Raw genomic sequence first — 72,089 nt, forward strand, 5'->3', positions numbered from 1 at the left:
TCCCTTGTCTTATTTGGATCCCCAAATAGATATAGTCATGTTCAAAGCAAGTAGTCTGTCAATAATATCTCTCACTAGATAGATGCAAATGCTTATTAACGACAACAAAGCCCTTTAGGCAGTATTCTTGGCCAGCAATTATACAAATAAGGATTCATGGAAAGGTATGTGGAAGATGAGCATAAATCATTAGAGTTGTTTAATGAAATAATTCATTTACATAGTAGATATTTGTAGAACATTTTCTGAGTGTTATATACTGCTTGAGAAACTCTAGCTATCTGTCTACAAGATCTATAATGGTATTTTTCTTGTAAAGCTTACATTAAGAGAAGATGTAGAGAATAAGCAGACCAAGGAAAGGAACACCAGAAATGTGTTTCCTGGAAAACATTCATTCTCAATGCCATTCAACATTCCAATATTCCAAGTGTATGGGGTACTACATTTTCTTCGAAGCATGGACAAATTCTATTATCCTTCATTATGCTTTAAATTTCTGCAGCGATGTCTTTAGTAAATAGTTCAGCCTTCTTACAACTGGCACACTAGAGGATTTTGAGATCTGGGATAAAGCAATCATGAACACTGATCTGCATTCAGCCATACATCATCTCTGCTGTCTCATATCCGTGAGTCTGTTTCACTGTTTCATCGCGTGTAAAAAATACTTCATGCTATGCATCTTATTGCATGCACAACAGATGTTGCTTTCTTCTATCTATGTCATTATTAGGGTTGGGACTATATTAACAAATATAGTTTTTGTCTCTAAGCTAAGCTTAAATAACTCTTTGTATAGGGTCTTTATCCAGAATATAGTTGTGTAGAGTGAATAGTCAGTAAGAGTGACTGGGAAGAAGAGAAATCTCTTGACAGATTTTCTTTTTATTTGGAACGTAATTGAGCATTTACTCAACCCTTCCACTGTGTTATGGGTCATAGCACCTAGACATCTTATGGGTATTAAGCCCTTTTCCTTTGTCTTTTACATTTGTTTGATAAAAAGTATTGTTGCCTGGATTATTATGTTGGCACATTAAGCATTTAACAAAGACATGAACTGTGATTTTCATAATAAACAAGGAAAAGGAATTCAAGGAAAGGAATGCCTATGTTCATGACACCATTTTATTGCCTGTCTTTGTCATTGTGGAGGAGTCTGATGTAATTAATCTTCTGTTATCCAGCAGGAATACATCAACAAAGCAGGAAATCATGCTGAGAAGCTCGAGTTAGTCACTGTATCCAAAACACTGGAGAAGGGTGAGAAACAAGTCTTAATGCAGGCGATTTTATAGCATCATATACTTGTATAGTCTAGGCCATGCCAGTATGATCACACACCTTGCTCTGAGTCTACTGGACAAGTACTCAGTTGCTGAAAAGGAGGCTAGTTGACATTCAGAGCATATATACCACTTTATTAAGGATAAATTCCAGTGTAGAATTTTCACTGAGTACTTGTTCATTAATATTCTATGAATCCCGGGCTGGCATGTAACCTATTTCTTCCAAGTCCACGATCAATATTATAAAGAGCCCAATAATTAGCATGACTCCTTAACTTGGGTAATCTATCTTTTCAGCCAATGTGCTTGATGACCTACATAGCTAACATTCTGCCCTCTGAAACAGTTTTCTTTGTAGTCCTCCAAGATGGGACAAATATAGCCCACCTTTCAAGTTGTTTGAACTTCATCCCATTTATCTGTCTATTCGGTGTGATATCACTTTGATTGTATTAAATTTTAATATCTAGTTTCATGTACATTGCTCAGCATGTCTTATTTTTAATAATGACTGTTAATCCTTGTATATTTCTTCTTTGGTGTCCACAGAAGTCATGAGAAGAGTTGTTAATTTCCTATTATCGTCATCAGTTACTTGGATTTGCTTTACCATATTTAATAAATGTGGGTATACATGCTTTGCCTGGTTTTGAAAGCTCTGTATAACTGAGCTTTATCCAAATTAGTTTTCCTTTTAATTATTGGTCTCTTTTCTTGGAGCCACCTACACAGATATTTAAAGCTGATAGCAACCAAGTACTGTGAATCTACTATATCCTAGTTGCCAAGTAATTATCAGAGTTGTTTTTTGTCTTTTAGAAATTTGAAATTTAGTAGAATCTGCTCCTTACAAAGGAAATAGGGCAAAATGGTCCAAAGGAACTATCAGAGAGGGTAATTCCCTGTTAGAGAGGGTAAACACAGCCTGACTGATCGTCTCATGCCCACCTTCAATGCCTAGTGAACAATTGAATAAAGTCCTCTATACTATAATAATTCATAATGGTATTTCTAAAATCATATCATGTAGCATTAACTACCACTGAATACATTTATACTTTGAACCAGGTAGTCAGTTATGGGATATTAACATGTCAAAATTTCCATAGGCAGTGCATTGTATTCACTAATTTTTTAAGATAAAGACTATACATGGACTGACCCTGGACTCTGACCTCATAGGTAGCAATGAATATCCTAGTAAGAGCACCAGTGGAATGGGAAGCCCTGGGTCCTGCTAAGACTGAACCCCAGTGAACTAGACTGTTGGGGAGGGGGCAATGGGGGGGGTGGGGAAGGAACACCCATAAGGAAGGGGAGGGGGAGGGGATGTTTGCCCGAAACCGGAAAGGAATAACACTCAAAATGTATATAAGAAATATTCAAGTTAATAAAAAAAAAGATCTCTGAATGATAAAAAAAAAAAAGAAATTGAGTCTCAAAAGACTTCCTTCCTTCACAGAGTAGTCTGCAGCCAATAGAATTATTTTGTCCCTAGAGCTGTTTTATTTAACATTCAATTTCCCAAGAATTCCTTTTTCTTTTTTGTTAATTTATTTATTCACTTTATGTCCTGATTGCAGCCCCGTCCTTCTACCATCCCCACCCTCACAATCCTCTCCCACATTATCCCTTCCCTTCTTGTCAGAGAATGGGAAGTCTCCCATGGATACCAACCCACCCTGGCACATCAAATTGTAGCAGAGCTAAGTGCATCCTCCTCCATTGAGACCAGGCAAGGCAGTCAGTCCAGACAGGAGAAAGAGATACAAAAGCAGGCAACAGGGTCAGGATCAGCCCAGTCCAGTTGTTAGAGGACTGATATGAGATCAAGCGTCACATCTAGTACAAATGTGTAGAGGTCCAACTTCTGCTTGCTCTTTGGTGGGTGATTCAGTCTTTATAATCCCCATGGGCCAAGGTTAGTTGGCTCTGCTGGTCTTCTTGTGGTGTCCCTGAATCCTCTGGCTTCATCAATCCTTCTCTCTACTCTTCCATGAGTCTCCTTGAGCTCAGTCTAATGTTTGGCTAAGGGTCTCTGCATCTGTTTTTGTCAGTTGTTGAATGAAGACTCCCAGAAAACAGTTATGCTAGGCTCCTATCTACAAGCACAGCAGAGTATCATTAATAGTGTCAGGGGTAGGTCTCTCCCATGGGATGGGTCTCAAGTTGGACCAGTTATAGGTTGGCTATTCTTTCAAACACTGCTTCATCTTTATCCCTGTACATCTTGTAGGCAGGACAAATTTTGGGTCAAAGATTTTGTGAGTGGTTTGGTGTCTCCCTCCTCTACTGGAAGTCCTGCCTGGCTGTAGGAAGTGGTCATATCAGTCTCCATATCCCTAGTTGCTAGGAGTCTTAGCTAGGGTTAACTTCATAGACTCCATGGAACCTCCTCCTTTTTGGGCCTCAGGCTTATCCCAGAGATGCTCCCTACCACAATTTCTGTCTCTTGTTCAGACCTCTCAGCCCCCCCCCGCCCTATTTTCTCTATCACTAACCCCCACCTCTATACCCCTCTAGACCCAATCTTCCATTCAGTTCCCTCTTTGCCTCCAATTCTAATGACAATTTTATTTCCTCTTCTGAGTGAGATTCATTCAGTATCCTCACTTGTCCCCTCCTTCCTCCTTGTTTCTTAGATTTCTTGGGTCTGTGAATTGTAACATGATTATTTTTCATGGCTAATATTCACTGCTAAGTGATATATACCATGCATATCTTCCTTGGTTTGGATTGCCCTTCTCAGGATGATATTTTCTAATTTCACCCATTTGCCTACAAGTTTCATCATGTCTTTGTTTTTAATAGCTAAGTAGTATTACATTGTGTAATGTACCATATTTTCTTTATCCATTCTTTAGTTGAAGGACATCTAGATTTTAGGCTCTACTACAGAGCACTAGTAATTAAAAAAACCCACTGTATTTGTATAAAAACAGACAGGTTCACCAATGGAATTGAATCTAAGACCCAGAAATAAAGACCCACACACATATGGACACTTGATTTTTGACAAAGAAACCAAAACCATAACTTAAAAAAATCTTCAACAAATAGTGTTGGCCTAACTAGATGTCTGCATGTAGAAGAATACAAATCAATTCATATTTATCACCCTGCACAAAGCTCAAGTCCAAGTGTATCAAAGACCTCAACATAAATCTGGTCACACTAAGTGAAATAAAAGAGAAAGTGGACAATATCTGTGAACACATTGGCACAGGAGACAAATGTCAGAACAGAACAATAATAGCTCAGGCACTAAGATCAACAATTGATAAATGAGACCTCGTGAATTTGAAAAACTTCCACAAAGCTAAGGACACCATTAATAGGACAAAACAGCAGCCCACAGAATGGGAAAATATCTTCACCAACCCTTCAATGATGAAGGACTAAAACTCAAAATATATAAAGAACTCAAGAAATTAGACTGCAGCAAACCAGATAACCCAATTAAAAATGGGATAATAGAGCTAAACAGAGAATTCCCAACCGAGGAATCTCAAACAACTGAGAAGCACTTAAGGAAATGCTCAATTTCCTTACTCATCAGTGAAATGTAAATCAAAATAACTGTGATATTCCATTTTATACCCATCAGAACGGCTAAACTTGAAAACTCAAGTGATAGCACATGCTGATGAGGATGTAGAGCAAGGGGAACACTCCTCCATTGCTGGTCGGTGAGTAAACTTGTACAACCACTTTGGAAATCAATTTGGTGGTTTTTCAAAAAAATTCGGAATAGGTTTACCTCAAGCCTCAGCTGTTCCATTCTGAGGCACATGCCCAAATGATGTTCCTCCACAATGTGACATTTTCTAAATCAACAATACCATCACTACATTTCAATTTTCCCTCAAAGACAGTAACCTCTTACATCATTAAGATTAGCAAACAATGAAAAGAACACGGAATATGGCTGAAAGTTGTGCTTGCCCTCCATATTCTGAGTTAATATCTCCCTATCTCTTTTCAACTCATTCATGTTTCCTTTACCATATTGGCGAATTTTCTGTGTAACTAACTTTCATTCTTGGGAGATTAATATATAGCAAAGCAAAAGATTTCCACTCATCAGTGACTGTGCACCCAATTGTAATGAAATAGTTTTGATTTTGCTTTGTTTAATTTTAGTGTTGAATTTGTATATTTCACTTGGGGATGGCTACAGAATATACAACAAAAATAAACTATTAATGTAACAATCTGAATAAGACCCAAGGCTTGAAAGGAATAAAATGATAAAAGTAGAAAATGGGATTGCAGAGGTGATTGACCCCTCAGTGGGAGGAGGTGGAGGAGGAAGGAAATTTTGGGGGACTTTTTGTAATGATAGGGCTTTTAGAATGCTGATGTTATGATTTCTTTAATAAAATAACCAATGGTTATGGTTCCAGGCTTCAACTCTCTTCTCGGGGTTTCCCGATGCCACTATACACCAGCTTGGAGAAGACTGGGCAACGTCTGGAATGGATGGGGTCTGCAGTCTGCCTCTTCCCTTCCAGGAGTCAGACACTGCTGCCTTCCAGGCCAGGAAGGAGTTATCCCTGGACAAGCAGGATCCCAGTTGGTTCTCTGACAGTCTTAGTGTTAGGTCTTTTGTAGGTGAAGGCCTTCTCTGGTATTTTTAATGAAGCTCCTCTCTGACTTGACCCTTCGCTTGTTCGTATTTCTTTACTGTGGGTGACTTTTAATGCATACTCTTTATTTGCGGTAAACCCAGGGTTATATAGTTTGGTGGGAGGTTGTGAAAATATCCAGGGAAGGAAAAGGTCATTGGCTGAAGGTTATGACTATTGAGATGCCTCATTTGCATGGGGAAGAATTGTAGGTGCTGTGCTACAAGACTGACTACCTGGTTGAGTGTCTCTGAGTTGTGTTCTGAGGCAGGCTCTGAAACAAGGAGGACCCTACTCCTGCGGGTCACAAGATGAGGTTCTAATCTCCAAATTTGACATTTAGCTGATTTGGACTTGCTCTACCTTGCCAGTTTCTCTCCTGGCACAGTCTACATGCTCCAGTGCTCAGAGGATCAGGCTTGTGATTGTGTAAATAAAGATGGCGCCAGCTATTCCGGGGACCCCTTGCTTGAGTGTCAACAGGTGGTCACTGTCTTCACTTTCTCCGATACCAGAAATCTGTGCTCAGGTTCTAGAACTCCACAGGAGGTGGACTCCAGGAATGCAGTCCAAGATGGTATCAAAACTATAGCATTTCTTCTGCCTAAAATTCCAAAGTACAAGTTTATAAGCATACCACCCAGGTTTAGATTATTTAATGCTTCGCAGGTTATTTTGCATGTGTATTTGTGTTTTATAACCCTGGCTCTCCTGAAACTACCAACATAGACCAAGCTGGGCTCAAACTCACAGAGATCCTCTGGCCTCTGTCTCCTGAGAACTTGAACCAATGTATATTTGCTAACTGACTACTATGCTATTTCTCTACTAGGGTAGAGATAACATACAAAAGAGCAAGAGGAGGACAGGACATGGTGAAGTGGCATTACATAAGGAGAGAAGCAGTCCAGTTCTCAATATTCCTAGAATGTGACACCTTGGCTGAGGTCCAATAGATAAGGAATCAGCGAGACAAAATATGAAAAGAACCATTTAAAAGCTGCAAATTCTATGTCTAGAGAAAAGCAGAGAAGGCAAACACCAGTCTGTGTGGGACCTGGGGGAGGATATGCTAGGAAAATGGAGTGAGTAGAAAGAACAGTTATGCATCTTTAGCAGATAATTCCTGGATTCTGTCTAAAAGTCTATGTGCAGGAGCTGGGGAGTGCTAGTGAAAGTGGGAAGCCTTGATTCACTTTAGAAATGCGTTGGAGGATGTACTGGTTGAGACTAGAGATAAAATTAGAAGCTCAGAGCTCAGTGTTGTGGTTGGAGACAAATACAGGAGGAAGAACTGGGAAAACCTTGCGATTAAAAGGATGGAGAGGATCAGGAGCTCAGCAGATAGCAACTGAGGACCAGCCACATGTGATCCAAAGCTATAATTTTTGGAAGAAAAATATTGAAGCCTAATAAATGCAAAGATGATTATAATTATAGGTGTTACTTCCTCATAAGTTATATGGTGGAAATGAGATGTTTTATAAACAATATTCAAGAATACTAGCTAGAAAACTCATCAAACATTGAGGTAGCCACCAGATATAATCAACATAAAAATGGGTTGTGAAGTTTTTGACATGCTACAATTTTCTCTTCGCCTGGTTTTACTCACAAGCAATATTTACTCCACTGAACCTTCTGAGACAAATATCAGTCCTTCGTTCCTTGCACACAGGTAGGGAAAGGTAATGAACTACTTCTATACAGATTTACTCAGCAGATACATGGTGATTACAATTGTAACACAATGGATTTCAGTAACATTTTGCATTGTTCCCTATTCTGTAATAAACTCCCCACAATCCCATTTTCTAATTAATCATTTATTCCTTTATTCCTTCCAAGCCTTGGGTCTTATTCAAGTTATTACATTAATGTTTTATTTTTATTTTATATTCTGTAGCCATCCCCAAGTGAAATATACAAAATCAACACTGAAATTAAAAAGGGAAATCTCCTAACATTCTTGTATGACCCCTTGTATGTATGTGATATTGGATATTTGTCTTCTCTCTCTTTTTATTTATTTTAGCCCCCCTTTTGCCCATATTTGTCAATTTTGCTCACTATTTCTAAAAACAACCCATTTCCTTTACCTTTTCTGCTATTTTCTACTGTTTTTAATTTTATTTATGTGTTTACTGCCTTCTTTTTGCCACTGTTGAGTTGGGTTTTTCTGGTTCCTTCAGACACACGTGAAGGTGCTTCTTTAGACCTTTTCTTTTTCTATCAGTTAAACCTGATAGACGTTAAAAAATGTGATACGTTATGTTTATTTTATTCAACTCCAGATATAAAAATTTGAATTTAGGTTCATTTACTATTGTTTATAAGTATATCTAGGGGAAATTCAATGGTATACATTTAATTACTCCTTTCATTTTATGAAATTTACAAAACAAATTGAAACAAAACTTAAGAAATTAACATTTCAAAATCCATACTATAGACAAACATATTTAACTGATAGGACCTTTTAAGGTTTTACAAATTATAGCCACTTCTCTGCTGACATTGGGTACTATTTGGTGGTAGGAGAATGAGGTTGATATGATAGTCACCATCACTGTCATCCAAGATAAACTAGCTGAAGGTCAAGTGAAAGAGCAAATTCCCACGCCTCCTCTGTGTTTGAATTCAGCTGCCTTCCATACAGTCTTCTCTGCCCATATGCTTTACAGAGCCTGCCACTGAACCCCTTGTCTTTTTGAAATTTCTGCAATATAATGCCCTGGGAAAAATTAAATTAAAATTCTTTTAGAGGCTTCTTTACTTAGTGAAGATTTTGAATATTAGAATATATTTATAATTGGGTTTAAAATATTTCAGTTAAGATTTTCACATGCTTACAATGTGTTTGGCTCAAATTCACTCTCTATTCCTATAGGTTGATGTCTTTATGCAAGAAGGCAGGTAGAATGAGGCCTGTCATTGGACGAGAAGGAAGGATGGACAGGAGAAAAGTTTTAGAAAGAGGAGAAAGAACCAGAGCAAGAAGAGGAGCTGGGAGAACACGGCGGCAGATGGTACGATTCTTCTCTATGCATAGATACAGGTTTTTATGACTCTTTTTAAGGGATGGGTGTGCACAGGGTTTTGTGCTGTCTAGATGGGCAAATCATATCTAATCAATTGGATCAGTGATTATTGTGTGGTGTGTTCTTTCATGTGGAGCCTTAATTGAGTTCAAGAGAATGTGTGGTGACAGGACTCACCAAGCCTGCCACGGAATTGGAATGTGTATGCCTGGCGTGGTAACAACCTGCCAAGGGAACTGAGGGTGAACAGCTTGTGGACCGCCCAGGTCAGAGGGAGCTCGGGAGAGAAAAGGCAAAGCAGTACATGTGGGAACTGGTCGTGATGCGCCTCTTTTTCTTTTTTACTATAACATATTCCCTTCTTTATAATTTTCTCCCCATCTCCACGTAGAAAACGTATTCTGCCTCCTTTAGTAGCCATTGTCAATAGCATCTGAGCCTTAGGACTTTATAGGCCCATACCCATCATGCTGGAATTTTGGCTGGCTTGATCTTATATAGGTCCTCTACATGTAGAGACAACCACCATGAGTCTATGTGTGCAACTACACCATCATATCTGACAACTATGTTTTGCTGCAGACTTCTAACTCTCCCCGACTTTTGATAATCTTTCTGTCCCCTCTTCCTCAATGATCCCCAAGAGAAGAAGTTTGCTGTAGGTGTCGTCTTTAGAGCCAAGCATGTTGCCAATCGCCACAGTTTTGCATTCTCCGCAGGTTAACTTGTTGTGGACCTTTCTGTTGATGATCATCTACCACTTATACACAACAGCTTTTCTCATGGCAGTTGAGAGATGATCAAAATAAAAATGACAGGGTGGTTTCTTACTACCTTCAGTTAGCATAGTGATAGTATGTTTTACCCCAGGACCTATGTCTCCTCCAGCCAGTGGGTTATTGGCCCATTATTGCTCCTTTAAGATTTGTTATAAACTATCTCCTGTTCTTATTTAGTTCAGTGGTGAAACATGAGATGACCAAGTGTTCTGGCAACAAGTGTGTTTTATACCCTAAATATTTCTTCTAAGTTTACTGTGGTTGACTAGGAAGATAAACTGATCATATTTCTCTGTTCATGAACGACACCATTAATCATATTCAAGGTGCATGTTTGCACTACCCAGTCATTTTGATCCATTTCATGTTTCCTCTGAAACTCTGTGTTTCCATTGGCCCTGTTTTCTCCTCCATTTACCTGCTTTCCACAGACTTTGGGATATGTTTAGGATCCTCTGTGGTGGCCACCTGATGATAAGTACCACTCTTGGCTGATTAGAATCATCTCCCTATTACAAACAACATTCTCCAGTTACTCTAAAAATCAAACTGTATTCTTGCAACATGATAAAAGCTTCCAGAATTAATCATGTGGTCATGACTGAAATGGGTTTCTTACACACAGTCACGCCAGATTTTGCAATTTTTACTTGTTATATCTATCAATCCAGCTTATAACTCCTGTCTTTTTCTAACATATAAACCTTTATAGTACTTTTATGTTTGATTAATTTACCCCCAAGCTTTTTATGGTGTTTTAAAGATACATTTTACTTAATAATGTATGGCAATAATAACCATAATGCTCAATAAATTTTAATCATGGGAGCAAATGATTAAAGATCTTATCTGATGGCCAGTGAATTTCACTTTCCTTCCCAGAAGTTCAAGCGGTATAAATATGTTTGTGTGTGCATGCACACGCACACAGACACACAAATACACACTGGTAGTTAAGCACTTTGATTTGGATACAGATATTTGAGTACTATACTCATTTGAAGCATATCTACACACAGACAATTCAGCCAATGAGAATTTGGCAGGCTACAATATTGTTTGCTGTCTCCATAATGATAGAATTATACACTCATGCACCTTGTCATGATCCTTTGGCATGTTCTTTTACCATTGAGAAATTAATATATTTTGACCCTGGATTCTTCATTCAAAACTAAGCTGCCTTGTCTGGGTGATAATACATACAATGCAGACAGAGACGTAAGAGCATTTGTATGTGATTGCCCACTCCACTTCTCCATGCTGTTTTGAGATGAACATGCCGGTTTGAAACTGTGTTCTGATCCTGTAGGAAGAAAAGTAATGATCTGTGGAGTAGAGCCAACCTGACCAGGTTGTCTCCACAATAGCCATCTCTCTGTCAAGTGAGTGAACCCAATCTCTATTGGCTCTTTCGGCTCAACAGAAGCCGAGCTTTGTAACTTGGCCAAGTGTATACCAGATTTACAAATGCTAGCTTGCCATACCCTCCCAAGGTGATTACCACCTTATCGTTTTTGCAACTGAGATTTGGAAATTATTTACCAAGTGATGCTTATAAAAAATAAAATCAGAAGCTTAAATTGACAGTATTACATGACTCCCATACAAACTACCTGCATATTTCAATTCTCCTGTACTCCTGATGCTTTCTTGAAGCTATCTATCTCATGTTCATGTTTGACTTACAGGTTATTTTACTGTGGTGTGAGCATACAAAATATGAAAATCAAAAATTACATTGGAAGGCCAGACTGTTAAATAAAGATACCATGTTTTTAAGTTGAAGAGTCAGAAAAAAAAAAGCATTGAAGCAAAAAAAAAAAAATCAGGTTTTTTGTTTGTTTGTTTGTTTGTTTTTTTGTCTCACTAATTGAAAAGGGGACATTAAGCAACAGAAGTCAGAAAACCATCGTGCGTTATATGGAAGACAGTGGCTAAAAGCAGATATAGAATTTATATTCAGACACAATGACCAGGATGATGAGACAGACAGTTCCATGTCTCGTGAAAACTCAGAGATGACGAACTGTCTCTGACTCACCTCCCGAAAGAGACAGAGTTGAATATATGTCCTTACAACAGCTCCTTACAGGGTTCTCATTCTCTTCTCTTGCCGACATTCTGTCAAGATCCAGAAAGACTGTGATCAGGCCTTTACCTGTCAGAGAATGCACAGAGCATCCAGTGCATCTTACGGATGATTCCAGTCTGTGTTTCTGCTGCAGCAAATCCTCAGAGTTAATATAACCGGAAGACGTGCAATATATCTTCTGCAGTCTACACAAAACCAACAACTGCTTTGCTTTTTATCTCAAATGGCTGCCTAATATATCAGCATCTTTCTTACAAGAAATACTGAAGACTTTCCCCCTCCTGACATAGCTAGTTTTTCACCAATAGTCGGCAATATTCAGGCACTGATTCAGTAAATGTTTGGTGACATCTGTTTTGAGTAGCCAGAGCTATCTCTGAAATTTCACCATTTAGTGCCATGGGACTTAAGGAAAAACAAGTGACTTCTAACTTAGGGCAACTATGCAGACACTTTATCATTTGGTCACTTCATGCCCTACATATTACAGTGCATAAAATAACTCATAATTTGCAAAATAGGACTGAATTTCTTTTTGTTTCTTCTCAGGGAAGTTTATCAAATAGCATAGGCCAGTTTCACACTTGTCATCTAACTGAGGATGACCTTGAACTTTTGACCCTCATTTCTCTACCACCCAAGAATTGTGTTTATACTCATGATCCTTTATGATCATTTTTATGTAGTTCTGGAGATGGACTTGTAGACTCCATGCTAAATGATAAGTCTACTAACTAAATGGTATCCATATCTCCTGATTTCTACATGCTATAATTTTTGAAAGCATTTATGATTTATAAAATGTAATCTGTAGGGAAAAGGAATGGGCTGAGTATCCAAGGTCTCGCTCTCTGAATCCCATCTGGCTGTGGATCTTTGTTTTAATCTATTCTAGGAGGAAGCTTCTCTGATGGTGGCCGAGCAAAGTGACACTGATCAATGAGTATAACACAATGTCATTAGATGACATTTTGTTGCTACATTATTCTTCTAGAACTATAGTATTTGGTTTTACCTTAGGTCCCATTGATATCTAGTTTCATATTCTTGGTCACCCAAGCAGTGTCATGCTCGGTTTCCATCTATCTAGTGGAGTGGGCATTAAGTTAAACCAGATATTAATGGTTAGTCCCACATTGGTTACCATTGCCTTTGCATATCGTGCAGGAAGGATGTCGTTGAGGATGAGTTTTGTGGCTGTCTTGGAATTTATGTTTCTTTTTTTTTTCTCCATCTTTATTAAATTGGGTATTTCTTATTTACATTTCAATTGTTATTACCTTTCCTAGTTTCCAGGCAAACATCCCCCTTCCCCTTCCCCTTCTTTATGGGTGTTCCCCTCCCCATCCTCCTCCCATTGCCGCCCTCCCCCCAACAATCCCGTTCACTGGGGGTTCAGTCTTGGCAGGACCCAGGGCTTCCCCTTCCACTGGTGCTCTTACTAGGATATTCATTGCTACCTATGAGGTTAGGGTCCAGGGTCAGTCCATGTATAGTCTTTGGGTAGTGGCTTAGTCCCTGGAAGCTCTTGTTGGTTGGCATTGTTGTTCATATGGGGTCTCAAGCCCCTTCAAGCTCTTTCAGTTCTTTCTAAGATTCCTTCAACAGGGGTCCTGTTCTCAGTTCAGTGGTTTAATGATGGCATTCGCCTATGTATTTGCTGTATTCTGGCTGTGTCTCTCAGGAGAGATCTACATCTTGTAACTGTCGGCCTGCACTTCTTTGCTTCATCCATCTTGTCTAATTGGGTGGCTGTATATGTATGGGCCATATGTGGGGCAGGCTCTGAATGTTTCTCTTTTGGTAGTATGCAGAGTACATTTCTGTACCAATGACACTAGAATGCAGGGGTAAAGGCTCGAGGCATGCAACTAGCTCAACTTCTCCTATGCAGTGACTTGTGTGGATGCCGTCTTTTGCAATGAGATCAAGCCATTAGATTGTAGAGAAATCTACAGCTTATAGTCTCAGCAATAGCCTATGATTCCCATAGGATCACATAGGACTTCTGGTACAAATGGCTTCAATCTGTGACAAAGAGTGGTCAGTTGGGATACTGTCTCTTATGTTATTTCACGATTGTATTTAGATCATCTATATATTTATATATTTTAGAGAGCTTCTACTGTATTCAGTTTTCTTGCCATGCCTCAAATAGACCTTAATTTAGCTGTCTCTCTCCTTCCTTGTTCTTGTTTTCCCCTTCTCACCATCCAATCCTCTTATTCCACCCCACCCCCATCCTTCCATATCTTTCTATTCCATTTCCTTTTACCAATGAGATCTATCTCTACTGAAAAGCATGTTAATGATATCAACTTTGGGTTGATATTTAAGAAATTTTATTTGAATGATATTTAAGAAAAATTATTTGACACCAACTTTCTTAGATTAGAAAGGTTGGGCAGTAACAGACAAGTAAATTCATTTTATTGTTGAAGATACAGAGTCTTGGCTAAATGCATCTATTTGATTGCATTGAAGAAGAACTGAGGGATTTGCCAGTTCAAAAGCTGAGACTCAGAGGGTGAGTTCCACTGCCAGCTCTAAGGATAATCAGTGAATCTAGACCTAAGTATTCTGGATGGCTTGGAACTAGGAGAAAACTTCTAGTGAAAACTGACTAGCATTCAAAGATTAAAGTCTAATTTTAAATCAGTTAGACTTTGTCTTGATTTAGGTCAGATATCAGAGACTGATGCAAACACCTGAGTGCAAGCAGATTTTATGGGAATAATGTTCTAGAACAAGAGAGAGGGGGAGGGGAAGGGAGAGGAAGAGAGAGAGAGAGAGAGAGAGAGAGAGAGAGAGAGAGAGAGAGAGAGAGAGAGAGAGTTGGGTAAAAAAAAATACCATGGGAAGGAGGAAAATAATAAATCAGAATGTTTTACTGATACTTCTTTTTCTTTGGGTCTCAAGACAAGAGAGAACTCACTAAGAAAGTATGCATAAATACTTACATTTCAGAATGTGCAGTTTTAATTATTTAAACTCTATTATTAAATTATTAAAGCTGTTGTTAGGTGATTGCTATTCTCAAATTTATTAATTACAGAACTTATATCCTACCACTTAGATTTTTGCTCATCCATGTTTATTGCTGTTCTAGTCACAATAGCCAGGAAATATAAGTAGTCTAGATATTCATCAACTGTTAAAAGAATAATGAAAATGTGGTACATATGCTAAATAAAGTTTTATTCAACTGTAAATATAAATAAAAAAACCTTGGAAGTAATCATTTTTAGTGAAGTAACCCTGACGCAGATAGATAAATGCTGCACATTTTCTCTCATAGGTGCCTGCTATATTTAAAACTTTGGCTATTTGTGTTTAGATTGGAATAAATATAGAAGGCTGCAACTAGTAAGGGGATACTTAAGGTGAAGTGGATAGGACTCAGATGGTGTGAAGAGGGAAAGAAAAGGTTATATGGAGTGAGGACTGTAAGGATGAGAGGGAAATAGTATAGGAACAATAATTAACACTATAGATCTCTGAAAATGCCATATAAAAATGTGGGAGCGTTCCTAAAACATATTCATAAATAAAAGATGCTTAAATGGAGTCACCCAATAATGAAAAGGTAATCCTTCTTCCAAACACCGTAGACTATCAAATAAAAAACCCAGTGATAGGTATGTGCTACCTCTTCTGAGGTTGTGGTTGGTGGAAATCCACAGGCCCCTCAGACATGCCAGTCAATTGTCACTACTCTTTCTTATTCTCCAGGACTTTACAGTAAGACCATATTTCTAAAGAGGAGATCTATTTTATGTCTCAGGAAACAGGAATCAAGCAGGTATTGACTTTGGGGCCTCATTTCCTAGTGCTGGTAGGTTCTATTTTTATTACCAGTTAGGGAAGAATTTAATGCGGTTGGGGATTTAGCTCAGTGGTAGAGCTCTTGCCTAGCAAGCGCAAGACCCTGGGTTCAGTCCTCAGCTCTGGAAAAAAAAAGGAAAGAATTTAATAATTATGCCCAGGTAGAAATAGTGAAATCTACAATGACAATTGGCTAGGCAAGATAGACTTATTATTGTAGTTGTGACACTAATATTATGAGACTAACCAATCACTACATGGTAATGTGGAACTCGTGCCTTCTACTGTTAACTGGGTCCCAAATCCAATGCCTAATAAGTCATGGAGCCTAGAGTGAACCTAATTCTATTACTTTGCTAAGAGGACACCATAATACATGGGTTCCCCAACTTCTTTGCACCCATAGATTTGTCAGTCATCCTTTTTCCTGAAGTAAATAGTGATTCATGCAGAGTTTCACAACTGGTCAATGTACAGAGAATAAGAAATGAAGAATAATAACCTCTGAATCGGACATCTGTATCACAGTCGTTCCTCCTAGACTCAGGGATCATCATGGAAGAGAGCAAAAAAGATTTTATAGTCAAAAGTAGTGGATATCCTCAGAGAAATAATATTTGATTAACATGGCCAGGCCATTGCACACATTAAACTCACAATGGCTATAATGGTATGCATAAAACCTTCCCAAAATCAAGGTAGCTAAACACCCTCATGAAAATTGAGGAGGGGGTCATAGAATTCTACTCTTACCTCAGAAGCTATTGTGAAACTGAGGGCTACTGAGAGAGGGCTGCATAAGTTTAAATAAATAATCAGGCTTTTGAAAGTTATTTATGCATCAGGAGAATGTCCCACACCCATGATCACACATCCATGCACTAAGTACAATCAGTGGTGTGTTGGGGTGAAGTAGAATGTATGAAGTTAGGAGGGGAAAGCAGTGAAGGTCAATGGGGAAAGGATGGGAGGGAGGGGCTCATAGACGTGATGAAAATGTATGCACACCATAAAGTTCTTAAAAAACAAAAAAAAGGACAGGAAAGAAGCCACTGTAGTTTTACAGTTTTCCATATAATTATTCAATTCTCCCCCGAGATATGAAACAAATTTGTAAGCAGTCTGTTTCATACAGAAATGCATTACTCTTTATTTACATTCACTTTATAGCAGTGTGCATTTTGAAGAACTCTGTGGCGCTTGTTTTTGCACATTGTAATGAATAATTCATTATTTTACGGCTGACAAATAAAAATATGTATCGGTTAAATCTTGATTTCAAATTGTTAGTATCTGTTCTGAAACTCTAAAAAAAAATGCTTTCTCACAGTTTATGACAATCTCTAGATTGTTTCGGAACAGGTTTTTTTCTGGAATTGGAAAAGACTTCGGGTACAGGTACATGAACATGACAGCGTTGCGTTACATAGCATGTGTGTTATGCTGGTAGCATGTGCGTTATGCTGATAGCATGTGCACCTTTTTATATTTCAGCTTTGTTTGTCCATGGAAACATGTCTGAAGGCACCTTAGTTCAATAAAACCATAGGCAAAGCCTTGCTGAAAGATTGTAACATTACTAGGAATTTCAATCTAGTCCCACATTTTTTTCCAGATACAATATCAATATTTGTCAAATGTAACGTACAAAAGGCATAGTTTGAATGAAAATAAACTTATTTTAAAACATTTTAAGACATATATCTAACTAGACACCAAAGTTACCTAACATGTAGTTTAAAATATGTGAACATTCGTTACATAAATGAAGATTAAATATCTAAAATCTATAGAAATAAATATATAAAGGATTGACTATGAAACTAAAGTATATGTTCTAAAATAACTTTAGAAAAGTGGAAAAATGAGTTAATGAAGAAAAATAGTCTAGGCTACACATAAAATATGAAGCATAAAAAGGGCAATAAGGTAAACTAAGGAAGAAATCATAAATCCTTGAAATTGTATTGCCAATGAAAACAGAGAATGAGAGCTGATAATAACACTTAATAGGAAAGTTCCTTAAAAACATTCCTAAACTGCTGGAAAGTAACAAAACAAGGGATTTGAAGTATACTGAGTAAATACAAGCCTAGGTAAACATAAAATGATAAAAGAATTTAAAAGCAATCATAAAAAGATGATTTTAAAATGCAGAACAGAAATTCAGATCATTTCTCCAAAGTACTATTGGAGATGAAAGGATAGTCCTAGCAAAGCTCTAAATGGCTTAAAGCATATACCTACCATTCTGGAAGATGAAGAATGGCTATAGCTAGTCATAACAGTCTTCGAGGTACGGTAAAGATGCTTCAGATACAGAAAGTTAAAATTAAAGCATGTTTCAAACCTCATCCAAAACATTGCAAACACATAGAAAAAAACTATATGAGAAAAAGTGGGATTAACTAAAGATAAAAGAGTCAACAATTCTGATATTTATGAAGCTACGAGTATAACTGGTGGGAATGCATGTGAGGTGCAGAAATGGTGGTCTGTATGTGCTGGTTAATGGGGAAGAAGGAAAGGCCATGTCATCACAATTGTTTTTATTTGAGGGATATATGGCTTCTAAATCCTCCATTAAACTGAAAAGAACCAGTGGCAGTTTTTTCCTCTGAGTTTTGGTAAAAAGACTTCATTTAAAAGCTAACTTATATTAAAAAAAGATAAGAAAAATTTTAGTTTCTATTGATAGTAAGTATTCTGTTATTTCTGTGATGGCAAAAGATGCTATTCCAATAAAAACAAGTTTGCAAACTACATTGCAAATGGTATTGTTAGATAAAAAGTTTTTAATGACCAAACTTTTCACGTAAGATATTACAGTGGGGCCAAATTTGTTCAACCTATTAAAACTCGTTTATTTTGAAGAAAATTTAATTTCCCTCTAAGTTCGGGAAATGTTGATTAGATTATTAAAGTTATATAATAACAAGGCAAAATCATTTCCCTTTCATAATTATAACTCTTAACTCATTTTATTGTTTTCATGAACATGAATATCTCAAATATTCTAAGAAAGTCAAAATAACTCTGCATTCAGATTCTATGAAATGTCTAGGTTAATGATTGAATGATCCAATTTATATTTTTAAAAATGCTTTCTATAGGACAGATGACTTGAACTATTCCCCAGTGTTACTGCTAACTCTAGTGACTTAAAATAACTATGTTTGGAGAGCTTTTACATCACAAGATTAAAATTCGATAATGATTGATGGAAAGATGTTAAGAATAAGAAATATACTTGTATGTCCTTTAATATACACAGTCCACAGTGTGAAGACTTTCTAAAATAGAATGCTTTTTAAACGTTCCTAGAAATTGCAATAGAAAAAAAAATCTCTCAGCTCTCTGTTGTTTCTCCTCTGAATAAAAGTGTATTCTTGTGGTTCCTCGAATGAAAAATTTCCACTATAAACTTGTGGTGTATCACTTGTACTTGCTGCAAACATACTTTGACTCATTGATGTCAGAGATACCTATGGTCCTAAGATCCCAAATAGCTTTCTGTATGGGGAAACTATATATGTTAAAATAACCTGGAACAGAGAATGCCCCTCTTGGCAAGGCACATTCTCTTAATCTTTCTCTGGCACTCATCAATCCGCAGGGTGTTTTCCTGTCCTACCTCGCCACATGGCTGTCAGTGCCAGAATTAAACAGCTTTCTAATGCTCATACATAATTCAGTACACATATTTGATTTCTGCAGATTCACTGTCCAGCATAGCAAGTGACACTAAAACAAATTATATGTTATGAGTTAAGATAAACATATAGATGCACAAGGAACAAAACACTTTGTATATTATTTGAAATAATATTTAAAATGTCAACAAAAATTCTAACATATTCTCAGAAAATTGAATTTATTGTCAGTACATATACACAAATGTCTTTTTTCCCCTTAGAGGCACATCCATGATAGACAGATTTCTGTATCTTTCCTGAAGTGTTCTCTGAATTTGTAGGTTTGTATATATGTGCTTTAAAATAATTATAATATATAGCTTGAGAAATATTTCAAGAATGTTTTGTAATTAATAGTTACTCATTTAAGTAGTACAGGTTGACATATTTCAACTATGTTTATTTAAAGTAAGCTGAGTTTTTGTATAGCCTATTTTTTAGAATAAATTAAAATTACATGCAATCCATTTTAGTACCCTGACAGGTCTCCTTAATATATTCTTCATATGAATATGAAAATAATGGATAGTTATTTGTGTGTTAATTGTATCTCATACACTCTTATATGTGATTTATGCACATTGTTATATAATTAATTTGCTTACATGTTTAGCTTATCATATTTTAGAAATCATTTTCCTAAATATTACTATCTTGGCTATCAGTATCTAGTAAGAAGACCATTTGTGCTATTAATCTGGAAATAGTATCTTCAAGTACATAGATCTTAAAGAAAGCTCACATTATGATATAATATTCTCCTTTCTAATGTTCCTTTTCTTTTCAACATAAAAACAATAGAGATATCCCTTCCACTGTTGTAGTCTCCACAATTATTTTTGCTGACAATCCTAACTCTTTCCAATAGAATTCTCAAAGTTTCTACAAGGGCTGTCTTGTCAGCCTCGCGGAGTACAGGACTTACGTATCTGAGTTATGGCACTAAATTTTTCTGCCTCATGTACATCCATCTGGAATTGACTTCCTGCCTCTCTTGCTATTACAGACCTCAGATATGTGACACTTGGTTACTGATTATGCTCTTCTTTCTGGCCTCTCTCCTGGCCTGCCTGTCACTCTCAGCAGAACAAAAAATCTTTTAGTGTTATGTTAGGTCTTCTTGGATCAAACCTCGTTTAAAGTGAGTAACCAAGAGAGGTGGTATCCCTTAGGGAAGAGTGCACCCATCAGCTGTCCAGTGCAAAATGGCCTTGAAAACATACATGAAAGTAACATTATAATAGATACAACAGGTCATATTTAGGAACATATATGTATATACAAATATATATACAATTGATTAAAAAAAGAGGCCATGAATTTAAAGGAGAATGGGAGGGCTATATCAAAAGGTTTAGGAGAGGAAGAGAAAGGCAGAAATGTAATAAGTACAATCTCAAAATCCAAGAATATAGGGATAATCAATGGCTTTGAAAATAGTTTTCAAAAACGCTATTTAAGTGTCAACTCACACTATCTTCCTCAACGATAATTTGGTGGTAATCTTGTCTGAAAGCCACTGTGGTTGACCAAAAATAGTTTCATATATGGTTTCCAGTTGCCTGTTTATAGAAAAAGCTGGACAATGCTGTAAAGAAAAAATAATTTTATTCAAAATTTTATATTTTGGGAAAGCTTTTGCCTTCTCTCAGAAATCATGCCCACATCAGTTTATATCCCCCTGCTTAGGTTCTGTGATGCAACTTATCTAGTTATTGAACTATGCACAGAAAATAATTGCAATAAGTTACTTAGAAAAAGGAAAATAGGCACAGGAAAGGGGAGAATGCTGTTAATTACTTTTTCAGAAAAGTATTAGCCTTGTGATTCAAGTTAGTTCTTATTAGACTGGACACACTCCATATCCTTTATTTACATTAAAAATTTAAGAACGATCAGTATTCAGTTTTTGGACCATTATGAACTATAGGAAAATCCTATATGGTACCAAGTTTTAGGTTTATTTTTAAACTAGTGATGCTGTTGTAGATTTTAATAACTCATCTGAAAGAGGCATGACTTTAAAAGCTATCATTAATCCATGTGCCACATATCTGTCCTTCTATCATATATCTTTCTTGTATCATTAATCTAGATCTATCTATCTTCTGGTCTTCCATCTATCTATTTATCTATCATCTACCTATATATCTATCTATAAACTAGATCATCTGTAGATTTGTTTATAATTTTTATTAAATGTGAAAGGGAAGATGACTTAAAGAAATAATATAAATAATTCATATTATTATGTAGAGGGAAAATACCTTTTTAAGTCATCTGCCTACTAGCTCTCTATACAACTCAAAGATATCTTTGTTCAGCTCAAAATAGATTACTGCTAACTCATAAGCTAAAAGTGAGAATGGTAAGCAGTCACAACAGGGAGAATTCTTACATAATACTAATGATGAGTTATTGCAATGTTTACATATATATTCTTAGTTTTAGTATACTCAACTCTACTATATTTGATATATTTTTGTATCATTTAAAATAAATGACATAATATTTATGCTAATTTTGTATCTCATTAATAGAATTATGCTTATCTAGCTTACACATTATCTTACACAGTTGACTGTAGTTTATAAACTCATAAACTTAATTAAGTGATATTTAAAACATTTTGAGGAATACTTAAAACTTTTTCTATTAAAGGAAATGAATTATACAAGAATTATAATGACCAAACAGAAGTGTAATGAATGACACTTTGTGACATTAAAATAGTATGCATGTGTGTATGTCGGAAAAGTCATATATATATACACACACACACACACACACACAAATATATATATATATAATACACACACACACACATGTATGTGCTGTCTAGTTGATCTTTGGTTTCTTAATTTCAAATATAAGCATCATCAGATTTATTTATCAGCATATGTAATATATGTAATTTTATTTGTGATAATACTTTTCATCAGAAATTTGTATAGATGAGAAACTGAGATCATGAAATTTTATAAATCAAATTAATTTTACTGAATTTCTTATTTGAAAGTATTCACCACTAGTGTTTGTGAATTTATGGACATGGTGGTGCCAAATTTAAATTACTTTTGGCTACTTTACAAAATGTTTCTAAATGATAAATGTACGAGTATTTTAATAATGTAATAATTAGGTAGCTCATTGAAGATTTCATATACAAATGAAGTGCAGTTGAAATTTCAATTTTTAAAGTCGAAACAGTTCTGTGAAATATTGGTATGGTGACTTCAAACTGTATATTAGTTTGTAAAAGAAAAAAAAACTTGTATCAGAGAGGGGGGAAATACAAAATAAAATTGAATTAAATGTTTATTAAATTCTATTCATACTTGCTATAGACTGCTGGGAGAAAATAACTGCAGACCACCATTTCTCGCTTATCATCTGTGTAATTATCCCATATTAATATAATAGAAATGCAGCCTAGATCAGAATTCAGCCATCAGGCATATTATTACATGTTCAATCCACTCAACATCACAAATTAAGAATAAATATTATTTATTGATTTCAGTTGTCCATAAAAAAGAAAACAATTTTAGTGCAGCCAATGCACCAATACTAGAGATATTTTTTAAAAAACTAGAGAATATTCATCCTGATATTCAGAAAACCAATTAAAAGTGGAAATCAATTACTGATTTCCTTGTGTTCTTTTAAAGTCAATTCTACCCATTCTCACTTTATTTTCTTAGGCTTTTGTCTCATGTCTTTGATTCTATTAGTCTAGAGTATACTACTTCATGTACTTTTTCTGTCTACTTATTGATATTGGTAAGCAGAAATCAGAATGTGCACCTAAGTGGTTGGTATAACAGAAAAGACTTGAGAACAAGAGAACAATTCCTAATCCTAATAGGAGAAAAAAATCCTCATGATACCTAGAAGGCTGTTATATCTCTCTTGATTTTGGGTCTACAAGACTGGTCTTGGAAAAATCAGGATATTATTTTAAAAGTAAAAGACAAAGCTTGCGTATCATCCAAAGTCTTTACAAAGACAACATGTGTTGCACCTCAGTGTTTTGTCGGTAACACAGTCTGTATTGCCTTTCTCTCTTCACTCCTACACTGAGTATTATATCCGCTCTGCATGCAGTTCATCAGGAGAAGATTCTATGGAGGCGAAAGGCATGCTTTATGAGTCTGACTCTCCTCACACATGGGGGTTACATCCTAGAAAGTCCAATAACTTTAGAGCAAATACTGATACATTAATAGGCATTTTTATTATTTGAATTTATATGACCATGTGAGTCATAGTCAAAGAAAGCAAGGGAAATAAGAAAACTGCCGGTAGAGTAAGAAATAGAAACATCAAGAAATTGAAATTGTTGCTCACTGTGGTGGGAATGTAAAATTGTGCAGTCATTACAGAGGTGTAGAGGCGTACATCAGAACCAAATGATGGAAGCACCTCAAAACGATGTTTACACTATCATTTAAAAAATTTGTTTATTTATTTTTACCTCTAGATTTTATTCCCTTTCCTGTCCACCCTCCGACTGTTCCACATCCCATATCTCATACCTCCTCCACACTGTGCCTCTGTCTCCACGAGGATGCACCCCACACCCACCAGACCTCTAATCTTTCTTGGACCTCCAGTCTCTTAAGGGTTAGATTCATCTTCTTTGACTGAAACCAGACCCAGGAGTCCTCTGCTGTATATGTGTTGGGGACCTCATCTTAGCTGATGTATGCTGCCTGGTTGGTGATGCAGTATTTGAGAGATCTCAGAGGTCCATGTTAATTAAGACTGCTGGTCCTCCTACAGGGTCACCCTCTTCCTCAGCTTCCTCCAGCTTTTCCCTAATTCAACCAGACAGGTCAGCAGCTTCTATTCATTGGTTGGGTGTAAATATCTGCATCTGACTCTTTCAACTGCTTGTTGGGTCTTTTGTAGGGCAGTCATGTTAGGTCTCTTTTTGTGAGCATGCCATAGCCTCAGTAATGGTGTCAGGTCTTGGGGCCTCCCTTGAGCTGGACCCCACTTTGGGCCTATCACTAGACCTTCTTTTCCTCAGGCTCTTCTCCATTTCCATCCCTGCATTTCTTTCAGACAGGAAAAGAAAATGAGTCACAGTTTTTTTTTTTTTAATTTTTTATTAGATATATTTCTTTCCTTACATTACAAATGGTATTCCCTTTCCCGGTTTCCTGTCCATAAGCCTGCATCCCCACCCCCTCCCCCATACAGGTATTCCCCCATCCACCTACCTTACCCCCCCCAGACATTCCCCTACACTGGGGGTCCAACCTTGGTAGGACCAAGGTCTTCTCCTTCCACTGGTGCCCCAACAAGGCTACTCTCTGCTACATATGCAGTTGGAGCCCTGGGTCAGTCCATGTGTAGTCTTTTGGTAGTGGTTCAGTCACTGAAAGCTCTGGTTGATTGACATTGTTGTTCTTATGGGGTTGCAAGCCCCTTCAGCTCCTTCAACTCTTTTCAATACTTCCTCTAATTCCCCTAAATGGGGTCTTGTTCTCAGTTCAGTGATTTGCTGCTAGCATTGACCTCTGTATTGGACATGCTCTGGATGTGTCTCTCAGGAGAGATCTGTATATGGTCCCTTTCAGCATGCACTTTTTAGCTTCATCAATCTTATCTAGTTTTGGAGGCTGTATATATATGGGCCACATGTAGGGCAGGCTGTGAATAGTCGCTCCTTCAGTCGCTGCTCTCAATTTTGCTTCCATATCTCCTCCTATGGGTATTTTTTCCCCTTTCGATAAGGAGTGGGAGCGTCCACATTTTGGTCATCCTTCTTCTTGAGCTTCCTGTGGTCTGTGGACTGCATCTTGGATAATTTGAGCTTTTGTGCTAATATCCACTTATCAAGTATATTACCAAGTATGTTTTCCTGTGATTGGGTTACCTCACTCAGGACGGTATTTTCTAGTTCCATCCATTTGCCTATGAATTTTATGAAGTTATTGTTTTTAATAGCTGAGTAGTATTCCATTATGTAGATGTACCACAATTTCTGAATCCATTCCTCTGTTGAAGGGCATCTTGGTTCTTTCTAGCTTCTGGCTATTATAAATAAGGCTGCTATGAATATAGTGGAGAATGTGTCTTTGTTGTATGTTGGAGCATCTTTTGGGTATATGCCCAGGAGAGATACAGCTGGGTCCTCAGGAAGTGGAATGTCCAATTTTCTGAGGAACCTCCAGACTTATTTCCAGAATGGTTGTTCCAGTTTGCAATCCCACCAACAATGGAGGAGTGTTCCTCTTTCTCCACATCCTCACCAGCATCTGCTTTCATCTGCGTTTTTTATCTTAGCCATTCTCACTGGTGTGAGGTAGAATCTCAGGGTTGTTTTGATTTGCATTTTCCTGATGACTAATGACGTTGAACATTTCTTTAGGTGTTTTTTGGCCATTCTATATAATATTCCTCACCTGTGAATTTGTTGCTCAGCTCTGTATCTCATTTTTAATAAGATTATTTGGCTCTCTGGAGTCTAACTTTTTGAGTTCTTTGTATATTTTGGATATTAGCCCTCTGTCAGTTGTAGGATTGGTAAAGATCTTTTCCCAGTCCGTTGATTGCCTTTTTGTCCTAATGACAGTGTCTTTGGCCTTACAGAAGTTTTGTAGTTTTATGAGGTTCCATTTGTCGATTCTTGATCTTAGAGCATAAGCCATTGGTGTTTGTTCAGGAAATTTTATCCAGTGCCCACATGTTCAAGATTCTTCCCCGCTTTTTCTTCTATTAGTTTGAGTGTATCTGGTTTGATGTGGAGGTCCTTCATCCACTTGGGCTTAAGCTTTGTACATGGTAGCATGAATGGATCAATTTGCATTCTTCTACATGCTGACCTCCAGTTGAACCAGCACCATTTGTTGGAAATGCTATATTTCTTCCTTTGGATAGTTTTAGTTCCTTTGTCAAAGATCAGGTGACCATAGGTGTGTGGGTTCATTTCTGGGTCTTCAATTCTGTTCCATTGATCTATCTGCCTGTCTCTGTACCAATACCATACAGTTTTTGTGACTATTGCTCTGTAATACTGCTTGAAGTCAGGGATGGTGATTCCACTGGAAGTTCTTTTATTGTTGAGTATATTTTTTGCTACCCTGGGTTTTTTGTTATTCAAAATAAATTTTCAAATTGCTCTTTCTATCCCTATAAAGAATTGAATAAGAATTTTGATGGGGATTGCATTGACTCTGTAGATTGTTTTTAGTAAAATGACCATTTTTACTATATTATTCCTGCCAAATCCATGAACATGGGAGATCTATCTTCTGAGATCTTCCTCAATTTCTTTCTTCAGAGACTTGAAGTTCTTGTCATATAGATCTTTCACTTGCTTGGTTAAAGTCAATCCATTTTTGATTGGGTTGTTTGGACTTTTGGTGGTCAGCTTCTTGAGTTCTTTTTAGATTTTGGATATTAGCTCTCTATCAGATGTGAAGTTAGTGAAGATATTTTCCCAATCTTAGGATGCTGATTTGTCTTTTTGACTATACCCTTTGCCTTACAGAATCTTTCCAGCTTCATGAGGTCCCATTTATTAATTCTTGATCTTAGAGTGTAAGCCATTGGAGTTCTGTTTAGGAACACCCCCTCCTCAAAACCGTGGCAATGAGTTCAAGGCTCTTTCCCAATTTTTCTTCTATTAGATTCAGTGTGTCTGGTTTTATGTTGAGGTCCTTAATCCACTTGGATTTGAGCTTTGGGCATGGTGACAAATATGGATCTATACTCATTTTTCCACATACAGATACCCAGTTAGACCAGCACCATTTATTGATGATGCTTTCTTTTTTCCATTGTATATTTTTGGCTTCCTTGTCAAAGATCAAGTGCAGGTAAGTGTGTGATTTTATTTCTGAGTCTTCAAATTCTATTCCATTTATCAGCCTGTCTGTCTTTGTACCGATAGCATGCAATTTTTATCACTTTTCCCTGTAGTAGAGCTAGAAGTCAGGGATGGTGATTCCACCAGCCATTCTTTTATTGTTAAGAATTGTTTTTGCTATTCTGGGCTTTTTGCCTTTCCAGACGAATTTGATAATTGCTCTTTCCATATCTTTGAAGAATTGTGTTGGGATTTGGATGGGGATTGCATTGAGTCTGTAGATAAGTTTGGTAAGATGGTCATTTTTACTATGTTAATTTTGCCAATCCATGAGCATGGGAGATCTCTCCAAATTCTGAGATCTTCTTCGATTTCTTTCTTGAGAGACTTGAGGTTCTTATCATAAAGGTCTTTCACTTGTTTGGTTAGAGTTACCACAAGATATTTTATATTATCTGTGGCTATTGTGAAGGGAGTTGTTTCCCTAATTTCTTTCTCAGCCTGTTTACCATTTGTATAAAGGAGTTGTTTATCAACTGGAGAAGTTCTCTGTCTGAATTTTTGGGGTTGCCTATGTAGACTATCATATCATCTACAAGTAGTAATACCTTTAATTCTTCTTTGCCAATTTGTATCCCCTTGATCTCTTTTTGTTGTTGTGTTGTTCTAGCTAGCATTTTGAGTACACTATTGAATAGATATGGGGAGAGTGGGCATCCTTGTTTTGCCCCTGATTTTAGTGGAATTGCTTCAAGTATCTCTCCATTTAGTGTGATATTAGCTGTTGGTTTACAGTCAATTGCTTTTATTATGTTTAGGTATGGGCCTTGAATTCATGATCTCTACAATACTTTTAACATATAGGGGTGTTGTATTCTGTCAAATTCGTTTTCTCCACCTAAGGTGATGATCATGTAATTTTTTTCTTTGAGTTTAATTATATGGTAGAATATGTTAATGGATTTTCATATATTGAACTGACCTTGCATCCCTGGATGAAGCTTACTTGATCGTGGTGAATGATGTGGTTTTGATGTGTTCTTGGATTCTGTTTACAAGAATTTTATTGAGTATATTTTGCATCAATATTCATAAATGAGACTAGTCTGAAGGTTTTTTTTGGTAGGGTCCTTGTGTAGTTTAGGTCTGTGGCTTCATAGAATTAATTAGGTAATGTTCCTTCAGTTTCTATTTTGTGCAATAGTTTGAGGGACATTGGTATCAAGTTTTTTTAAATTGGACATTTTTTTTATTTACATTTTAAGTGTTAGCCCCTTTCCTTGTTTCCCCTCTGCAAACCCTTTATCTCACCCCTCCCCCCATTACCCTGCTTCTATGAGGGTGATTTCCCACCTATCCACCCATCTACTTAGTCCTCTCCACCCTAGTGGTGCATCTATACTAGGGCATCAAGCCTTCATAGGGCTAAGGGTCTCCTTTCCCACTGATGCCAGACAATGCCATCCTCTGCTGTGTATGCAGCTGGAGTCATGGGTTCCTCCATGTATATTCTTTGGTTGGTGGTTTAGTCCCTGGAATCCTGGAAGGTCTGGTTGATTGATATTGTTCTTCTTCCTATGGGGTTGCAAACCCCTTCAACTCCTTCAGTCCTTCCCCTAATTCTTCTATTGGGCTCTCCAGACTAAGTCTGATGGCTGGCTGCAAGCATGTTCATCTGTATCTCTACGACTCTAGCAGAGACTCTCAGGAGACATCCATATCAGGCTCCAGTCACCAAGTACTTCTTGGCATGAGCTATAATGACTGGGTTTGGTGGCTGCAATGGGATAGATCCCCAGGCGAGGTAGTCTCTGGAAAGCCTTTCCTTCAGTCCCTGCTTCACTCTTTGTCCCTGTATTTCATTTAGACAGGAACAATTCTGAGTCAAAGTTTTGGAGATGGGTGGGTGGCTCCATCCCTCAACTGGGGTGGGGGCGGGGTCATGCCTAACCTGTAGATATGGTTGCAGCAGGTTCTCCCTCCCCTTTGTGGGGCATTTCAGCTAATGCCATCCCCATGAGGTTCTGGGAGGCTCTTGCTTTCCTGGCATCTTGAACATTCTGGTTGCTACCTATGTCCCCACCACCCCCATTGGTACATACCTCTATTCAGTTTCCTGACCCTCTGTGCATCTCCTCAATTTCCTCCCATACCTGTTTCTACTACTCTTTTGTGCTTCCCCTTCTTTGTTCCTTCCTTTCTGTTTTTTAATATGGTTATTTGATTCTCTGGAGTCTAACTTCTTGAGTTCTTTGTATATATTAGATATTAGCCCTCTATCACGTGTAGGATTGGTAAAGATCTTTTCCCAATATACTGGTTGCCATTTTGTCTTATTGTCAGTGTACTTTGCCTTAGAGAACCTGTTCAATTTTATGAGGTCCCATTTGTTGATTGTTGATCTTAGAGCATAAACCATTGGTGTTCTGTTCAGGAAATTTTCTCTTGTGCCCAAGGCTTTTCTCCGCCTTCTCTTCTATTATAATGAGTTTATCTGGTTTTATGTGGAGGTCCTTGATCTACTTGGACTTAAGGTTTGTACAGGGAGATAAAAATGGATCAATTTGTATTCTTCTGCATGCTTACCTCTAGTTGAACCAGCACCATTTGTTCAAACCACTGTCTTTTTCCCACTGGATGGTTTTATAATCTTTGTCAAAGATCAAGTGACTACAGGTGTGTGAGTTCCATTGATGTATCTGTCTATCTCTGTTCCAGTATCATGCAGTTTTTACCACTATTGCTCTGTAATGCAGCTGGAGTTTAGGGATGTGGTTCTCTTAGAAGTTCTTATTGTTGAGAATAGTTTTTTCTATTCTTAGTTTTTTGTTATTTTAAATGAATTTGAGAATTGCTCTTCCTAACTCTATGAAGAATTGAGTGGGAACTTTGATCAGGATTGCATTGAGTCTGTAGATTGCTTTTGTCTAGATGTCCATTTTTACTATATTAATCCTGCCTAACCATGAGCATGGAAGATCTTTCCATCTTCTGAGGTCTTCTTTGATTTCTTTCTTCAGATACTTGAAGTTCTTGTTATACAGATCTTTCACTTGTTGGGTTCAATTTACCCCAAGATATGTTATGTTATTTGTTACTACTGGGAATGGTGTAATTTCCCTAATTTCTTTCTCAGCCCATTTATCCTTTGAGTTGAGGAAGGCTACTGATTTGTTTGAGTTAATTTTATATCCAGCCACTTTGCTGAAGTTGTTTATCAGGTTTAGAAGTTATCTGCTGGAACTTTTGGGGTTACCTAAGTATACTATCATATCATCTGCAAATATTTTGATTCCTTTCTTTCTAGTTTGTAACTCTTTGACATCCTTTTGTTGTGTAATTGCTATACCTAGAACTTCAAGTACTATATTGAATAGAAAGGGAGAGAGTGGGCAGGCTTATCTAGTCCCTGACTTTAGTGGGATTACTTCAAGTTTCTCTCCATTTATGTTGGTGTTGGCTGGTTTGCTGTATACCACTTTTACTTTGTTTAGATATGGGCCTTGAATTCCTGATCTTTCCAAGACTTTTAATGTGAATGGGTATCAAGTTTTGTCAAATGCTTTTTTAGCATTTGATCATGTAATTCTTTTTTTCTTTTTGAGTTTTATGTGGTAGATTACATTGATGGATTTCTGTATATTGAACCAGAAACCTACTTGATCATGATGGATGATTGTTTTGATGTGTTCTTGGATTCAGTTTGTGAAAATTTTATTGAACATTTTTGCATCAATATTCATAAGGGAAATTGGGCTGAAGTTCTCTTTCTTTGTTGAGTCTTTGTGTGGTTTAGGTATAAATGTACTTGTAGCTTCATAGAAGGAATTGGGTAGTGCTCCTTCTGTTTCTATTTTGTGAAATAGTTTGGACAGTATTGATATGAGGTCTTCTATGAAGGTCTGATTGAATTCTGCACTAAACCAATCTGGTCCTGGGCTTTTTTTGGTTGGGAGACTTTTAATAACTGCCTTTATTCTTTAGGAGTTATGGGACTGTTTAGATGCTTTATCTGATTCTGATTTAACTTTGGTACCTCATATCTATCTAGAAAATTCTATGTTTGATCCCAGTTTTCCAGTTTTGTTGAGTATAGGCTTTTGTAGTATGATATGATGATTTTTGAATTTCCTCAGTTTTTGTTGTTTTTTCTCCCTTTTCACTTCTGATTTTGTTTTTGGATACTGTCTCTGTGCCCTGTGATTACTCACAACTGTGAAGAAACTAGCACAATGGGCTATCTAGGGAAGAATAATTGGAGAAAATGACATCATATAAGAAAGCTGGCAGGGGAGGGAGCTTCTCGCTCAGTTCCAGGTTTAATTCTCTGTATTATCCAACCACGGTGCATGGTGTTGAAGTGGAGATTTAAATAGTTATCTGGTTAAATGGAGGAACCTCTACATAAATAAGGTTTGTGGAACAATCGGTAAAGATAACAATTGGAAAATTCTGATAAAAATCTTATTAAATCCCCTTAAAATAGTTTTGCAATGACAGCATGTTGAATTGTGTTACTAGCTCCTAAGTTATTTACCCCACAAACTGTTAACTTGTATTTTTCACACTAAATGTTTCTTCTATGTTTTAATAAATTCATGCATTAAATGAATTTTTATCATACCATCCTGCATTATTTTCCCTATTCCTCTGCCACTTTTCCCATTCAACTTCATGTGTTCTTTCTTTAAAACCAAATGTGTCCACCTAGTCTTAATTTTATGTGCATTGGTGTAGGCCCAGCTACTGCAATATGGGTAATCTCTCATGGCCACATCCTTAAAGAAATCTGACTTCCTCTGCCAACAACCATCAGCTTCCAGTAGCCTCTCAGTTAGTTTAGGAAATTTGTAAGCACCTACCCCATCCACCTTGAGATATTGTCACATGAACAAATGATTTATGTAATTGACATTGTAACTTAACTTGAAATAATATTTTCATTTGTGCTTGGTGAAAAGACCATCGCATATTTTAATTCTTTATGAATAGTATGTAAATACTTGTTAAGAGTAGTAACATTAATAAAAATAGAGACCATCTTTTGCCCAATAGCAGAATTAAATATAAAAGAAAATCCAACTTCCCTTTATTTTTGCCATTAGGAGATCTCACAGCAGAACGTAACTGAGTAATTGGTGTATCAGTTTGTAGATCACAAAAAGAATTACTGCATTTGGTTCATTTCACATTGTCTGTAAGCTATTTTGGGTTCAAAGAACACTGTAAAAATTTTCTATCAGAATCGATATCTCTAAAAGAGGTATTTAAGATGAGCCGGATTTTGTGAGTTTAATGATTGTGAAGGTCTCACTGTAAAGGACAAGTTTTCTTCAAGTCAACTAATTTCCCTCTTTTGGCTTTCCCTGCCTAAAATGAAATTGCCTCATTTTTTGGGATGTTTTCCTCTGTACTTTTCCTACTAGTTGTTTCTCAGATAACATGGATTACATTTTGAATATCAAATAGTTTGTATAGGATCAAGAGACACTGATAATAACTCCACAAGTAACATGGATAAAATTTAATGAAATACTGATAACCCCAAGGAAGTAAGTCTGTGATTAACAGTAGCTATTAAAATATTTATATTTAAAATGCATTCATAGTCAACTGGTCATAATTGGAATATTACTGAAAAACTGGTATGAAAACCAAAGAAACATGAATGTGTGCATTAGTGATAAAAATCTGTAGTATTCTACTATTGTACCCTGGACACATCTTGAATTAAACTAATTTGCATAATTTTGTTTGAAGCAGACTTTCTAATCTGCTGTATGAAGTGTAGCCCCCTATTTTCAAATCCTAACCGACTGTGCCATTTTCTAATGTAACATTCATTTTGTTTTCTTTTTGTTGCTCCATTCAAATCCCCTGCTGTAGAGAGAATCTCTGCTGTGCTGTATGGAAACATCACCTGTCAATAAAAAGCTGGTCCGCTAATGAACATAGGCAGGAGATAGGAGGATTTCCAGTAGGTTGAGTGGAATTATGGGTAAAGTCAATGCACAGAGGAGAGTCTCCCACAAAGTCTGAAGAGAGAGACACATGAAGCTGGGCAGAGGTAACCAGCCATGTAGCACTCATAGAATATAACCAAAAACTCACCTGACTATAAATCATCTCTTTAAACCCAATATCACTCAAAAATTGGTTCTTCTTATTGCTATTTCCCTTTGCCATTACATCTCATTACACTATCTCTGTGTCTTTCAACTACTTGATGCTCAAGGCCTTGAAAACTTTCTCTCCTTCAAAACCCAAGTATATCCAACAGTAAAAAGGTTTTCAATGAATGAATGTGCATGCTTGTCCTGTGAGTCTGTGTTAGTAGAAATGTGTATTACTTATGAGGTAAAATGAAAATTCTAATGGGCACATTTTAAGTGATGAAAATTCTGTTATGCAAATGAGAATTATGGATAAAACAATAAATACACTGGGAGATATTGAAAGAAAAATTTATTTTCACGATACATGGGAATGTTCTGTATACAATCCATGAATTTACTGGTTTTTTTTTCATCTTTGACATAAGTGCCTCCATTGGTATGATTCTATGATTTGTTACCTCTCTGTTGAGTTTTTGTTCTCTTTTCATTCTGGAAACAGAGACACTGTCCTTGAAATTTGAATGCTTCTTAAGCAGTTAAAACTGTGTAGCTGCCTGCTGTTGGGATAGTAAATTTTTCAATGACATCTTGCACCTGGGTCTCAATTAGCCTTCATGAGATCAAACTAAAGAAGCATGGCAAAATTCCATTTGGCACATGCAGGCAGAATTTCAATGGAGTGTAACTGCTAATTTGAAAATATGACTCATTGTATTCTTGGACACATATCATTACTGATGTTTCCAGAATACAAGTCTTGTATTCTTAATGTGCAGTGTTCTCAGTAATAGAAACCAAGCCTTAACTCTTGAGAGTCAACCAAAGGCAACATGGATAATCTATACTGCGAGCCACCTAGAGTACCCCATCACCCATTGAAGTGGGGAGAGGGTTGTGCCCTATACTGGAATTTTTATTAATCTGTGATTGCTTGGGAGAGCATCGTTACCACAAGTTGCTTAACTTTATTTATTTATATCTATCTATCTATTTATCTATCTATCTATCTATCTATCTATCTATCTATGTATCTCTATCATCTACCTATCATCTATCTAAATCTATCTAACTGTTATCAATCTATCTACCAATCTAATACACATACACACACACACACACACACACACACACACACAATCAAATAAAAAAATATGATTCCTTGAGGGTTTATCAAACAACCTTGATGTGTTTAGTCCTTAGTTCCTGCATCTCCTTCTGTACTGACCTTGCTCTCTGCGATCTAGTTAGTACCGCCCTCCATTATTTTGTTTTCTATTTCCTATGACCATTATTCTCCTTCCCCCTCAGTAAGTATTTTTTTAAAATCTAGGTTTGGCTATAATCTGAGGTTTCCTCTTTAGGACTGATATTGCCCTAGTTTTCAAATTAATTGCAAAGGAATTCTTGACCTAGAAAATAGGAAGAAACTTGTCACCTTTGCCTGTTTTAACACTGATGGGTAATCATTTTAGCAAGGGTCATATTTGGCTCTGTATAAAGGTGGAAATTTTTTCTGTGCTATTTCAGAATCATAATTTCACCATTTAGTAATAATAGAAGTAGTAGTAGTAATAATAGAAATGTCTTTTCTGCCACATATATCCATATGATCTTTTGGCCCATAGAGTTAATGATATTAAATTAATATATTATAACTTCTATTTCTTTGCTTGAATGTAAATGGTAATGATGACCTTTGAGGGGCTGGAGACTTTATTGATATCATTTTTCAAGCCCTTGCAACCACAATCTAAACCGTTTACTTATTTATCCTTTGTGCCAGAAGCAGTTTAAAATAAGAATAAGAACAACCACTTTTCAAACATATTTGGAAATTGAAGCTTCATTCATCCATTTCCTTACAGAAAATAGTGCTAAGAATTAGCTTATATTAACTGTAATACTACTGAGGATAATATATTGAAGAAAGTATTTTAGAAGAGACAGAAAGGCAACTTTTAACTCTTGTATCAGTTACGAAGGGCATTTCTCTCATTGAGAAAATGATTATTTTATCATAGGACACCGAGATGCATGCAACTGAATCAGCGCAATTCTCTCGAAGCTTTGGGTCAATTTGTGAACCTCTCAAGTGAGTTTTAATCTTGTTCAGGGTCCACTTATCTTCTCTTATTTTCTATATGCTGTATGATTTCCCCTTGTATCTTCTTAAGTCCATTCTGACAAAAGAAATATACAAATTAAATTATACCTGAGGGAATTTAAGTATGATGGTTTAGCTGACATAGATAGACGAAAAGAGAGATTTACATCCCAGGTAACATTTCATAGAAATCTTTAATTTGATATTATCCCAGTTAGCATTAAATTCAGAATTGGTATTTGAGTATGGAGTAGCCCCCATCCAAAGTGTTGTGTAGAATGCATGTATGCAGTGGTATTCATTTAGTTGTTCTAATATATATATATACACACATATAAATGCTGATGATCTTCCCAAATTTCTGTGTCTAACAAGAATCAAAGGACTTCCATGAAATGTCACTTGAGAAAAAGGTTTGGTTTTCCTTAGCAATTTTATTATTATTATTATTATTATTATTATTATTATCTTTTAAATCTTTTTTACAGTCTATTCATTATCCCTCTCCTGTTCTGCTCTCCCACAGTTCCTCATCACCCACCCCACCCCCGGTTCTAAGAGAATGTCTCTTCCAGGCCTCTCCATCCCTGGGGCCTCAAGTCTCAAGTGTTAGGTGTTTTAACGTAGAGAGTTTTGTCGCTCTTCTACCTCAACAGGAGTTAGGAGCCTTGTAGTTTTCATTTCACTTCTGAAGCTTAAAACATTTTGGAGATGAACAACATCTCAAAAATCTACTTTACTCGTTATTTCCTTAATTAATTTTACATGTAAGATAATTATTATTGAATAACTCCATTTGTTCTTCCACAAGCTGTGATGAAATTGGATGGAGAACACCAGGACTACAAAGTCCTTTGAATTAATTAAGTGGGGTGCATATAAGTTCCCAGAGACTGAATCATCAAGCACAGGGCCTGCATTGGTCTGCACCAGGTCCTTTGCATATTTATTATAGCTATTAGCTTAATATATTTATGGGACTCCTGACAGTGAAAACAGGTGGGACTCTGACTATTTTACCTGATCTTCTGACTCTTTTCCTCCTATTAGGTTGCCATGGCCAACTTTGATATGATAAATTTTTCTTCATCTTATATTTTATCTTGCCATGTTTGGTTGTTATCCTTTAACCTGGAAGAAAGGGGAGATAGGGAGGGACTGGAAGAAGTAGAGGGAGGAGAAACTAACTATAATCAGGATATATTGTAGAGAAAAGAATCTATATTTAATTAAATGGATAAAACTATGTAATATGAAACTAAAATCTAACTTTTCAATAAAAAACAATAATACTATGATACAATTATCTTTAATACCAGCAACATTTTTGTGTTTCAAGTTATTAATATTCTTTTGCACTGAAGTAAACTTTTATAAAAAACCACTGAGTAACATATTTGTCAGTCTTTCTTCATGGATCTCTCTCTGTGTGTGTCGACGTGTACATCATTGATTAAAATCATTATGATTCTTACTATATAATTTAGTTCAGCTTTTAAACGGCACACACGCTAAAGTTTATGCTCTATTAAATTGCTAATCTTCATGAGGAAATGCTATTTCCTTCCAGGAACACTTGTGTTCATATTTAATCCTATTCTCAAGTCCCTTAGCTACATTGAAGAACCACGTGCAAGTATGAACATTACCATTTTTTCTATAATCAGGCTCAAGGATAACAGCACTTGGATGATTTTATATGCCTTCCAAAATTAAATGCATATAATTCTTATGTTACAGTTGCTTGGAAACACTTTATATTTTTTTAAAAATAATGTTTCCAGAAGTCACAGTGCAATTCATTTGAAAAGGAACATCTACCTTATGCAGTCAGTATATGCTGAGTTCCTTTTAAAATATACTGTGTCAATCTTCTCTTAAGATACTATCATTTAAAATCTGTGAAATATGGAGCAAAGGGAGCAGTGGTGGCATCCAGGTAAATATTTGAAGTCGAAACAGTTTTATTATTATACATGTACTGTTTAAAAGATTTTTGAAGTTATAAAAATTGCCTTGGGTAATTGTTGCAGCAAAGTGAAGTAGTTAATAAGTTGGACAACAATTTACCCAGATTAAAAATACACTGCAAGGTGTATCGAGAAATACATTTTAAATATAACTCAATTTACTTTTGAGTTATATTTAAAATTTCTACCTCATAATTAGTCTTCTATGCTAAAATATTTAAAAATCACCTCATCTATTCTAATGTGTCATGGAAGGGATACTGAATAGCTCATGGTATATGCTTCATGACCACATGACAACTAACGCACTAACCCAATGAAATGTTTTATTCTCCTTATTAATTTTTATGCTTTAACTTCTCTTTTAAATGTAATATTGATGTCAAAGTCTTATTAATTAAAATATTTTGTTTGCATCAGATGCTTTCTGATTGAGGAACTATTTGGTCAGAAACATTGGGACTCTCAGTCTTAGGGAAGGTGTCAGCAGGACAGATGTTATTCAATGTTAGTCTGTTTTGTATTTTTAGATTAGCATAAATGCAGTTTACTGTTTTATTGCCTTTTTGTCACAGGTCTTACAATTTAGTGTTTCCTTCTTATTCCCTAAATACTACTTCAGTTGACTCACATTTTGTAAATTTCCCTTATTAACTATCACTTACATTATTGTTGTAAAACACTATTTTTGTGGAGTACTAACATAGAGAATTACATAATTTTGTAGTTAAAATTATATGACAACTCACTTTTATCCTAAATAATTAATCCAAATACCAATCCAATACATTTTGCAGACAAAACATTTATAAACAACAAAGTTACCTACGTGATATGAAAGATCTTATGTCCCTGTGTAATACACTGAGTTCAGTATTTCTAAGTTAGGATTTCTCAGTGTTTTGAACTAGCCACCAGACAACAGTGTGTCTTGAATTAAATGTTATTACTAACCCAATTACTAACTCCTCACAGTGGTTGCTGTAACATTTCCCAGGTTCAACCTGTGGTCAGTTTATCTCTGAAAAAATACAACAACAGAGTGTTCCCAGACAATAATTCAAGTCTTATCCTGTGACCACAAAGTATCATGCTTCTGTAACATCTGTGGAATTCTCTATTTCTAGAGCGAGTTCATTGACCCAGAACATCTGGATGGCTTTTTGTTTAGAATGTTGCAAGAGTTATAACTAAAAAATGAGCTTGAAAATAGTTATGCACTGGCACACTAACACAGATAAAGCAAAGCTGAAATTTTAATTAGTGGTAACCCAATCATAATTTGGATTTGCTTATTTTTCATATTAAACTCTCCACTTTATCTGAATATTCACACATTTACACATTTACATAATCACTCAAAAGTAATTTAAGAATAATATTTTTGTAAAGCAGTGGACTTGTCTCTGAAAACGTCAGACACATTGCCTACCATGCTCACACTGTAAGGATATCTCCATATTTAAAAATTGCTTCACAGTGTTGCTTAGCAACAATCTGGTCATTTAATTCCAAAGCTATTTCTAAGCGACAAAGCTTTTTGTAGAAAAGAAACCAAATACTCTTGACTTTCATTTCTCACTGAAAATGTAGCAGTCTTGTGTTTTGTCTAAAGCACGATCATTTTAACATCTTGGAAATCACATTGTTGGTTGAAATGTTTAAGTCCCTTTATTTAAGACATTAGTAAAAATGAAGTCAACTGCTCTTTGGTCCGCTTGTTCAGTTGTTTAAGTAATATCCAACTTATAAGTAAGTTAATCTTTTACCTATGTAAGCTAATCTTTTGAGAAAAGCCAGATTAAAATGCAGTCCTTTGTTTTATAATGAGTTAAGAAGAGAAGATTAAGTAAGGGCTTAATATTTAAATCACTCAGACAGGGTAAACAAAGTGCTTGTGTGTTTTTCATAAGCAATTGGTACATTCTGCTTGGTATCAGAGTTTTGTACATATATAATAAACTATATTGTTGTTTGTGTTCCTTAAAATCAGATATATAGTTTATTTATCTTTCAGTTCCTTGTAATCTAGAATTGAATTCTATATGACAGGAAATTTGTAAACATATGCCAAGGTAAATATATTAATAATAGTAATAATCATAATACTTGGAGTAGTCATCTGCGTGCAGTAGATTTTTTCAAGTATTGTCTTTTAATATTAAAGAATTATTACTAACTTTCTCCAAGACACTTGCAGTATCATAAGCAGAAACTAAAATGGATGGTAAAGTATTGTTTTTTAATTAGGGATAGGTCGATTAAATGCTTATATTCTAAAGAATTGATGGAGCTAGAAGTTGTTTTTCAGAAAGGTAAGTTTCAGGGCACACAGAAAGGGAGTTGTACCTAATATGGCAATACCTCTCTCTTTCTCCTGCCAAGTCTTCTCCATTCTAATAAGTTTCCCCTTTCAGAAATCTCTTTTCTGTTACTCTCAGTTCAGTGTCTACAATGAGGTCCTTATGTAATGAGTATCTATTCATCTTGATGGGAATCTATTCATCTCTGCTTTTTGACAATAACCTTTCTTCCTTCATATAAGGTCACTGTTTAGTAATGTATGCCTCAAGTGAAACGCACAATTGATAGCACTAGGTCTTTTGTTGTAGCTGGTGATGAAGGTATTCTTTGTGTTGGCAGCACTGGATGTTTTGACTTAATTCTAGCAATGTTGTGATCATTAATTCTTAAGCAATGACTTTTTGAGAGTGCAGCCAATAAAAAACACCTGTTCCAGCTGAATACTTCAGAATAAATGCTATAAACGATATCCAGCAATAGATCCTCATCTTACTGGGTGAATGGTTGGGGGGGAAATGGATATTGGCAAAGTCTAGAGTGTCTCTCATTAATTTATTAGTTACAAAGAGAAAATATTAATTGTTCAATACAAAACCTGGTTGGGGAACCAAACCGTAACCCAATCTTAACTGTCAGGAATGCCACATATAAGATATTCATATCGCACCCTCATTATTACAAACTTGTGCGACAAAATCATAAGGACTGTATTCCTATCAGAAGTACATGACTTCATGACCACATTGGAAAAACACTACACAAACGTAAATCATGACATATCTAAGACTAATAGTTTTAGCCATGATTAGCAGTAACCTTTAATTGACAAAGCCCATGGTCTTGCCAGATGTTGAATATTCTTTATATTGCTTTTCTGCCACATAAAATATCCAGTGGTAGGATTGTTAGGCTCTCCTATTTTCATGGCAGAGACACACAGCATATATAAAATTACTTTTATTTTTCATTGAACTTACAGATGTCAGTCTACAAAATATTTCATGACCAATGAGATATTTCTCATAAAGAAATATACTAGGTACTTAGTAGGGTGATTCCTGAGGAAGTCCAGCCAGCAACAGACCAATGCACCTGTAGATGCTTGTAGCCAACCATCAGACTGAGCTCAGGGAACCTGGTGGGGGAGCTGGCAGAAGAACTGGAGGAGCAGAGGGGGATTGCAACCTCATTGGAAGAACAACATAGGCTGGCCTGACCATGCAGTTCTCCCAGAGTCTAGACCACCAACCAAGGAGTGTACCTGGAGGGATCCATGACTCCAGATACATATGTAACAGAGGATGACCTTGTCTGACCTCAATGGTGGCTTGGTCCCTGGATGCTTGATGCCCCAGTGTAGGGGGATGCTGGAGGGGTGGGGCAGGAGAGTGTGGGTGTGTGTGGGAGCACTCTCATACAGGCAAAGGGGAGGGGGAGGGCAGATGGGGGATGGGATGGGGCTAGTGAAGGGAAGTGGGATAACATGGGAAGAGTGTTGGTGGAGAGGGTAAGTGGGAAGTGGGATATCATATGAGATGTAAACAAATGGAATGATTAATAAAAAAAACCCCAAGAAATGTATGGTGTAAATTTTATAACTCGTGGCAGTTCTTTTCATTTTATTCATCTTGTAAGGATGCCTCTTATGCTGGGTAGTTTTATGTCAACTTGACACAAGCTCAAGTCATATGAGAGGAGGGAACTTTAGTTAAGAAAACGCCTCCACATGGTTAGTCTGTAGGCTGGCCAGTGGACTTTTTTAAAAATTACTGATTAATGGTGGAGTACCCTTCCCATTGTGTGTGGTACCATTGCAGGAGTGGTGGTCCTGGATTCTATAAGAAAGCAGGCTAAGAAAGCAATGGGAGCAGCTCAGTAGTCAGCACTTCTCCAAGGCCTCTGCGTGGGCTCCTGTTTCCAGGTTCCAGTCTTCATTGCTTTGGATGATACAGAACTGTGAACAAAATAAACTCTTCCCCAGGTTGATTTTGGCCATGGTATTTTATGACAGCAATAAGTCACTGTCCTATATACTATGCTTCTCTTCATGTTCTCACCAAGCTACAAAAACAAGTTTTGGTTGCTTCAATTGCTTCTGTGGCTTCCATTCACCATTCAGAATACAAATACATTGTATAATACACAAATTGCCTTGTGTAATAGCATATTCTTTGTAATTGATGTACATATACATATTGCCCCTCTTAAAAGTCTTGTCTTTTAATTTTTGACTCTTTTATGTGTTTTGAATATTTTGTTCTTAAGTTCCTATATCAGCCCTTCTGAAGAATGTGTTTCTCTGTAACTGCTTGAAAGAACAGTATGACCGACATCATAAAACAGAAGTTACACTCTGAATACTAGTCTCAGGACTAAAGGGCTTGAATTATTTGATATACCTTGGGCCAAGGAGTTTTTATTGGTTTTGTTTCTTCATACTTATGAGCACAGACTGTGGTTGTTAATAAATTCATTGAGTAATGCTCTTGTGGAGTGATTTATGATCCTATTAGGAATGGGTATCTTAAACATATTTTATTTATGTTGTTGTTTGAATGAAAATGGCCTTCATAGACTCATAGAAGATGGCATTATTGGAGGTGTGGCCTTTTGTAGCAGGTGTGGCATTTTTGGAGGAAGTTTGTTACCAGGGGTGGGGTAACCTCAAGTTTCAGAGCCAAGTCCAATGTCTCTGTCTTCCTGCTGCCTGCCAATCCAGATGTAGTACTCCCAGCTCCTTCCCCAGCACCAAGTCGGCCTGCCTTGCCACCATGCTACTCACCATGATGATAATGAACTCTAACCCTCTGGACCTGCAAGCCAGCCCCAATTAAAGTTTACTTTTATGAGACTTTCTGCGGTTATTCTTTCTCTTCACAGCAACAGAAACCCTAAGACAAGTTACTGATTTGTAAAGATTTAATTTTATTTATGTGCATATCTATGAGGATGTGCCTGCCACTTCTTCTGTCACCTTTGGAACTTGTCCCTGGCACAGGATTTGGACTTACAATTAGTCTGAGCTCATCACACTTTTCCTCTCCCCACCCCCACCCCCAGGTGCATCTATCATTACCCAGGCCTTTCCATCTTCCTTCCACTCAGCAGCAGCTCAGCTCTACTGTGTTGTCACTTCCTTGGCTTGGAATCAATTCCCTCTTCCTGCCAAGTGCCATAGAGCCTACCAAGTGCTTCTGTAGTAGTAATGCTGTTACCTAACAGAATAGAGCAGCACAGCTTCTGGTCTTTGCTATAAATAGCATGGATCTTCTCTAAGTTCTCCCTCTGCTCCTTCATCAGACTGATTAATATCTACTCATCCATTAGATGATGCTAGTAGTCATTCCCAAAATTTGACTCTATTACTTATTATTATAAGAATACAGTTTGTTTCTATTTAAACAATGGTAGTTAAACATGCCTAGAGAATGAGGAGAACCAGAAGGAACGAGAGTATTCCGGATTCCCAATTTTGTTTTCTTCTTACAACATATATATCTACCACACTCTAGGGAGGATGTGATTTAAAGGCTTGTGTGGCTTTTATTGTTATTTTTTCTTTTTCTGTTCTGTTTTGGAATGTTCTCTCTACATCCTTCTGGATCTCTCGAGGTCCTGGAACTTACTATGTAGACTAAGCTATCTTTGATCTCACAGAGATCTACCTTCCTCTGCCTCCCAGTTTTGGGAATGAGCCACCATGCCTGGCTACTTGGTCAGCTTTGAGCGTAAACAAAGATCTGTTGGTCACTCACTGTACAGATTCAGTGTTCAGTTAGAGGGAATTAATGTAGAGACACCGGAGAGAACCTGGGCATAGATCTAGGAGAGGTTATTCTTTGTCTCAGCCAAAAAGAATATTTAAATATGACTATATTAATTAGAATTGCACATTGCTTTTGTTTATAATATTTTAATAGTATAGAATATGGTTTCTTTTTGAATCCACAATTTAGGTGAGATATAGAATGAGCAAAACATTGATGTTATTGATGGGAATTCCTGTAAGCATTTTTGGTGCACAGGGACCATGTCATATCCTTGCCACCATCTTAAATTAAAGAATAATGTGTGACAGAGGTTCTAGTCTAGAGACCATGGAGAGACAAACAGCATGTGGCATGTCCATTTGTAATACACATTTACAGGTCTGCATGGTATACAGTCATCACTTTGGTTCCAAATATGATATGAAGTTACTATTTGGTTTCTATGGAACCAAATAGAAACTTCCCCTTCTATCTGTCATATTAAAAGTCTAGTAACAATACTGATCTGCTTTTTCAAATTTGTTTATTCAATATTTTTAGATAATTATTACAAAGTATACTGTACATTCTTAAAATAGTAAATTTACTGTGTTGGCATTTGTATAAGATTTGTCACAATCAAGATATTGAAAACTTTATCAACTATATTCAATTCCCCCTAATGATGGTTCATGATTTATCCTCTTTTTCTTTCTTCTCCACCCACAGGCAACTAATGATCTTAAATTTTAATATAATCAAGTTATTATTTTAGTCTACTGGGATTGCAATCAGATGAGAACAGGGACCAAGAATGTAGCATAAATGATTTGTTTCTGTACTGTGTGGTTATTTTGATATACACCATTTCCTTGTGAATAAAAATTATTAATTTTTAAATTAGACTTTATTTATTACTTGGTTTCCAAACAAAACTGGGCAAAATGTTCAGAAGTGTCTGGGTTGTCTTTGTCTAACATTTACATAGATTCATCCGTTATTGACACTGGCTCCCGGAGTGATATAATGCTTACACTGTATTTGTCTACATTGGCATGTTCTCAGCACCCACACCCCATTGATTGCTCAAGGGTTTACTCTTGGTGACTGACACAGAATGGATTGAGACATGCTATAATGGCATGTATCATGCACTTCAGTCTCTTCCTGAGTATTTTCATTCCCTAAATGTTCCTCTACTTTCTCTCTATTCATTCTCATCCTCCCCTCATTACTAACCAGTGGCTACTAGCATTTTTCTTACTCTTGTTTTTTTTTTAATTATTTCTAGTTTTGCCTTTTATCTAATATCTTTGAGATTCAATAATATATTATGTAACATTTTTGGATTAGCTTTTTTTTACCTAATAATATTTTTCACTTAGTAATATGCATGTATGTTTACTTTATGTCTTTTCACTGAATGGTAGGTCATTTATTAGTGATGAACGATATCCAGTTGTTTTGATACCATATTGCTTGTTCTCCATTTACAAACTGAAGTAGATTTTTCTTAGGTTTGTTGTTTATCAGTAAAAATGCTACAAACATTTCTTTCTATATTTTATATGACTCTAAATTTAAATTATTTTAATAAATACAAGGAAATACAGATGCTGGGTAGTTTATATGTTAAAAGTTTGTCATAAAACCCCAATAAACCATTTTCAAATTTTCTACTTCATTCTTCATTCTCATCGCAAATGAGAGTTCCTGTGATGTCACCATTTCTCCAGCCTTTGATGATAACACTAGCTCTGTATTTTTCCTCTTGAATAATTACATTGTTCAATCTCAAAATTGTTTTAATTTGTAGTTCCCGGAAGACAATTTGTTATCTGTATACTTAATTGAGTCTTTGCAAGAAGTTTTAAAAATTTTGGTCCAATATTTAGCTTAACTAATTTCTTACTGTTAAACATTAAGAGTTCAATATGGTGAATAATAATCTTTTATCAGGCAGGTCTTCTGTAAATATTGCATGGAATTCTTTGGTATAACTTCTTGTTCTTTAAGCTAGATCTTTTACAGAGCAGAAATCACAATAGCCTTGCATAGCCTTTGCACACTAGCCTTGTATTCTTATTGTGTAGACTATTATGTGATAGATTACTTTCCATGAATTTGGGGGAACTATATTAAAGCATCTTTGTAAAACTAGGAAAAATTTCACTGGCTTATGAAACCGAATTATTTTGTATAACTTCACAGGCAAGGGGTAAGAGCTCATTTCTTTCTTTCTCCATGCAAGAATGTTAACTGGTTTAGTCCTATGTAGGTTTTGTGCCGATAATCACACTTGTGAGTTCATGAATGCAGTGGTTTTATATTTGGAAGACAATTTTGATCCAGCCCTCTCTGATCTCTGGGTCTTATAATTTTTTTGTCTCCTTTTCCATGATGGTCCTTAAGTCTTGTGGGGAGGGGAGGAGAATGAATAGATGTGCCTTATGTGACTGAGTATTCCACTGACACCTTTGAACTTTGATAAATTGTGAGTTTCTGAATTAACTGAAAATTTATGGCACAAAGAAAATTCTCTGATCTGATGAGGTATGAGAACTGTCCTAATCCCTGAGTATAGGAGAAATTAGTTTGATGCTATGTCCATTTAAGAAAATAATAGTAGTATATTCACTCCCAGAGCTTGCGATGTCCTCACCCACCGGCTAGGTTTTCAGCTCAATTTCTTCCATAGTGTGCACAGTAAGTGCAATAAGAAAAAGGTTGGTTACTGTAGTGACAATTTTGGGGGTTGGGTTCCTTAGAAAAACACAGAAATGTTATAAGAATAGTTTCATTTCGATCCCAGGTGTGAGATATGGGGCTGCTTCAGATTTTCCCCAGCAGCTGACTCTAATATATGCCTCGTGCTCTAGCAGGGGTGGGATTTTGCCAGCTGCAGATAGTTTCTTCAATTGTGTGATGTTTGGAATTCCGGGAGCTTGTTAGAAGGTCTATAAATGCTGGAGCCACAGGAAGTGTGTTGGTTGGTTGTTGGTCATGGGCAAACAAAAAAATAACAAGACGAAAAAAAAATTATATATCCTGATGGCAAACATAAGATTTGCCAACCCCTGATTTTATTCAAGGATCTCATTCCTTTCCTCTTGATCCTTTTTAAAAATTCTCCTTTCTAGTTTTACGGATTTGTGAGGGTAGAGGAAGAGGGATGGAGAAGGTTGGGAGAAAGAAGAACCCACAAAGAAGCAAATGACAGCTACAGGTTAGCAACCCATTGCTATGATAAAATTCCATAAACGGTTTATTATGGTTTATGATGTCAGAGTGATAAAAATGCATTGCCGAGTTCAGCATGGCCTTACTCGGGGTGGAATGACATGGTTCTTGTCCCTGGGAGCCAACATGAGTGTCAGTGACTGCTGTGCATGTAAGTTTTGTTTGTCTAATGCTGTACATATGTTTACAATCCTTCTTCAAGGAATGTCCTCCCTGTTAATGTTAATGACTCCGTGATAATCAAAGACAGCAAAAGATTGGGAGGTGAAGGTATGCTATTGTCTCAGCATGGACACCTTCAGGACAGCCCTTAAGGACATGGAAAAGAACTCTAAAAACATGAGTTCAAATATATATAATTTCTTAACTATACAAAATATAAGGGTGCAATATGAATCAAATAATAAAAGGGGCTTCAGGAATCTAAAGTAACTGAAGCAGCTGTGTTGATAGCCAAATAGTTAGATACTACAGAAGGAGATAAAGAGACTAAGGAAATGGAGAGCACAGGAGATCTCACCCAGCTAAATCTTTTGTTTATGCTTACATAAGCCGGCCAAGCAAGTGAAAGATCTGTATGACAAGAACTTCAAGTCTCTGAAGAGAGAAATTAAAGAAGATCTCAGAAAATGGAAAGACCACCGACGCTCATGGATTGGCAGGATTAATATAATGAAAATAGCCATTTTTCCAAAAGCAATCTACAGATTCAGTGCCATCCCTATCAAAATTCCAATTTGATTCTTCATAGAGTTAGAAAGAGCAATTGCAAATTCATTTGAATAACAACAACAACAACAACAACAACAACAACAACAACGACAACAAAATAGTATGGCAAAAACTATCCTCAACAATAAAAGAACTTCTAGGGGAATCACCTTCCCTGACGTCAAGCAGTACTACAGAGCAATAGTGATAAAAGCTGCATGGTATTGGTACAGACACGGGCAGATAGATCATTGGAACAGAATTGAAGACCCAGAAATGAACCCACATACCTATGGTCACTTGATTTTTGACAAAGAAGCTAAAATCATCCAGTGAAAAAAAGATAGCATTTTCAACAAATGGTGCTGGTTCAACTGGAGGTCAGCATGTAGAAGAATGCAAATCAAACCATTCCTATTCCAAAGCTTAAGCCAAGAAAGGGAATAACATTTGAAATGTAAATAAAAAAATAGCCAACTTAAAAAAAAAAAAGAGAGAGAGAGCAGGCAGATTCCTGAGTTCAGGATGAGCCTGGGACCCAAGGAGTCCAGGGCCAGGTTTGGTAGAAATGCTTATTTTAGTTTCCTGTCTGTGCTAATAGAGGCAGGCATATCTCTGAATTCTTTTGCAATGTAAAAACATACTTACCGTCTCCTAAGAATCAAAGGAATCATGGGATGCTGATTCATAAGATAGTCAAAAGTGAATCTGTGTTATATGACTGGATAGATATGCAAAATAAAAGACTTGGCTTTCCATCTGCAAGAGATGAGCTATCCAGCAAAGGAGAACTGCTTGGAGAATTCTCATAAGCAGGACATAGAGAGATAGCTTTCTGGTAATCTCCAGAGAGAGAGGGGGGTGGGACATAGAAAGGGCAAACTGGAAAGCTGTCTCTAGCAGAACATAAGCTGTCAGTTTGACCCACAATTGTCTTCAAGTCTTTTGTTTCTCTGTTTCTAGATATTGCTTCCTCAGAATCCCTCTACAAGCTGAGGCTGGTCCTTGACAGTCCATTATAGCAGGAGTACATGCTGGCAAGACCATGAATCTGAGAGATCACATCTTAACTGTAAGTACAAAGCAGAGAAAGCAAGTTGGAGGTAGGGAGGTGCTACATATCCTTAATGTCTGGGACACATATTCTATTTCTCTATCAAGGCCACTGTTCTTAAATCTCCTTAACACCAACGACTGGAAACCAGGTATTGAAATATCTGAGTTCATGGGCAACATTTCTCATTCAAATGACCACCATTACTTTGTTCTTTGAGTAACACTAATGCCACTATTGTTAACCATAGGCCCATCAGGTCATGCAGGTCATTGTAGGTGTGGGACATTTCTAATATGAAGAGGCTCCTTTACTATAATCTCTTGCTGTCACGATACTTGCCTTATGATGGTCCTGGGAGCATGCAACAAAATGGCCATGAACTGACTCCTATGACAATGTGAACAAAATAAAAAATTATTCCATTAGGTTGTTCCTCTCAGGTATTTTGTGACAGAGACACAAAACTTAATTCTTATTCCATATTTTTAAGGTCAATTTTATGTACTTTTAGCCTGGAATATTTTATATATTATAAAATGCTTTATAATATAATATAATATAATATTTTATGATGATAGGATATATAATATATCCTATATACTATATGTAGTATACTGTTATGTATAAACAGATATATATAATGTACTATATATTATACTATATAGTATGTATTTATCAAAAATATAATTTATAATTTAAAATTTTAATTTATAGTTCATATTTTAAATTTTATATTTCTTAGGTCAACTTTGTGTTGTAATTTATATATATAAAATAATAAATTATGAGTTCTGGCTTTTTGTTATTATTGGTAAATAATTTGTTTACATTATGAGAAATCACAGTGCAGAAGTCTACAGTGTGGAAGAGACCTGTGTAAGAGTGGATTTCTTTCTTGTTGGATCCTGTTTTCAGTTATTTTACAGTATGAAAATTCTTCCTTGAGACCTATAAATTATAGGTGTGAACAGTCTAAATTCCACATAAATCAAGTGAATGTTCATATAGATAACTTTTCTGAATTAATGATACTGATATATTATTATACTTTGAATTAGAATGCTGTCATTTTGTCCTCCATATGAAACTGTTATAAAAATAAACAATTATATGTTTAAAAATTAATTATTCATATTGTATCTATGCAAAGATAGGATGTGGGAGTAGGTGTATGCCATGCTGCCTATGATTTGCAAATTTTTTCTTAGTCCATGGTTTTTCTCTCATCACTGAGTGTTTTTCTTACTTTACTGAAAGTTTTAGCTTAATTTAATTCTTATTGTCTTTGTTGTACAGCCTATGGAGAAAATATTGTACATGGATTTTTAATAAGAGCTGTCTACATGGGCTTATAAACTACCCAATATGTCACACTTTACTTATAGGCTTCTGGAAATTTTCATTTATGTGAGTGCCTTTTACTCAAGCAAGTGGCTAGTTTTTTATGAATAAGACTACTCAAGAAGTTCTAGAAAATGCACATGAAAAGTATTGCCCTTAGCACTGTGGTATTCTGATATATAACAATCCATCTGTTTCATAACATATAAGAGATTTCTACAACCTTACCAACTTGAAATTTCACTATTTCCATGAGTCAATACTCTGCACAAGGATTGGATAATTTTCTGCCCAAGTATCAAATGACATCAGTGTGTCAGCTGGTTCTCTATTCTGATAAAAGCTGGAGGATCTATTCCAATTTTATTTAGAGTTGACAAAATTCATAGATTTGTAGATAGGAAATTGATAAAAGCAAGTGTTTATAGGCCAGGTACAGCATCATTTATTGTAATTTGTTTATTTGTTTACAGTTATTAACCTACATGTTTAATTTTGCTATGAATACTTAACATACAATTTACCACATGGTAAAGTGTCCAAACTCACACTATGGTATTGTTAATTGTATACATGTTGTTGGGAGAAGATCTGAATAACATTTTCATTTCCTTTACCTTAAGTTTCATATATACCAGTAAATGACTCCCCCATTTATTCTTGTCGGCAGCTCCAGCACACATATTGTAGTCACTATTTCTGATTTTGTTTGTTTTAAAGACTTCAAACAAGTCATTCTGCAATGTTATCTGTATTTCTGTAACTTTCAAATTAGACTCCTCAGTACCTCAGTATTTTTCAGCATCATCCACACTGTCTCATAGCATCAAGAAAACTAGATATTTACATAAAATATAATGAAATCAAATCCTTATGCTATATGGCACTCAATTTATTGTTGATTAAAAATTTAAATCTTAGGTTTAATCCAGTATTATTCACAGTACCTATGACACAGAAACAGCCCAATTGCCCACTGAAGGATGCATAAAATTGTATATTATGTATTTAAGATGTGATGGTACTCACTGTTCAAAAAAAAGGTCAGTTCTTGTATTTCATTTTTTTTAAGAACTTTCCTGAATGTGTCAGAACTGAATTGGCACTTGATTAAAAATTTAAGTTATGTCTCAGAAAACCCTTCAAAATACCACAAGTTTTTGGCTTTTATAACTCAAAGAAAGTGTATCCAGCAATGTAGGAGAAAAAACTAGTGACTGTCTACCCTGTGGAGTCTTCCTTAGGACAGATTTTAGAGATATTAGGCAAGAAATTATTTTTCAGTTGCTTAAATTGTTTTTCCTTGGCTGAATCTTCAGGCTGAGGTTTGGGCTTTTGTCCACAAAGACAAGTGAGGTTCAAATGGTGCAAAATAAATTTCCTTCATAATTAAAGTAGTTAATGTCAGGTATCCAGATAGACAGAATGCCTCAAAGTAAACAGACTTCTTCTGCCAAAACCTCTTTTAAAATATTTTTATTGATTATTTGGGAATTTCCTATCATGAACCCTGAACATACTCCTTTCCCAGTCTTCACAGGGCCACCTTACCTTATGAACTCTGCCCTCCCACAGAAAAGAAGGACGAGGAGGAGGGGGGAGGAGGAGGAGGAGGAGGAGGAGGAGGAGGAGGGAGGAGGAGGAGGGAGGAGAAAGTGGGGAAGAGTAGGGGGAGAAGGGGAGGAGAGAAAGAAAAGGAGGAGGAGAGGAGGAAGGGAGGAGGAGGAAGAGGAAGGGGAGGAGGATGAGAGGAGGAGACTTGCATAAGGAAGAGGAAGAGCAAGAGTAGGGAGGGATGATGAGAAGCAGAGTAGGAGAGGAAGAAGAGGAAGAGGAGGAGGGGGAGTAGGAAAGGAAGAGGGAGAGCAGGGGTAGAAAGGAAGCAGGTGTAGGAAGTAAGGAGGGGAGGAGAAAGAAGATCAGGAGGAGAAGTGGAGTAGGAACAAGGAGAAAGAGTAGGAGGAAAAGGAGGAGGGGGAAGAAGGGGGAGGGGAAGAAGAAGAAGAAGAAGAAGAAGAAGAAGAAGAAGAAGAAGAAGAAGAAGAAGAAGAAGAAGAAGAAGAAGAAGAAGAAGAAGAAGAAGAAGAAGAAGACAAGGAGGAGGAGGAGGAGGAAGAGGAAGATAAGAAAGTTTAATTTGCTGCCTATATACTCACTGGAGCATGGTCAAACTCCTGATGGCCAGCACCTGAAATAATAATCTGAGTCCTTCCACCTGTATGCTGGGAAGAAGATATCTGTTGTGGTGAGCTACACTTCAGCATCCTTATCACAATATTTCAAAGTTATCTTGGATGGCTTTCTGTCTACACTGCTACTCTTTTAGTGTGGTGTGGTGGAGTCGAGTCTGGATAGGAGTTGTAACAGCATACTTCCATGTCGTTCTTTCTCAACTGTAAGTCTGCAGTTCTCAATACCTGGAAAAAGTAGCATCCTTGTGCTTTACAGTCAGCAGGAGCATGGGCCATAACCTTACACATGGTTTCTGGAGATGAAATGGACCACAGACGTCCACATAGTTTCAGGCATCAGCAAATACCATGGACATCATCATGCTCTCCAGTGTCAGTACAGACTGTGGACATCAATATGGCTCTTTCTCTCAGTAGGAACCTAGACCCAGACATGGCCTCCTGTGGCAATACAACCAGGATATCGCCATGGCCTTAGGTAGCAACACAGGCCACTAATATCAATATGGCCCTGATGATAGTATTGGGCTGGACACCAACAAGCTTCAGGTTTTAGGCTAGACCATAGATTTTCACATGGCCTCCGGTGGTAGCATGTGTCTCAGATATCAACACAGACCCTGACTGCAGTAGGATCATGGCCATGCCTCTTACATTGTTTTTAAATTTCTAATCAGCAAACTCTGAATGTTTGCTAAATACCTATGGTTTAATATGCCACTCAATTCTCGAAAGAAGAGTACATGTTATTGTAAAATAAAAACAAGAGATTTTCTTCTTTAAAAATAGTAATCTTCTTTGGGGGTTATCATAGAATAAAAGAAACAAGATGTTATCTCAAGACCCAAGGAGATGTTTGAAGCACTAATGTACACAAGGGGGAAAATTTGGCAGATGTAGTAGAAGTATTCATCCGCTAGAGAGGAGCCTTTAAGATGATAGACAAGGTAGTCTTTGGGAAAACCATGACTGTGTGCCTAGAGAGAGGACTGCTCCTTCAAGAAACATTTACTATGAAAGGAGGGGTAGGAGTGAAAGCCTTTCCCAGTCCTCACACAAATTATAACATTCCCAAAGCTTTGCTGGGAAATAGGCTTAAATACAACTTTCGGCTGAACTGAGAGAGAGACATAAGTTGCTCTAGTTAGAATGACTTTTATGAAGCCACCAGACACAGCAGAGTAAATGCCAAATAAAGACAAGGAAAAAAAATCTTGGACATCAACAGTTAAAGGAATGGTTTCATCAAGTTGACTGCTCCGTGGAAATAAAAAGTCCACAAGGGAGTGGGGTGACATATCAAAGCATTAATGGCAAAAATTGTCAAAAGAATAATATCTAGGAAAAGTATCTTTCAAAATAAGAGTGAAGTAACATTTACCAACTAAAATTTGAACAGAAATTAGGTCTACTAGATCATCCTTAAAATAATTATTAAAATTCTTTGGATTAAAAGTAAGGAGAACTAAACAATAACTGAAAAATCATGAGAAATGTGATACCTGTAAAATAATTATGTGTAACAGCAGAGTAAGTGTTTGTTCCTCATTGAATAACTGAGAAGTTAATTACAAAAAAAGAGCAAATGGGCACTTAGCAAGCAGAAATATAATATATTTGACAGTAGGAACACAGAGTATGACAGCAGGAATATGGTCATTTTGTAGTAAGGAAAACATTAAATATCTCAAACTCAATAGAAAAAAGTTGAGTAAGACAGAATAACTAGAGAAGCTTATATAAATAAATTTTATACATATATTTGGTCTTATTTCTTCACTCTTTAAAATGGTAAGAGTACATGAAGTTGTGTTTATGAAAACTTATTATTTCACTGTGTAGACTACAAGTATCATGTGTGATATGAACTAGTAGAAAATATAGGGAAAATGTAACCACACTAAACAAGTTTAATATAATTTTGAGATTTAAATTGGAATGGGACTGAGATAGATTCTAAGTTATGATGGACGTCAAACCACTTAGAACAACCATAAATAAACTCGAATGCATTTAAATTATTATTCTATACATAACCTACTTCAGTTACAGAAATTTAATAAAAACAAAATGCATGAAACAGGGAAACTAAAGTCCGAATATAAGGTTCAATTATACTATGTCAGAAAAAGCATGATCTACAAAATGCTGAAAGGCATTAACTATATTTTGTATTTAGAGATATAAACAGATCTCAGGTAATGGGGAAGAGAAAGACATACCTGGAAACTGGGAATGAAGGGAACTGGGTGAACATAGGCTTATTTGAAAATGATAGTGATATTGACAAGCTTTTAGTCACAATGAGTGTACAAAAAAGAAAAGAATTTAGATTATTGGAATGGAGAATGAAGAGGCCTTGATGTTGACCATATGCAAGTTGAAAGGAATATGAAAACATTATTGTAGATAACAGCTACAATTAGGTAGGCTGAATGAAATACACTTTTAGAAAACCATATGTATACATGCATATATGTATGTATGTTGTGTGTACACATATACATTTTATGCATGCCATAACAACGAATGACAAAAAGAGATCATGGATTTCAAGGAAACTTGGAAGAGTGTAGGTGAGGGTTTGTAGGAAGTAAAGGGAAGGAGAAGATATTGTAATAAAATGCAATCTCAAAAACAAGCACAAAAAATAAAAAGGTATCCAATTCTGAATATAATTGACAGCTACTTTAAATTCAGATCATGCTAATTGCGCATAAAAAGATAGGAGTTATCACATTAAAACCTCTCCAAAACACAAATAAATGTTAGAGTGGTAAAATTTACCAACATCTAAGTAAAATGTTCTACAAACTTTTTCAAAATAGAGGGTTTCAAGTGTATTTTCTTCTATATTCTATAAGGTCAGCATCATCTGGGTATCAGAAGTAGATAAAACATCACACATCCACACCCACACACTCACAGAAACACACACACACACACACACAAACACACACATACGAAGAGAGGGAGAGGAAGAGAGAGAGAGAGAGAGAAAGAGAGAGACAGAGAGAGAGAGAGAGAGAGAGAGAGAGAGAGCGCTTAATTTTCCTTTTGACTATATTTTCAGAACTATTTGGAAAAATGTTAGCATACCATATACAAATACATATTAAAATGTTTATACATGAATGCCAAGCAGGATTTATTCAGTTGTTTTAACATTCCTAAATACATTCTTTAGGTAGACCACTCATGGAACAAAAGACAGAAAACATAATTATTTTATAATAATTTGAGAATCTGAATATATTTTATGATAAAACAATTCACTGAATTAGGAATACAAATGCTTCCACAATTACATAGTGAACATCTACCTACCAAAACCAGTTAAGATTAATGACAAAAGGATGCATATTTCAACCTACAGTTAAGGAGATAAGAATGTCCAATCTCACTGCTTGTCTTAACATTTTAATGAGGTCTCCAGCCTACAGAATTAAGCAAGGAAAAGATTGGAATGTATAAAAATTGGAACAAAATAAATAAGTTAAATTATATTTGTGGATTATATGGCCCTGTGTCTAATGAACACACACATACACACATACACACACACATACACACATACACACACACACACACACACACACATACACACACACTAAAAACAAGATTATTAAGTTGGAAACACCTAAGACCATAAACAGAAATTAATTAATTACATTATATTTCTAAGACAGTTCTGTTTATAATAGCACTACAAAAATAAAACGCTTAGGTACATATTTAAATAGAGGAGTGTGAGATTGGATTATGAAAGCTAATTTAATGAAAGAAGAGACCAAAAGGACTTCAAAACTAGGATGATATTGCAGGCTTGTGCATTGGAAGGATCAATACAGTAGAGATGGCGAGACTCTATAAAGTGAGCTCAGGATGCGGTGTAAATTCTAGCGAAGTCTCTGGAGGATTTTGGGGAGAAATTGGAAAGCTGCAGTTAAATCTGAAGCGGAACTGCAAAGGACCAAGAATAGCCAACAATCTTGCCTACTAGTCTCTGATTTCAACCATTGCAGCAAAGCTACGGTAATCAAGATAGGGCGGTACTGGCATAATTACAAACATATGGTCAATTTATTTTTGAAAAGGGTGCCAAGAAAACTGACTGGTGAAAAATAGTCATTTCAAGAAATGGTGCTGGGGAAACTGAATATATGCAAATGAATAACGTTAGAACCTCACCTCAGATCATATATACAAAAACAAAAAAACAAACAAACATAAATAGAAAACAAGAAGCAAGACAAACCCCCACAAAAGTCGGAATGGATCACAGTCCTATATACAAGAACAGCGTCTCTATAATTCTTGCAAGAAAACATGTATAAAGTTTTTGTGACCCTTAGATAGATAACAGAGTATCAGGAACATTCTGAATCCAAAGAACAAAGAAACAACAGCAGCAGCAGCAGCAACAAAACCAGACCTTGACTACATCATTCAAAATGAAATTCAGAGGAAAATAAAATAGCAGAATGTCCAAGCATACCAGCAAATCTTTTCTGGCAAGTGGCTTCTGTCTAGATATCAAAACAAAATTTGCCATCTGATAATAAAATGCCAATAATGGTATTAACATGAGAAAAGCATTAGCAGTCTATTTCTCTAAGAGCATATGAATGTGGCCAGTAAGCACATCGAAGGCAATTAATCGTTACTTCAAACTCAGTTTGAAGCTTTAAGCTTGTGTTGCTATACACTAAGGAAAATGACTATCAGAAGGGCAACAGCGAGTCTGGCAAAATATGGAGGAATTGGTCCACGGGCATTGCTGATGGGAACAGAAAATGGTGCAGGTTCTTTGAGAAACAGTTTGGTAGTACCTTTAAATCAGTGGTTCTCAACATCGCCAATGCTGTGACTATTTAATAGTGTGGTGATCCCTAACCATAACATTATTTTCATTGCTACTTCACAACTGTAATTTTGCTGCTGTTGTGAATTGTAAATGTTGCCAAGGGCCATGCAGGAGGAACAACAAAAGGCTTTAGAATTCATGGAATGCAGCCCATTGGTTAGGATTGCCACATGGGTGAGCCTCATGTGTGACCCTGAGGACCATGTGTCCTGAGGACTTCATGCTGTTATGGAGTTCTGCTCTGCTTGCTGCCCTCACATCCCTCTTATCTAAGACTTGTAGGAAAACTTTAACAGGGCTTCCAATCCCTCACTGGGCAGTACCTCTGGCACTCACAATAATACTGCTTGATCTCTTTCAGGCATTGCTGCTGGAACAGATTAATGATTCAATCACCACCTTAGGAAAGAACTTAAGAGACATAGATTGGCAGCAATGACTACCACCCTTAGAAAACATTTGGAAAAATAAATTTGTTAGTGAAGCAAGGGAGAGATGTTTTTATTACTGGCTCTGATGTAGAAAATCTTAGGGAACAATTTGAAGTTCAGAGAGCACATGCTTACTGGTCAGGGAACAAGAACAATGCCAGCACTGGCTGATGTGACTCTCACTGAGGCTGGACTGGTAACAGTTGATTTCCTATACCCATTTTTTTTGCCCTCAGTTTCCTGACATAATTTACTAAGAATTGCTGATGAGTAGATATGTATTCTGAGGATTTAAAGTAGATATGACTGATTTTTATATAAAAATTTAGATTTGGGATTCTTTTTAATATGCTTATAAGATTACCTTTAAGGATAAATAATAAATAATTACTCCTTTCTTTGTAACCATAATTTGCTGTCTGACAAATTATGAGAAACTGGCTGAGAAAACTAGCTTGCTTACTTACACTTTCTTAATCTAAACAAGTTGCTTACCTGTGAATGTACGTGGATTTTTGGAAATAATTTGTTTTTTTTTTTTAAATTGTACTACCCAACGGTATTTCTTGTAAAAGATACTGGAAAACATTGCTTTTTCATAACCATTCACTAGAAGAAGACTAAAACGTAACCACATTGTAATTTTGTACTGCTTGGAAGATTTTTGCAAGGATATATAATTTGTGGAAGAAAGAATAAATTATGAAGGTTAGAATATCCATCAACTATGTGTATGTGTAAAGTTTGTGTGAGTGGAGGGCTTGAACATTGGGACTTCCATCCATCAAATATGTGTATGTATGTATATGTGTGAGGTTTGTGTAACTATGTTGAAACATTCTTCCATTCATCAGCTATTTGTATGTACATGTGTAAGGTTTGTGTGACAAACCCATTAACTGTGTGTTTGTACGTATATATGTAAAGTTTGTCTGGGTGTGTGTTAGAGTTTGCTCCATCCGTGAATTACGTATGTGTATGTATGCATGCATGTATGTATGTATGTATGTATTAAATACTGTATATGTGGAACTTTTTGGAGCTTTGCTCTAACCGTTCTGTGTGTGATTGTGTATGTCTGTCTATAGGTCTAAATGCATTCATGTGTGTCTGTCTGTATGTATACATGTATGCATATATTTATGTGTATGAATCTCTCTCTCTCTCTCTCTGTGTGTGTGTGTGTGTGTGTGTGTGTGTGTGTGTGTGTGTGTGTGTGTGTGTGTGTGTGTGAATTTTCCTTCTCTTTCTCGCCAGTCCCCAGGACTTAAAACTTCTTCTTCAACTGGCCACAGAAAGTGCCAGCCCTGTTAAATTAAGTTTTGTTCCCTCAAAGAAATGTCTGCTAAATGATTTCTCTAATCACTGGCTACCTTTGGCAGAAGTCCCTATAAGTATCTGGATTCACCTTCATCATTGGCAATAAGAACTGATCCCCAAAAGGCTGCCTGCCTCAGTTTACCCACCACATGGATGCCAAAAGCTGGTCACTGGCAAAATGCCTGTGTTTTCTGATGGTTTTAGGGAACAACTATGAAACAGTTACTCAATCCCTAAAGGGTTGAGGCCTGCAGGTTGAGAAACAGTATTGTAAATAGAAGCACAGTGTTGTCATATGTCTCTTAATTCTACACTGATGTGGATATCTAGATGAAATGTAAATGTAGTCTACACACATGAAAAAAACCTTGTGGATGAATATTCATAATAGGTCAGGAATAGAAATCCAAGTCTATCAGTTAGATGAGTATCTGAATAATGTTTAGTGTATCTGAACCATTGAAGTTTGGTTTATCATTAGAAATTAACGAAGTACTACCTTATACATAATGATCACTCATGAAAACATCAATGTAAATCACAGAAACCAGCCACAGAAGTATATAATAGAGTATTGGAAATCTCTATATGAAGTATAGGGATTAAAAAATATATAAAAATATGATGGGTATTCATGGATTCCCAAGGATAGGGCAAAATAGATTAATTGTGATAGCCCGTCAATGAGGTCAAGTACTTTTAAGGTATTCAAACATTGTAAAATTTTGCTGTGATAAAAAATGTACAAACCCCTAAGTATATTGTAAAAGTTGTCAAGTTTACATGTAAAAAGGGTGAGTTTTATGGTAGGAAAAGTCTATCTCAATATATCTATTTTTATTATTTTGGATATTATAATATAATTACATAATTTCTTTTTTCCTTTTATTGGATATTTTTTTTATTTCCATTTCAAATGTTATTCCCTTTCCTGTTTTCCCAGACATAAGCCCCCTATCCTATCCCCCTCTGCCTCATTTATAAGGGTGTTCCCGTCTGCATCAATTCCCCATCCCACCCCCTGACATTCCCCTACACTGGGGATCCAACCTTGGCAAGACCAAGGGCTTCTCCTTCATTGTTGCCCAAACAAGGTCATCTTCTGCTAAATATGCAACTGGGGCCACAGGTCAGTACATGTATAATCTTTGGGTAGTGGTTTAGTCCCTGGGAGCTCTGGTTGGTTGTCATTGTTGCTCTTATGGGGTTGCAAGCCCCTTCAGCTCTTTCAATCCTTTCTCTAATTTCTCCAGCAAAGATCCTGTTCTCAGTTCAATGGTTTGCTGCTAGCATTCGCCTCTGTATTTGTCATGCTCTGGCTGTGCCTCTCTGGAGACAGTTATATCCGGTTTCTGTCAGCATGCCCTTCTTAGCTTCATCAATCTTATCTAGTTTTGGTGGCTGTATATGTGTGTGTGCCACATGTGGGGCAGGCTCTGAATGGCAATTCGTTCACTCTGTGCTCCAAATGTTGCCTCCAATAGCCTCCTATGAATATTTTTGTTCACCCTTTTAAGAAGCACTGCAGCATCCACACTTTGGTCATCCTTCTTCTTGAGCTTCATGTGGTCTGTGGATTGTATCTTGGGTAATTCGAGTTTTTGGGCTAATATCCACCACACCATGTGTGTTTTTCTGTGATTGGGTTACCTCACTCAGGATATTTTCTAATTCAATCCATTGGCTTATGAATATCACAGTCATTATTTTTGATAGCTGAGTAGTACTCCATTGTGTAGATATACCACATTTTCTGTATCCATTCCTCTGTTGAAGGGCATCTGGGTTCTTTCCAGCTTCTGGCTATTATAAATAAGGCTGCTATGAACATAGTGGAGCATGTGTCTTTGTTGTATGTTGGAGCATCTTTTGGGAGCAGGAGAGGTACACTCAGGTGATGAGTGTAATATTCGATTTTCTAAGGAACCTCCAGACAGATTTCCAGAGTGATTGTACCAGTTTGCAATTCTCCCAACAATGGAGGAGTGTTCCTCATTCTCCACATCCTTGCCAGCATCTGTTGTCACCTGAGTTTTTGATCTTAGCCATTCTGACTGGTGTGAAGTGGAATCTCAGGGTTGTGTTGATTTGCATTTCCCTGATGACTAAGGATATTGAGCATTTCTTTAGGAACTTCTCAGCCATTCCATATTCCTCAGCTGAGAATTCATTGTTTAGTTTTGTACCTCATTTTTTAATAGGGTTATTTGGCTCTCTGGAGTCTAACTTCTTGACTTCTTTGTATATTTTGGATGTTAGTACACTTTCAGATGTTGTGCTCTGTTCTGAGGTCTCAGGATTGTCTGCACTTCTAGGGGTTTAGCTCTCTCCCCGATGGAATTTTGGTGCAGGGAGCTGTGGAGTTGGTTCAGTTCAGTTCTGGGCACAGCCACAGACTGGAAGTGTCCTGTCCCAGTGGACTTTTGACTTTGTGTGTCCTGAGTCGACCAGGCAGGTCGCTTGGAGCAGAAAAGTTGGTCTTAACTCTGCTCTCAGATGTATAGGCACTCCTGACTCCTGGCTTTCAGCTCTCTGAGCAGACAGAAACCCGAAGGGTCCTGCCCCTGACTGCTCCTAGGCTCCTTTGCCCAGAGGGCAGAGATGATACTAGGCGATTTCCTCTTGGGTCAGGAATGTGGGCAGAGGGTAATTGTCTCCTCCATGTTCTCAGGAGTTTCTGCACTTCTGAGAGTCCAGCTCTCTCCCCCACAGAATTTGGGTGCAGGGAGATATGGGACTGGTTCAGTTTGGTTCCAGGAATAGGCAGAAACCAGAAGGTTCCTGCCGCTGACTCTAATTACAAAATTTCTATCTCAATAGATATTGTGATAAAAAAAGACAAGAGAATAGGAAATATTATGAATACCTAAGGTGTATAAATCAGAGCAAGACAAGGTATTTGAGAAACATACAGAAGTAAAAGGTCAATCTTAGGTCAGTAGGGCAACAAATTATAGAGAAAAGACTATGTAATTTTGTATTAGAAATATCCTGAGTGGTATTGTCCAATTGAAATAAATGAAATAACTAGGAGAAAATGTTTCCTATGCTATATATTTAAAAATTCTTTAAGGTTAACCTTATTAAATGACGGATCTGAAGCACAACAGTAAAATGCTTCTACACAGGAAGGTGTGAAATCACAGCGCCAAAAGTTAAATGGAATTAGCACAGATTAAATCAAATTTAGAATCTACATAGAGAGGGAGTAAGACAGCATATGGTGAATAGAGCTGTTAGCAGTTTAAAATTCGAAGCTTCAAAAGAAGGCAGCAGTCGCTCAGCTGTCCGTCTGAGACACCAGCACAAGCAGCTGCTTTTCTTTCTAAAAAAGAACCTTTATTAAAAATTAACTCCCCATTGAGAACTTTCTCCCAATGTAGTTCATGTCTGCATATTTAAATACACATCATCACTGGCGGGGAGGTCACACCGCTGTGATTTCCATAAATGCCATCACCCTTTAACATATGGTCTTTCGCGTGTATTTTTGACTCTAGTTAGACATGAAAATATCCTGGATAAAGACGTCTCTCAACAGGTGAGTGAATAAACAGGCTGATGTAGCCATGTGTGGGAACGTTACTTAGCAATAAAGACAAATGTGTTTTCAAACTGCAAATGACTTGGAAGAGTCTACAATGAGCTACCCTAAAGAAGCTAATCTTAGAAGGCTGCCTGTTGTCTAAATCTAACTAGGGAAATCTTCTGAATAAACTATGAGATAAAAGACAAGTCAGGGATGGCCAAGGCTTCATGTGAGGAGATGGATGAATAGCCGTAGCACAGATCAATAAAGCATTCCACGTGACACAATAATGATGAATGTGTTTGTCAAAAATCCATCTAAAGTACAACACAAAGAATGAATGGACTCCAACATAACTATAGATATCAATGAATAACTCTGCCAACATTCTAGCAAAGAAACACAAACATGCAAGTTATTAACAACAGACCAAGCTGTCGCAGGAGGACAGTATTGAGGAAGCACATAGAAACTCCTTATCCCATTCACTTATATAACCTTAAAACTGCTCCAAAAACTTAATATATTTAAAAACTTCTGAGGAACTAAAGAATCTGTTCTCGAAGGGCTAGCAAGGGTTAAATAAGTGCTTGGCATGCCACACTCTGGAAGGAAATGAATGGCATTTTCCTGGTGACATCTTTAGTGTAGATGTATGATTTTCTTCGAAAGATCACTGACATGATTACTTGAGCAATTCCAAATTTAGAATTACCTCAGGTCAGATATCTCAGACCAGCAGGCAAGAATGAAAATGGAGTAGATTGACTACAACTCTTCATTCCATAGCAAATGCCTACACTGAAGAACACTTTTATTGGCTATACAAAGAAGCCCAGCAGGACATTTTCCAAAGTCCCTGTGACAGTGCAGCACAGAAGTGAATTGAGCATACCTGGCATGGGACTTAGCCTCTGAAAGAAGAGACTTGGTTTCTTTTGTGATTTGGAGGATTAACCTGATGTGGGTAGGACATTCACTTCCTTTTGCTCCTGTTTAATAGTTCCCTGACTGTAGAGGCGTGTCTTGCCTTTGCTTCCACGCTGTGATTTGTTTTTAGGAAGACCCTTTGTAGGTGAGACTTCCGCTTCTACATCTTGCTTTTTCGATGATGCGGGGTAAAGCTGACGTATTTGGAGTGAGTTATTTTGAGCTTGCCTTTCTTCAGTTTAGGATTAATCATTAATTAAAGCTTACAGTTGATGTCTGTCATGCGTTCGAACATACCTTTCAATTGGTTCCAAAATAAGGACTGAGTTAATGAGTTCTGTATATTTGGCAACAGAAACATCTCTGTAAAGCATTTATGGAAAGCAGAGAAATCACAAGTAGCTGTTCTTGGAAACAGGGGTGGTTTCATACACATCGAAAAGTTCATAATCTTCCCTCATACTCTCATGTTCTTTCTCTCTCCCATTCTAGTTCTCAATCACTTTAGTTCATTCTCTAGAACCCTAAAGGGCATACTCTACCCCATTGGCTTTTTCTTCATAAAGGCCAGTTTTTCAATTCCACAGTGAATCACTACATCTTTAGCTTTCTACTGCAGTAGCTCTGACTACCACTCCAAGAACCAACATTGAGCTTATTTCCTTGATCTCAAAAAGTAAATTTCTAGAAGATATATGAAAATATTACCTTGTCAGGAAATATATATTCATGTCTTTTCCCATCAACTGTGTTTGGAGAAAGCCAGGCATTGCGTAGCAGCCTTCCTACACTTCCATCAGTCTGCATCTGAATATTTCTGAGACAGGTTTTGTCCAAAACAACCTGTATAATGTATACATCAATTTACCAGCTGTCTGCTGTTTTTGTTGTTTGTTTTAATGTCTATTACATTATTCTATTCTGTGTAACTTTCAACAAGTCTTTGAAATGTTTTAATTTATCTTTAATATTTTCATTATTTCTTTGATAATTTCATATAATGTATTTTTATCATATTCACCCCCTTTCCCCAACTACTGCTAGAACCTTCTTTACCTATCTACCACACCAACTTCATGTTTTCTCTTCCTATCTCCATTGTCTGTGTCTATGACTATTCTTATGTTTATTCTATGCCTATGCCTATGTCTATGTGCATGTCCATGTCCATGTCTAGTTCTACATCTATGTCTATGTCTATGTCCATGTCCATGTCTATTCTATGTCTCTATCTATATCTATGTCTATGTCTATGTCCATGTTTATGTCTATGTCTATGTCTGTCTATGCCTATGTCCATCTATGTCTATGTCCATATTCATGTCCATGCCCATGTCTATGTCTATTCTATGTCTATGTCCATGCCCATGTTTATGTCTATTCTACGTCTATGTCTATGTCCATGCCCATGTCTATGTCTGTCTATGTATATGTCCATGTCCATGTCAATGTCTATTCTATGTCTATGTCTATGCCCATGTCCATGTCAATGTCTATTCTATGTCTATGTTTATGTTTATGTCCATGTCTATGTCTATATCTGTTTATATCTGTCTATGCCTATGTCTATTCCTTGTCTGTTCCATGTCTATTCTATGTCCATGTCCATGCTAATCCCCATGTCTATGTCTATGCCTATGTCTATGTCTGTCTATGCCTATGTCTGTCTATGACTATGCTATGTCCATGTCCATGTCTATGTCTGTCTATGTATATGTCCATGTCCATGTCAATGTCTATTCTATGTCTATGTTTATGTTTATGTCCATGTCTATGCCTATATCTGTTTATATCTGTCTATGCCTATGTCTATTCCTTGTCTGTTCCATGTCTATTCTATGTCCATGTCCATGCTAATCCCCATGTCTATGTCTATGCCTATGTCTATGTCTGTCTATGCCTATGTCTGTCTATAACTATGCTGTGTCCATGTCCATGTCCATGTCTATGTCTATTCTATGTCTATGTCCTTGTCTATGTCTGTGTAGTCTCTCACCCTGTTCCAGTCCAGCATGTGCTGGAGAACTCCTTTTGGGTATTGCACATGTTTTGGAGTATGGTCAGTATATCAGGTATCATATTATCAAAAAACTGTCTTTTCCTCATTTAGTATTATTCAAAGCCCAGTTGTCCCTCAACAATGGAGAGACTTCATGTTCTTATCTTCTTTTTCATGGTGACATTTTTCTCTGGCTTGAACTTGTATTGTTGTGTAGTATCTCCTTATCTCCTTCAGGATTGTTGTTAGACAATAATACCCATGTTTAGTCAATCAGGATTACTAAATCTTGTTTTACCCACTCTTAATCATTAATAGCATTTCTTCTTGTCTATCTCTGAGAGAGCATTTTTCTTTCTTTTTTTAAAATTATTTTTGTTTTACTGTCCAGTCATTACCACCCCCTTCCTGGCCTGACAGCCTAAAGTTCCTCATCCCATTCCTCCCACCCCTGTCTCCAAGAAGATGTCTCCTATCCCTCTCAGATATCCCCACTCCCTGAGGCCTCAAGTCTTTTATGGATTAGGCATTTTTTCTCCCACAATGACCAGACCGGGCAATCCTCTGCTGTGTATGTAGCAGGATCCTCGGACCAGCTCATGTATGCTGCCTGGTTGGTGGCTCAGTGTCTGAGAGATCTCAGGGGCTCTGGGTTAGTCAAGACTACTGGTTTTCCTATGGGGTCATCCTACTCTTCAGCTTCTTCCAGCCTTTCCCTAATTCAACCACAGGGGGGGGTCTCTTGCTTCACTCCAATGATTGTGTGTAAGTATCTTCATCTGTCCCAGTCAGCTGCTTGTTGGACTTTGTTGGGAATGATGCCCTTAAACCCCTCCATTATTGATGTTAATATTATGGTTAGAGTTAAGTATGACTGGCTTCATGGAAAATCCCCAGCCAGCTGCAGAAGACTAATACAAATCTGGTGATCAGGATGACTAATGATATGATAAAGTTGTGACCTTGCTGAGAAATACATCTGATGGTCAGGATGCTCAATGATATGACAAACCTGTGACCTTTCTGAGAAACCAACATCCTGCTGACATCAGCTGACAACACAAGTACTGTGTCCTTGGCTTGCATAAATGTTTCCCACTTTTCCCCTCTCTCTGTTACCCCTGTTATAGTATAAATTCAGCCTTGGGAAAAAATAATAGTGTCCCCTTGATCAGACTCTTGTCTTTGTGTCCTTCTTCACATCTCTTGTCCCCCATTCTCTTCCAGGTACCCTCTGCACCCTTGTTTACTGTCCTGAAGGATGGAACGACTGGCTGGGACACAGCTTTTCAGAGGACAGTCATGCTAAGCTCCTGTCTATAAGCACACCATAGCATTAGTAATAGTGTCAGGTCTTGGAGCCTCTTCTTGAGATGGATCCCAAGTTGGGCTGGTCACTAGACTGCCTTTCCTTCAATCTCTCCTTCATTTTTGTCCCTACAGTTATTTAGACAGGATCAATTTTGGGTCAGGGTTTTGACTGGAGGATGGCAACCCTATCCCCGTCTTTCTACTGGAGGTAGACTATATAAGTTCCCTCTCTCCATTGTTTGGCATTTCATCTAAGGTCCATCCCTTTGAGTCCTAAGAGTCTCTCACCTCCCAAGTATCTGGTACTTTCTAAAGGGTCCTCCTGCCCAAAGTTGCATATTTCAATTCATTTTGCTGGCCCTCAGAAATTCTCCCCTCTTTCCTCCCCATACATGATCCTGTTCCCCCCTCCCCCTCTCCCACCAAGATCCCCCTCTTTCTCTGCCTCTTGTGATTCCTTTCTTCTCCATCTCTAGTGGGATTGAAATATCCTCTCTTGGGCCCTTCTGTTTGTTAACCTTTTTGAGTTGTGTGCATTGTATTCAGGGTATTCTGTCCTTTTTATTGGCTAATATCCACTTATTAGTGAGTATATACCATGCATGTCTTTTTTGATCTGAATTACCTCACTCAGGATGGTATTTTCTAGTTATATCTATTTGTCTGCAAAACTCATGTTGTCCTCGTTCTTAATAGCCAAATAGTATTCCATTGTGTAAATAACCACATTTTCTGTATCTATTCTTCCATTGTGGGACATCTGGATTGCTTTCAGCTTCTGGCTATCACAAATAAAGCCTCTTTGAACATAGTGGAGCATTTGCCCCTGTGGTCAGGCTTCTTATGGGTATATGCCCAAGAATGGTATAGGTGGGTCTTCAGGTAGGTCTATTTCCAGGTAGGTCAAAAATGGGGTATAGAACTAAACAGTATTCCCAACAACGGAATCTAGAATGGTGGATAAGCACTTAAAGAAATGTTCAAAGTCCTTAGTCATCTGGGAAATGATTCCACTTTACACCAGTGAGAATGATTAAGATCAAAACCCAGGCAATAACACATGTTGGCAAGGATGTGGAGAAAGAGGAACACTACTCCATTGTTGGTGGGATTGAAAACTTGTTCAACCACTCAGGAGAGAGCATTCTGAATTTAACATTCTCATTATGGTTAAACAGTCTCCCAATGAGTAGCTGCTATGCCCTTAAAAAAACTGTAATCTTCCTGAAAATAATGACCCAAAATTTAGTAGTTACTGTTATATTCTCATTTCATAATGCAGTACATTGCTCACAGCAGATGTGCAATAAAATTTTGTTGAGTGTATTAATTGAATGTTAAGCTTGGATGAAAAGAAAATCTTGGAAAATATAAATCTTATTGTCTGCTATATATTTCTCCAGGGGCTTCTGAGAGAGACCAGCCTAATCTATATTGCTTTGAAAAATCTAACGTTGCCTCTGTAACTTGAGCTCTCTTTCTTGCCTTATATATACACTCTGTTTTTTTCTAATGTCTTTCTGGATTTATCTCACTTTAATGAAAGCCCTTTTTCCTCAGAAGAAGATTTAATCTGCTAAGACTGTTTACTAATCTTCTTTTCTGAAACTTGTCCTAGATGCTTCTGCAATAGGTCAACTTCTACTCTTCATTCCCTAAGCATATTCTGTGTAACATTTTTCACAATTTTTAACCTACAGAGCAGGGTTGTTTTGTTTTGTTTTTTTTCCATTTCTCAGAGTGCCTGACATGAGAAAGATGCTTTGTAATTATCATGTGAGTTGAGTAGGGATATAAGTGTTGAAAGCATGATAGTTTTAACATCCCCTGCCAGGACTTTGATAGAGTACCTCACTTAAGCCTGAAGACATTCATTTCTTCCACTATTAAAGCTTTATTAGGGAGTTCTTCCTCTAAAAGGGCTAAATTGCCTTCCTTTGTTCGCAAAATAATTCTCAAGAGAGAGCTTGGTGTTACTTCCTTCCCAGATGATATCCTCCTAACCTTTATTTGCAGTGAAGCTTGACTTCACGTCTCTCTGATTGCTTTTGTTGATCGAGCAGGTGGCTTATGTTTTATTCCTGAAGAGTCTCAAAAGACAGGGTCCATCCAAATGAGGCTATGCTTGTAAAATGCTAAATGATTTGTTTGGCAGTGACAAAATTATCTGGGCATCTTTGAGCCCAGAATCAGTCCCAGTTTCTCCCATAACAATGATAATTTTGTGTTAGTATAATGGCCTTCAGGAGTAAAGAGAAATTCAGCATTGATTTGACAGTGCTAAGTTTTAAGTGGATCCTGCTATGTTTGCTTTTGGATAGAAATAGAAAAAATAATAACTATACCAAATGTCATGTGAATTTTCTAAGTGCCATTGGTGCATAAGTTAAAGTGTCCCCAGGCAAGCCATTAGTTACTCTTCTCTGGCTTACTATGTTTCTTAAAATGGAACACAAATGCATTCTAAACAATTTTAGGTCACCTACTGCCTTTGTATACTTTTGAACTACATCTCAATTTTATAATTTCTTAACTCTTTAGGGTAAAATTGGCATAAAACATATGATTTACTTAAGACAATACAGTAGAAAGTGACAAAATATAATCTGTGAATAATTAAAATATATTATTTCTTAAAAATAAATTGAATATATCTTTTTATAGAAACATTTGATAATCTAAAGGGTGAATGTGCTTTCTGTAGAAACCCTTGCCCCTTTGCTTTTCACTGTAATGTTGCATTTGTTTTTGGTGAAAAAAAAAATATATATATACATATATATATATATAATATATATATATATATAATATATATATTTCTCTTCTAATGAAACTAAATCATCATTGGCACACTGAAAATGCACCTTAAGAACAGGAAGGGTCTGCTTGGTAAAATCTAATGCTCTCTGTAGTCAGATGAGTAACAGGATATCTGGGAAACAAGAGAGCAAGCTCAAGGTCATACACTATCAAATAATAACAATTTTACAAAACAGCAACCACTAAACCATGGCAAAATACTTAATATGCTATACTCCACTCACGTAATTGTCATGCTAAAATTGCCCATCTGGTATAACATGTTCTGTTGCATTTTTGTTAGTTTTAATGATTTAACATTATTATTCTTTAATTTTGTGTGTGTGTGTGTGTGTGTGTGTGTGTGTGTGTGTGTGTGTGTGTGTATTTTGCAAATGAGTGTTGCTTCTGTCAGGATCTAGAAGATGATGTCAGATCCCCTGGATCTAGGTCTGGGAAGTGAACAAAAATCTTTTGCAATAGCAGTAAACAACTGTAACTCCGGAGCCATCTTTCCAACCCCATTGGTGACTGATTTTTAAGCAGTTGTTTTAATGTTATCTGTATATTCAAAGAACATTGAAGGTTCTTTTTAATTCAACTAAATTGATTTTGAAAAGATTTGTATCCGTTTGTATAACAATCATCTAATCAAATTTTATAATGTCTTCTTTTTATTTAATATGTACAAAATCTTGCTTGGGATATGGTGAATTACATGATGGAATGTCCTCTTGAGAACTTGACAAATGCTAGCAGCAGACAAGGTGAAGGAAGAAAGATCTATATTAAAAGAGAAAAATATTATCTATATATAATTTGTATTTAAATTAAATTTTGCCCTAGGAATTGCTGATGCATATTCTAAAACACTTTTCTGGATCTGATGGCAACATATTATTAAGTTGTATACCATCTTTGTTATAAATCAAAATACAAGGAAAGCATCTTTATGAATACTCTAATATCTCATTTTGAGTTTGATCAATACTTGTGCACTCAAGATACAAATATGTCTAGATAGTATTGAAAACTCACTGTCTGTTATTTTTTCTTTAAATTACATCATTCGTGTATATATCAAGGTGTCATATTATCTATGAATCGTGCCATTTGTTTAGGTATGGATGTCAACTTGAAAAGAACCTGCAAAGCATTATTACAAACAATTGGTCTATAGAAACAAGAATACTGATAGACAATGTCTGTCAAGATGAACATGGCCCATGTGTAAGTACTTAGACATGCATTTCTTTAAAGGTCATGTTCATTTAATATCATTTATTTATATATTTTATTTAATCACTTTTTCTCTTATACAAACATCCCTACCCCAGTTTCTCCTTCCTCCACTCCTCCTGCTTCCTCCTCAACTCCCTCTCTCCCCCAGACCCATAGCTCCTTTATTGCCTTTCAGAGAAGAGCAAGCCTCCAGGCATATTAAGGGAACCTTGCATAACAAGATGTAATAAGACTAGGCATAAACCTTCATAAAATGGCTAGACAAGGCAACCTAGTAGGAAGAAACATGTCCCAAGAAGAGGAAATCAGTTAGAGATATTCCTATTCCCACTGTTGTGAGTCCTCCCGCTCAAAAACATCCCAAGCTACCCAACCATAATGAACATGAAGAGGACATAGCACAGATCCACAAGCACTCTATGATTGCCTCTTCAACCTCTGTAAGCCCCTATGAGCCGTGCTTAGTTGATTTTGTGGGCAGAGGCTTGAAGATAGCAGAGTTAGTTCTTGGACATCCAGGCAGTGTCAAGCATGGACTCTCTCTCTTGATGTGGTACTCAATGTAGTCCAGTCATTGGAAGGCCACTCACACAAATTCTGAGCCATCATTACCTCAGCACATCTTACAGGTAGAACAGGTTGTAGGCTGAAGGTTCTGTGGCTGAATTGGTGTCTCAGTCTTACCACTGGAAGTCTTGCCTGGTTACAGTAGATGGCCACTTCAGACTCCATCTCTAGGAGTCCTCACTAGAGTCATCTCATAGATTTCAGAAAGTTTTCAGTACACTAGATTTCTTCATCCCCCCACCATGGTTGTTTCTACCCATACTTTCTCCCTCCATTTCTCCATCACCTTCCTGATCCCTCCTGTTCCCATACCCACCTTCCCCTGGTCCACCCACAAAAATCTCTTTTATTTCCATTTATCAGAGGGATCCATGGGTTCCCACCTAGGGCCCCAATTAACATTATTTAAATGGCCTTTCTTGGTACTAAAAATCTATCTCTTCAGTGATAACATTTTCAGAGATCAGTTTCTAAATTTCAAACCGTGTCAAAGAGTAAGAGTCTAGAGCCTAAACCTTAGTACAGCTGATGCCATGATGCCAGTACCATTCGGACCTCACAATCCAGCACACAAGCAGCAACACTTGCTCAAATGAGAACCAAGACCTTGTCTAGTTCTGGGAAAGTCCTGTAGGTCATTCACCCTTGGTTAGTTAATATAACTTACTGAAGTATGTCAACACAGAATGCCAGGATGTGTGACTTTTGTGCATGTTCGTGTGCCTAAAAGCTTACTCCCAGAGAGTCTTGAGACTGAACATGGGTCCCAAATACCCAGTATAATTGCTAATCAGCTTCATAATGACTTTCCATTGGTTTGAACCCATGTAAGAGTGGTGTTCTCTGGGCACTCCACAACAAAAGCTCTTACTAATGAGATTTAGAAGTAACAATGTAAGTAGCAGATATTAATTTTTTAAGGTTATAAAAAGGTAAAAACAGGTTAAGACTGTTTCCACATAATTTTGTTATTAACATAGGTAGAGCTTGAGCTCATTCTATTTGATTTGTTTCACAATCCATCGTGCTGACATCCGGAGTTTCTGTCCAGAAATCAAATGCCTATGTTGAGGTTAATTCTGATCTCTACGCACTCAGGTAAACTGTTAATTGTCAAATGCTAACACCTTGAG

Source organism: Rattus rattus, chromosome 1 (genome assembly GCF_011064425.1).
Source record: "Rattus rattus isolate New Zealand chromosome 1, Rrattus_CSIRO_v1, whole genome shotgun sequence".
Taxonomy (NCBI): domain Eukaryota; kingdom Metazoa; phylum Chordata; class Mammalia; order Rodentia; family Muridae; genus Rattus; species Rattus rattus.